Source organism: Sorex araneus, chromosome 2, assembly GCF_027595985.1.
Source record: "Sorex araneus isolate mSorAra2 chromosome 2, mSorAra2.pri, whole genome shotgun sequence".
Lineage (NCBI taxonomy): Eukaryota > Metazoa > Chordata > Mammalia > Eulipotyphla > Soricidae > Sorex > Sorex araneus.
Window position 1 is genome coordinate 8,867,343 of NC_073303.1, and position 72,089 is coordinate 8,939,431.

At 41.7% G+C, this 72,089-nt stretch overlaps 3 protein-coding genes across 4 annotated transcripts in view; all 3 read right to left on the reverse strand.

Moving 5' to 3' along the window:
- LOC129401584 (E3 ubiquitin-protein ligase TRIM38-like) overlaps positions 1–9,414 on the reverse strand; it is a 20,862-nt gene extending 11,448 nt beyond the window's left edge. The window contains exons 1-2 of the mRNA XM_055124276.1: positions 9,004–9,414; positions 2,056–2,151 (exon numbers count right to left, since the gene is read on the reverse strand). Of these exons, the coding sequence (XP_054980251.1) occupies positions 2,056–2,151; positions 9,004–9,414 (507 nt within the window). The remainder of the gene's footprint in view (positions 1–2,055; positions 2,152–9,003) is intronic.
- A 16,286-nt stretch (positions 9,415–25,700) lies between these two features.
- LOC129401585 (E3 ubiquitin-protein ligase TRIM38-like) lies at positions 25,701–49,415 on the reverse strand. Its single transcript, XM_055124277.1, has 6 exons — positions 49,014–49,415; positions 35,883–35,978; positions 34,158–34,388; positions 30,684–30,706; positions 30,469–30,581; positions 25,701–26,224 (listed from the first exon to the last, which is right to left on the reverse strand). Exons 1-6 carry the CDS (start codon positions 49,413–49,415, stop codon positions 25,701–25,703), a joined length of 1,389 nt encoding a protein of 462 aa, XP_054980252.1.
- A 9,121-nt stretch (positions 49,416–58,536) lies between these two features.
- Positions 58,537–72,089, reverse strand: part of LOC129402380 (E3 ubiquitin-protein ligase TRIM38-like) — a 13,888-nt gene continuing 335 nt past the window's right edge. Inside the window, exons 2-6 of one of the 2 annotated variants that reach the window (XM_055128780.1) lie at positions 69,993–70,223; positions 66,201–66,223; positions 65,986–66,098; positions 64,214–64,274; positions 59,169–59,359 (exon numbers count right to left, since the gene is read on the reverse strand). In XM_055128780.1, the coding sequence (XP_054984755.1) occupies positions 59,308–59,359; positions 64,214–64,274; positions 65,986–66,098; positions 66,201–66,223; positions 69,993–70,223 (480 nt within the window). In that variant the 3' untranslated portion in view covers positions 59,169–59,307. Of the gene's footprint in view, positions 59,360–64,213; positions 64,275–65,985; positions 66,099–66,200; positions 66,224–69,992; positions 70,224–72,089 lie in introns of both variants that reach the window. The other variant, XM_055128779.1, reaches the window with a different exon arrangement.

The window sequence follows — 72,089 nt, forward strand, 5'->3', positions numbered from 1 at the left end:
AGTAGTAATAAGGAAGGAACTTTTGACACAATGTGCAACATGTATGAGTTAACTAGGTAGTGAGCAAAGCAATGTAAACCAGAAAGAGAGGGCCAATATTATAGAACTCTACTGATGTGAGGTAAGTGATATCATAGAGACAGTGATACCAGAAAATAGGAGGAAGATGTTTGAGGACTAGGAAGAGAGAGAGTTTCAGTTTTGATTATGAATGAATTTTGCAAGTAGATAAAAGTAATGGTTGCACAAGCGTATGTACAAACTTAACTGCCATGGAGCTGTCCACTCAAAAGGATAAGGAAAGTGACTTTTATGTCATACTCGCTCACACACACACACACACACACAAAAAAAAAAAAAAATGGTCCTCGGTCAGTGTGTCATAGTCTAAAGAGTTCTCCATGTTCCCTAGACCAGAGTTATGCTCAGGTGGCAGATATTCAAAGGTTGAAGAGGTCCTCACCATTATACACAGTTATCTGGATAAATTCCTTCTGCTTCACCAAGAAGGTGGTGTAAGGAGTACGAATAAAGTGCAAAATAGAGTTGGGCCAAGGTAAATAAAATGTGAATTATAAAAATAAATAGGAATTTTTATTGTTATATAAATATGTGTTCCTGTGTTTCAGATAAACTTTCAGTTCAAGAAAATTCTGAAGTTTCTTCTTGGATCTTTTTGAAGTTTGTAACTGAGACATCACAACTTGAGTAAAGATGACCACCCTGGTGAGTTCTTGAATCTCACCAGGGAGAGGCCCAGTTGGCAGATTCTGATCAAAAATACTAGAAATACCAACTCCGGATTCAATTAAGCACCCTAATGTGTGATTATAGCTAAAACAAATGATCTGTCCTGTAGGACACAGGTTTTATTTGGTGAGGTGGGGACCAGAATTTTAATTTCCCATTTATCTTTCTCATTTCAGAGTGTGTTCCAGTGTATCCGAAATTAATAAAAGGGCAGCTTATTTATTTTTAAGTGGGAGTCAAGCATAGCTTCAATTCATGTATTTATAAAATGAGTTTTTTTTTAATTGTGAGGATCTTCACACCACTCAAAAGGCCAGAAATGAAAGCAAAAGGCTTTCTTTTGAGAGATGATATTGGACATTTTCATATAGAGTATAATGACTGACGATGACCTCATGATATCTGTATTTCAAATCGTAATGCCCAAAATTAGAGAGAGAGAGAAAGAAGGATTGTACCTGCCATAAAGGAAGGGAGCGGGGTGGGGTTGGAGTGGGACACTGGGAACAATGGTGGTGGAAAATGTGCACTGGTGTAAGGATGGGTGCTCGAGCATTGCTTGACTGAAGCCAGTCTTGCAATTTTGTGACTGTATCTCACGGTGATCCAATTAAATTTCTTAAAAAATAAAAAAGAATAAGGGCTGAGGTTTAAGACACCATGAAAGAGCAAAAATGGCTTACTTGTCCGTGTGATAATATTTTAGTCTAATATACTATATCTATATCAATAAAAAAATTGTTTCCATCCATAGGGAATCTGGTTGATCACTGTACTAGAGACCCAAATTCTGCAATTGTCTTTTCTATGTTCTTGTGGGAGTTCTGGTTCTCCATACTAATAGCCTCATGAAATTGAGCTCAATGCAACTCATCAGAATAAATGTCTCTCTCTATCCAGAAATAGTTGGTCTCTTTAGCTGACAAACTTGAGTGTCAGGTACTGGACTGTGGAAAATACACCAAAATGGTGCAGTTCAGGTTTTAAAACAGGTAGGTACTTTCAAAGTTTGAGAATTTGAGTTGCATCAAGCATCTTTCAAGGTCAGCTATAATATTTCTTCTTCTCCAACTCATATATTAGGAATGCTACATAATTTTTTTTCACAAGGTTGAAGTATTTGCAGTAAAAATGTAATAGATGCATATAACTAAGAGTAAAGAAAAATGGTGCTTTCTACATTAATTTTAACAATTTGGACTGTTTATTGAGTAATAAACCCTCATAGTGCTTTTACCAAACAATACCTACTACTAGACACGGTGATGGCATATAGTTTGACCACCAGAAGCTTCAAACTCTTACCTTCCAGTGAGTTATTCTCAGAGTTGTGTTTTGCCTCAGCTGCATATATTTTATGCGTGTTATGCTCAGTTTCCAAACTGCTTTTTGGAGTTGTTCCTGTGGGAAAAACTGGGTGTTAGTTTTGCAATTGGATAACTCTTCACAACATCCAACAGAAATCACAGACTTTGAGACAATTAGAATAACATTACATATTTGGTGAGTCCTTACCTGCTGAGAGAAAGAGTAATTAGTCCAGTAACACAGTTGATCTCCATGGCAATCTGCAAAACTAATAAGATGCTCACCATAATTTCTGTGTTGTATAAATCAATTATTCATAAGGGGTTCATAAACTTGTTCAAGGAGACAACAGATTCCTCACTTCTACATCAGTTGTATCACTTGTCATCCAGTTGATCTTCAATTTGCTCTAATGGATACCAGTAACATCTCCATTTGTCCCTGTCACGTGCTACTGTAGCCCAATGATATCTGCTCACTCCAGGAACAGAAAGAGACTTAAATCGTTCATTCAGTGTTTTGATGAAGTCTGACCATCTTGTTGGCTGGCCACGTTGTCTTTTTTTTTTTTTTTGGTTTTTGGGTCACACCAGGCGATGCACAGGGGTTACTCCTGGCTCTGCACTCAGGAATTACCCCTGGCGGTGCTCAGGGGACCATATGGGATGCTGGGATTAGAACCCGGGTCGGCCGAGTGCAAGGCAAACACCCTACCCGCTGTGCTACCACTCCAGCCCCCCACGTGGTCTTTGACGTCCCATGGAATCAAGTTGGTAACAGCGCTAGTCCAGCCATCATCTTTGAATCGCATTACATGCCCAGCCCATCTGATTTTTGGCAAACACTTTGGCAAACGAGACAGCATCCCTGATTCTTGACCATCGATGGAGGTCAGAACTCTGGATCCCTTCTCTCACTTGAGTGAGATGTGATACTCCTAGCATAGCTCTTTTGATTCCTCTTTGGGATACCCAAATAGCGTTCTCACCCTGTTTGCATAGGGCCCAAGTCTCTGAGGCATATGTTAGTGCAGGAAGAACGGTGGAGTCGAAAAGATGTGCCCAGACCCAGAGGTTCTTCATCCTCTTAACCACTTCTTCAACGCTCTTGAAGGCGTTCCACGCTGTTCTCTTCATCCTACGCAGTTCTGGTGCCAAGTCGTTCCTCATGTTGAGTTCTCAACCCAAATACACATAGCTGCTACATTCAGAGATGTTCATTCCATTGAGAGCAAATGGAATGTCAGGGACTAGTTTGTTTTTCATGAACATCATTTTGCTGAGATTCAGCTGCAGTCTGACCTTTCCACACTTGCGGTTGAAGTCAGCCAGCATTTGTGCTGCTTGGCTAATGTTTGGTGTTATGAGAACGATGACATCAGTGAAGTGGAGGTGGTGTAATTGCTGACCGTCTGTCTTCACTCCTATTCCTTCCCATTCCAGTCGTCGCATGATATTTTCGAGGGTGGCACTGAAGAGTTTCTGTGAAACAGTATCACCCTGCCGAACCCCTCTCTTTACATCAATGATCACTTCCCTGTAGAATGGTGAGATTCTGGTGGTGAATCTGTAATACAGCTCACAGGGGATCTTGAAGTACTGAGTTTGTACGCCTTGTTTGGCTAGGGCTTCAATCTCAACAGAGTCAAAGTCCTTCTTTAAATAGATGAACGTTAGACAGAGCAGCATCTTGAACTCTCGTGAAACTTCAATGAGTTTGGTCACTGTGTGGATATGGTCGATTGTGCTGAATCCTTTTCGGAACCCGGCTTGCCCACATGGTTGTCCATTGTTTAGTGTTCTGCCTATTCTATTCATGATGACTCGAGTGAACAAGTTGTAGACGATGGATAACAGGCAGATTGGGAGATATTTGCCAATGTCACGGATGTCTCCCTTCTTGTACAACAGAACAGTCCTGCTGGTTTTTCATTGGGATGGAAACTTGCATTCTGACAGGTAGCGTGTGAAGAGCCTAGGCACTGCATTGAGGAGTACTGGTGGCAGATTCTTTAGGTGTTTGGGTCTGACCTTGTCTGAACCGGGTGCTGTAAGAGTCTTTACTGATGAAATGGCATGTCGAATTTCGGAAAGTAGGACGTTGGGAATTGCATATCCATCCTGCAGAATTTGGTATGTGGGTAGGTGGACGTGGCTGTTGAAGAGATCTGAGTAGAAGTTGTGAATAATCCTTTCCATTGCCCTTCTAGAAGATGTGATAGATCCATCAGGACGTCAGAGGGCAGTTATCTTGGTCTTGTAGTTGGCGAAGGACAGGCAAGCATTGTGAATACTTTTCCCAGCTTCTGCTGCATGTCACTTCCACAGGGTTAAGAAATGATTCAGCAGGACATTGCCCCCTCTGTTATTCCACCAAAGTTCAAGGCAGTCTTCATACATGCCTTTGCATATATGTTAATCTAAACCTCTCACTAGGGTTCATTCCTAGGCATTCACTTCTAAAGAGTTAACCAGCCCTCTCAGTCTTTAGTCAACTATGCCCCCAGCCTATATTTGTGGGAATAATATGAATCTTAGAAATTGGTAGCTCTATTTTATTTTGAGACAGAATGGTTTTCTCATGTCAACATTTGTCCTAAGCTACAAAAACATTCAGTTTCCAGGCTCCTTTAAGGTATGATTAATAATTTCAACTGTGCCCAGGAAGAAGGTTTAATTTCTATTCTTGTGGCTTCGCCTATATTTCCCTCTACTCACATCATGGCCTCAGCAGTGATACAGTCAGGAGTGATGCCTAAGCTCAGATCCAGGAGCAAGCCCTGAACATTTTAGGTGCATATTGAAAATGACCTTGTCCAGACCGGGTGCTGTATGCGTCTATTCTGATGAAATGGTGTGTCAAATTTCGGAAGGGAGGACATTGGGAACGACATATCCATCCTGCCATCCTGTGGAATTTGGTATGTGGGCAGGTGGATGTGGCTGTCAAAGAGATCTGAGTAGAAGTCATGATTAATCCTCTCCATTGCCTTTCTGGAAGATGTGATAGATTCATCAGGACAGAGGGCAGTCATCTTGGTCTTGTAGTTGGTGAAGGACAGGCGAGCATTGCGAATACTTTTCCAAGCTTCTGCCACATCAGCCAACACTGCTGCTCTTCTCTCTTTGACTTCTTCCTTTCAGTCAAAACTTTTGATTGAATATGATGTGGTCAATTTTATTGTGGAACTATCCACCGGGAGACTCCCATGTCCAGCATTTAGATTCAGCCTTCTGGAACTGTAAGTTACTGTGGATGGTCTTGGTTGACATGATGAACTCTACAGTCTCTCACCCTGATCGCTCCATTCTAGGCCATGAGTCCCAATGTGGAGTTCTTCGGGCGACCTTCTCAGTCCTATCTTGGCATTAAAATCACCAACAATGATCTTGAAGAAGGTGTGGTCTTCTTTATAGAATCTTTCCAGTTCCATGTAGAACTTCTCAACTTCATCTTCGTCATAGTTTTATGTTGGTGCCTAGACAACAAAGATAGAAACTGCTGGCAGTGAGTCACATCTATTCAAGCGTAATCGTTCGATTCAGGTTGTTAGGTATTCGAATGAATCAATGCTCATGGCCAAGTTCATGTTGACAAGGACACCAATGCCACTGATGCCTCTGTTGTCACATGTTCTGAGGAACAATTCTTCTCCAGTGTCGAAAATGGCATGATGTTATCGATGTCTTCTTGTTTCAGTCAGACCAATGACGTCGTATTTGATCTTCTGTGCTTGCACCATCAGATCTTCGATGGATGCTTCTGATGCCAGTGCACGTGCATTGAAAGTACAGACAGTCATTTTAGTTTTTCTTTGTTTTGGCAGTCTAGTTCGACCCTGAGATTTTTTCAGCCTCTCCTTGCTCATCTTTCTTAATGCTGCTGTTTTGGGGGCTCTTTTGGTGTCAGGTGAATGAGGCCCATTGTTGTTACTGTTTTTGGCATATTGAATACACCATGGGTAGCTTGCTAGGCTCTGCTGTGTGGGCAGGATACTCCCGGTAGCTTGCCAAGCTCTCCGAGAGGGATGGAGGCTTTTATTTATTTTTTTTAATTCTTTTATTGATTCACCATGTGGAAAGTTACAAAGCTTTCAGGTTTAAGTTTCAGTTATACAATGCTCAAACACCCATCCCTTCACCAGTGCACATATTCCACCACCAAGAATCATGATATGAGAGGGATGGAGGCTTTTAAAGCGGCCTCCAATCACCCTTAGAGGTGTTCTCATGGTTCACACCATATTTGAACCCTATCAAATACGGTGCGGGAGTTATGGAAAATGGGTATTAAGTGTCTTATGGTGTGTTGTGCGGCTGCGCAGTCTGGAGAGCATCCTGGAGTGTGGCAGTGGCTGGGTAGTGGATGTAGTGGGGGTCAGCAGGTGAGGTATTTATCTGGTTTTCCTATATCCCATTCACAGTCATGCCTCAGAAAATCAAGTATCTTGTAGTCAGCTTGTCTAAGGAGATAAAAGACCTTTACGAAGAAAACTACAAAACTCTACTTCAAGAAATAAAAGGGGACATGAGGAAATGGAAACATATCCCTGCTCATCGATTGGGAGTATTAATATTTTCCATTGTCAAAATGGCAACACTCCCAAAGCATTATACAGATTTAATGCGATCCCTATAAGGATACTCATGACATTCTTCAAAGAAATTAATCAAATGCTCCTGAAATTTTAAAGAATAAGACCCCATGAATAGCTAAAGCAATTCTTGGGGATAAAAGATGGGAGGCATCACCTTCCCCAACCTCAAGTTCTACTACAAAGCAGTAATATGTTAAAAGGCAAGGTATTGGAACAAAAACAGATCCGCACACCAATGGAATAGGGTTGAATATCCTTACACACATTGTCAAATATATGATCACTAATCTTTGGTTAGGGAGCAAGAAATATAAAGTGGAGCAAGGAAAACCTCTTTAACAAATGGTGCTGGCAAAACTGGACAGCTACATGCAAAACAATGGGATCAGACCTCTACCCAACACCATGCACAAAAGTCAGATCAAAACGGATTAAAGACCTCAACATCAGACCAGAATCCATAGGTACATTGAAGACAAAGTCGGCAAAGCCCTCCACGACATTGAAGCTAAAGGTATCTTCAATGCTGAAAGCCACTGACCAAACAAGTGGAAGCAGAAATCAAAAAAAATGGAACTATCTTAAACTAAGAAACTTCTGCACCTCAAAGAAAATAGTGACAAGAATACAAAGACAGCCTATGGAGTGGGCAAGGATATTCACCCAATACCCTTCTGGTAAGGGGTTAATATCAAGGATATACAAGGCATTGGCTGAAAACTACAAGAAAAAAATCCAAAACCATAAGAAAATGGGATGATGAAATGAACAGAAACTTTCTCAAAGAAATTCAAATGGATAAAAGACACATGAAAAATATTCTTCATCACTAATAATCAGAGAGATCAGATCAAAACAAAAGTGAGATATCATCTCACATCAGAGAGAATGGCACACACCCAAAAGAACAAAAGCAACCAGTGTTGGTGTGGATGTGGGAAGAAAGAGATTCTCCTCCATTGTTCATGGGAATGCCGACTGGTCCAGCCTTTTTGGAAAACAATATGCACGTTTTGTTTTGGAAAATTAGAAAATTGAGCTCCCATTTGATCCAGCAATGCCTCTTCTAGGGATATACCCTGGGGGCCCAAAAACGCACAGCAGAAACACTATCTGAACTCCTATGTTCATTGCAGCATTATTCATCATAGCCAGAATCTGGAAAGAACCTGAGTACCAAAGAACAGATAAATGGATAAAGAAACTATGGCAAATTTACACAATGGAATAGTATGCAGCTCTAAGGAAAAATGAAGTCATGAAATTTGCTTATAATTGGATGGACATGGAGAGTACCATTCTGAGTGAAATGAGTCAGAAGGAAGTGGACAAATATAGAATTACTGCATTCATTTGTTTTACATATATAAAACATGTATATACATATATGTATGTATATATACACGAACATATATGTATGTGTATATATGTATATATACATATATACATATATATGTATATACACACAAACACATATATATATATATTCACCCAGGGCCAGGAAAAAACAGGGGCTAGGAGGACTGGTTAATGGTTGGAACTAACCACAAATGTGTGTGGGACTGAAAATAAATAAAATACAGAAGAGACCATTATGACAATAATAGCTGGGGATGATCACGCTGGACAAAATCTGAGGGTTAAAAGTAGGTAAGGGATATTCTTGATAACCTTTCAGCATCAATATTGGAAACCACAATGTACAAAAGGGGAGAGAGAGAGAGAGAGAGAGAGAGAGAGAGAGAGAGAGAGAGAGAGAGAGAGAAGAAAGTCACCTGTCAGAGGCAGGCAAGCAGTGGGGGTGGGGGTGATGGGAGGGAACCTGGGGACACTGGTGCTGGGAAATGTACTCTAGTGGAGGGATGGTTGTTGGAACACTGTATGACTGAATTCCAATCATGTACAGTTTTGCAATGTTCTAAAAATTAATTTTTTGATAAATAAATAAATAAAAATGTTCTCATTTGTGACAATTTGGATGGAGTAGAGATGTAAGTAGAGAAAGAATAATTCAGAAGAGAAATACAAATCCCGGGTGATGCCACTCATAAATTGAACATAAAGAAACTGAGTAAGGAAAAGGAAACCCCAGCACTTGGATTTTGACCAAGGAGGGAAGCCTTGAGGAGCTAGGGGCGAGGGGGGTGGCTGGTTGATAAATGGATTGAGGCAGATTGAGCACAGGATTTTTTAGTGAGATTTTTGTGACAGGTCACCTTTGCAGCAAGTGACAGAGCACATTGAAGCACAGACTACAATGAAAATAATTTCTGTCAAATAAGTAAGTAAAACAGGTTTCAGAGCAACGGCAGATGAGGTTTTTAGGAGGCTTTGACCTCCACACTCACCCTGTAACCTTGGCACGCATCTTCAGCAAGAGCAGTGACATGTCCTTTGTGCTGTGGTGACCGCTCACAGCAGAAGCAGATGAGCTGACCGTCATCCTCACAGAACAGGTGGAGCTGCTCGCCATGTTTCTCACACAATCTTTCATGCTCTGTCTCCTTGATGGTTTGAATGATATTTTCCAACTGCCTGTTGGGCCGGAGACTATCACTTTTAAAAGGTTTCCTACACTGGGGACAATGAAATGTCCTTGGAGACGATGTTTCAGAACTACAGTTCCCAGTAAAGCCCACAATGCACTGGCGGCAGTAGCTGTGCCCACAGTCGATGCTCACGGGCTCAGTCATCAGCTCCAGGCAGATGGGGCAGGTAGCTTCTTCCCTCAACTTCTTGGTAAGTATAGTTGAGGCCATGGTTTTTCTGGAAATGCTGCAATATTGGATCAAGAGACAGGGATGAAGCAGTCGGAAATTTCTAGTGTCTGAGAAATGCACTCCACTAGAGTTTCTGGGCCTCCTCTGAGCTTGAAAACTCTCTGAGAGAGATGTGGATTAAGATTGAGAATATTCGTTTTATGGAGCTGTGTTGTGAATGACTATGTCACAATCACACTTGGTTCCTCAAACTGAGTATAATTAAAATGAAATAAAATGTCATGTTCAGTTCCTTCAATCGAACTGCATTATTGCATTTCAGTTGCTTATTGATTGCTTCAGTCTATGGTGAAACGAGAGCAGATCAAAGAATCTATTTTCTTTCTAGAAATATTTTGGACATGGGACTCAGAGAGAATGAGAAAAGGACAGGCTTCCTCGCAAAGGTTGGAGCGAAGGAGAGAAATTCATTGGGGGAGGTGAGACTCCCACGTTGAAAAGGCACCTCATCACTACTGGGTTGATTTCTTGTAACTAGGACTGAAATTAGGTGGTATTTGTAGGATTCCTTCAGAAAAATCATGTCTGCACTGGATCATTGATTCTAAGCTCTTGCTACCTTATTCCCACTGCTAAATAAATAAATAACATGGGTGATGAGACCTGTGCTCCCTAGAGCTATTACCATGATGATAATAAGGTTGTCAACCAGAAGAGCCGGGTGTCCTTCCCATCAGTCTCTCTGACCTGAGGACAGAGAATGGAAAGAGGTGGGAGGGGAAGGGGTTATCCTGAGAGCAGAGCTCCTGGAGACCCAGACAGTCACTTCTCCAGGCCAACCTGCTCTCCCAGAAGGTCAGAGAGACTGGAGCCTATGGCCGTGACAGACACCTGGAAGTGGGGCAGGGAGAACAGATTGGGATGGCAGGACTCTGTGAATCCTGGCATTTTCCCCCTGGTGTCCACCAGTGAGGAGTTGAGACAGAGAGCACAGAGAACAAGAAGTTACACAGGACTTTGCCCTTCATCCACTTCATTACAGCTGTGGGGAGCTCTGTCCCCTATTTTCACTGCTGAGTATTTGTGGGGGTGGGGTAGACGCAGCATGAGGTAGATACAAATGCTTCTGTGACCTGACAGTGATGACATAATCCAACAACTAATGCTGCTTCTTAAACTAAAGTTCCTGTTATGGAATTTTTCTCTAATTATTGGGAATTATTTCTTTAGAGTCATAGAGAATACCTTCTGGGATGACGCAAACACAGCCTATCTCACTCGCCTCCTGCTCCCCCAACATTTTTTAAATAACAAAGATTGTACCTGTTATCATCCTGAACAAAGTTCTTGTGCAATTGTCATTGAGAATAAAAGCATTCTAAGAAATAATTAAAATGAAAATTTCAGGGTTGGAGAGATGGTACAGAGGTAACGCTTTTCTTTGTGATAAGGTTTAGCTCAAGTATAATTTGGAGAATGAGGAGATATGGAAAAGGGGAGTTCCCTTAACTATAATACCATACAATCGCTCTATTTTTTTCAAATGATCTAAGAAGGAGGCAAAGATACCTTATATACAGATGTTTTTCACCTTCCACTATGGTGATAATCTACAGAGTTCTTGCCTCTCACAACTTTCAACTACAAGGATTGAGAAACAATCGCACTGCACTGCAGCACTGTAGTCCCGTTGCTCTTCAGTTTGCTCGAGTGGGCACCAGCAATGTCTCCATTCTGAGACTTGTTGTTACTGTTTTTGGCATATTGAATGTGCCACGGGGAGCTTGCCAAGCTCTGCCATGCAGGCAAGATATTCTCGATAGCTTGCCGGGCTCTCGAGAGGGACAGAGGAATCGAACCCGGGTCCGCTGCATGCAAGGCAAATGCCCTACCCACTGTGCTATCACTCCAGTCCTAGCATCGTCAGGAGTAATTTCTGAGTGCAAAGCCAGGAGTAACCCCTGTGCATCGCCAGGTGTGGTCGAAAAAGAAAAAAAAAGGGAAAGTACTTTTCAAAATATATCACATTTGTTTAACATTGTAAGGGCAAAACTGATGCCGTGACAGGAGGCAGAAATGAGAAAAAACAGATAGACCTGAAGGAACAAGAATTCAAAGAGCTGTGGGGTGAAGGGGTGTTCATGAGAGCAGAGCTCGTGGAGAATCAGGGGGTGACTCAGGCTCCTCCAGAGGTTTAGAGTGACCAAAGAGAGAATGTCAGCAGCTCCAGGATGTAGTGAGGTGCGAGCAATGGGGAAGGCCTGGTCTGTGGGACACTGGCTGCTGGACCCTGGGTGCACAGGGAGGACCTCCCAGGCAGAGACAGGGAGCTGGATTATGTCCTGCCCCCAAGGCTGCAGCTGCTTCTGAAACTGGGCCTGTGCCCCAGTTCCCACTGCAGAGAGTTGGTGGGGAGGGGAGTAAAGGAAGGATGAAGCATAACAACAAGCGTTTTCTCTTTAATCATAGCGCTCCTCCCCTGGAGACAGGAGAATCTCCTGTAGAAACTTTCATCAAAGGCCAGTTACTTCCTCTGACAGGAGCTGTGGTCTGCGGAGAAGCCCCTCCGCTCCTCTGAGCCCTGAGGGATGATATGGGGCCTTCACGGGCCTCACATCCCCGAGCTGCTGAGAGGAGATATGGAGTCTCCTGAAAGTGAAAGAAAAAGATGAAGAAAGAACAAGAAAGCAAAGTCTGGACCCTGCCCAGATGTTACACACACACACACACAAACACACACACACACACACACACACACACACACACAGAGCAGAGTCCGCCCTGGACTGTCAGTACCTTCTCCACACAGCAGACAGCACAGGCTTGTTCCCTGATTGTCTCTGTAGCTGCGATTCTCTCAGGCCTGACAAGGAAGTTCACTCCCACTGGATTAAACCCAGAAAGGAAACCACCACCATGGGGTTGGAGCCCTGTAGGGTTGGGGCAGGAAATGAGAGAAGTTGCCAGTGTGTTTCCTGCTGAGCTTGCCCTCAGGTTAGGGGGCAGGTCCTTGAAGACCCTCTTGAGCAGTAAGAGGGACAAGTCATAACCGGGAAACTGTTCTGTGTCCTCAGGCCGAGGCTAAGCAGGAGCCACAGCTCAGCTCCCAGACTCCGACTTCAGACCTTGGCACCTTTGCCACGAAGGCCCAGGGGAACCCAGGAGTCTTCCTGCTCAGCTTGTCTTGGCTCTTCTAGGTCCCTGATTGTTTGAAGCAGCCCAGGAGGATGTGGGGAAACAGGTGTGCCCAGGAGAGTGCTCCTGGGCATCAGGCACAGGCCCACCCCAGCCCCTCCTACTGTCTCTGCTCTGTCTCCTTCCTCCTCGCTGTCCCTCTGCAGGACTCAGTGCTCAGGACAGCAGGGGAACCACTAATGGCCAGAGGGATTGTTGTCAGCTGGGAGCCACCTCTCTGTGCTGTGGGGAAAGGCTGTGAGTCTTCTGTGGGGACTTTGATGTCTCAGCTACAATGGGGGGCACACCCCGAAGTACTCAGAGATGACTCTGGTGGTGCTCAGGAAAACCATGTGTAGAGCCACGGATTGGATTGGCGTCAGCCATACCTGAGGCCAGAGCTTAACCCCTGTACTCTCTAACTTAGGTCTTTATTTTTAAAGTTCTCAAAAAGTCTTCATGGTGTTATCCTAGTGCCTGAGCCAGACAACACTCTCAGCAACAGTGAATGTGGATTCCTCTGTCACCACAGCCCGCCAGCAATATCCTCCCTCCAGTCCTTCTTCATATATGACACTCTTACTCGTGGGAGATGATATTGTACTATTGTTTTGATTTTCATTTTGATGAAATGTCTTGATAAAAGGTGACAAAAACCACTTTTTTCTAAGTGTGCTGGCTGACCATATGTCCTCTTGAGGGAAAGGTCTAGTAATCTCCTTTCCCATTTTTGATGGGATCATATTTTATTGTTTATGAAATTTGTGAGTTCTTTACCTATCTGACTTGCACTCAGGATCACTCCTAGTGGGCTCAGAGGATTATATGGGGTACAGGAGGTCAAACCTGGGTTGGGGGGACATAGCGATAGTAAGTGCTTGGGATGATTGCCCTGCAAATGGTCAAACCATGTATACAATCTCCTTCACCACATATGGTACCCTAATCCCCACTATTTTTCAAGGGTGTGTCCTTTGAAAAATAAACAAACAACTTTGGGTTGGCTGCATGCAAGGCATGGGTTTGCATGCCTTTTATGTAAAGGTCTACCGGTGTCTTTATATTTTTGATATTAACCCCTTATCAGATGGGAGTTGGGTTGATTTTGTATCCTGGTCATAGTTTCCTTAGAGATATTACAAGAAGCTGCTTCTTCTTCTTCTTCTTCTTCTTCTTCTTCTTCTTCTTCTTCTTCTTCTTCTTCTTCTTCTTCTTCTTCTTCTTCTTCTTCTTCTTCTTCTTCTTCTTCTTCTTCTTCTTCTTCTTCTTCTTCTTCTTCTTCTTCTTCTTCTTCTTCTTCTTCTTCTTCTTCTTCTTCTTCTTCTTCTTCTTCTCCTTCTTCTTCTCCTCCTTCTCCTTCTTCTTCTCCTCCTCCTCCTCCTCCTCCTCCTTCTTCTTCTCCTTCTTCTTCTTCTTCTCCTTCTTCTTCTTCTTCTCCTTCTTCTCCTTCTTCTTCTTCTTCTTCTTCTTCTTCTTCTTCTTCTTCTTCTTCTTCTTCTTCTTCTTCTTCTCCTTCTCCTTCTCCTTCTCCTTCTCCTTCTCCTTCTCCTTCTCCTTCTCCTTCTCCTTCTCCTTCTCCTTCTCCTTCTTCTTTCTTCTTCTTCTCCTTCTCCTTCTCCTTCTCCTCCTCCTCCTCCTTCTCCTTCTCCTCCTCCTCCTCCTCCTTCTCCTCCTCCTTCTCCTTATACTTCTTCTCCTTTGCCTCCTCCTCCTCCTCCTCCTCTTCCTCCTCCTCCTCCTCCTCCACCTCCCATCCCACCCACCCCCACCTGTGTGGCTGATTTTTACTTTGGTCTCTTTTTACTGTGATTATATTCGGTATTTCAACAGAAAACTCACTATTATTTTTTGGAATTTCCCCCAACAATCAGACCTGCTAAAAAGGCATCATTTGAAAATTTGTTTTCTATTGCTGAGAATGAAGACCATATGAGGTTTGGATTTTTGGTATTTTAGTAATTAAGTCCAGAGAAATTTCTGCCAGAAGTCGAGTCACTGCAAGCTCGTACCTCCGATTAGTAAGCTCCATAATATGGCAGTCACCATGCCGCTGCCAAAAGGAAAGGCCGAGAGAGAAAAACTTTTCTCCTCCCTGGACAGCATGGTGCTGTAGCTTAGTTCACAGTCTAAAAGCATTTCTGCAAGAAGCCGCTGTGTGCCGAAAGTAGTGGGCCTCCTCGATCGTGGTCTTTTAGGAGTGGAGGAGCCGATTGTGTGCGGCCACCTGGGGTCTTGTCTAGGCGGAGAGTGTGAGAAGCAGAAGCTTCTTGTTGAATGTAGTCCTATTTGTTTATTTTTACTTCCACTTGCTTGGTCAGTGGTGTTTTATCCTTGAAAAGTCTTTAACTTCGATGTCACGGAGAGTTCTGCCTATGTTTTTCTCTAGATGCCTTTTAAATTCATGCCTGATATTGAGGTCTTTAATCCATTTTAATTTGACTTTTGTATATTGTGTTAGAAAGAGTTATGATGTTATTTATTTTTTTCATTTAGCTATCCATTTTTCCCAGCACCACTTGCGGAAGAGGCTTTCCTTACTCCAATTCATATACCTTGCTCTTATATCAAAGATGATTGATCATATACGTGAAGGACAGTGTCAGGATATTCAACTCAATTCCATTGATCTGAGGACCTATCATTATTACAATGCATGCTGTTTTAGTCACTACTGCTATGCAGTACATTTTAAAGTTGGGGATGGTGCTACCTTCCTTCTTCTTTTTCTCAGCATTGTTTGGCTATTCATGTGGGTTTATTCTTTTTTAAAAAAATTGATTCACTGTGAGGTACAATAACAGAGCTTTCATGTTTGAGTTTCAGTCATATAATGATCAAACACCCATCCCTCCATCAGTGCGCATCTTCCATCACCAAGGTCCCCAGTATCACCCACCGCCATCCCACTCCTTTCCCTGCCTCTATGGCAGACAATCTCTCCCATACTCTTTTTTGTATCGCTTGCTATTGAGAATATCTCCCCGGCATGGCAGAGCCTAGTAAGCCCCCCATGGGTATTCGATATGCTAAAAGCAGTAACAACAAGTCTCACAATGGAGATGTTACTGGTGCCCACTGGAGCAAATCGATGAGCAATGGGATGACAGTGACAGTGTTATGAATAGTATAAGATGTTGCCACAAGAGTAGTCGAATGCTCCTGAAATTCTAAAGTTGTAGAAAATTAGAATCTGGAGAAATCTCTGCAGTGAACTTCTCAGTTCGGAGCAGCTTTTGTGTGTCTCTGGATAAGGTCAATAAGGAGCTTAAAGAGCAGCTGGAGGCAGTTTGTGGGTGTGACCTCCAGGGTCCCATGGGGACGGGGGCTTGCGAAGAACCAGCTCATCCCCTATCCCCTGAGGCCTGGAGTTTGCTGTCACTGAACCCGCAATACCTGCACTTCTCATTGGGTTCTGGAAGTTGGCGGCTCCCAGGGTTCTTTGGGAGCCAACGCCTGCTCCCCTCTGAGGCACCCCAGTGAAGTGGGCGTGGCTTAAAGTCTGGAGGCATCTCTGAAGCAAGCTGCTCAGTTCGGAGATTCTTTTGTGTGTCTCGGGTTTATTCTGTCATGTGAATTTCAGGAGTGTTTTCTTTGAGAAAGGTCATGGGTATCCTAATAGGGACTTCACTGAATCTGTACAATGCTCTGGGGAGTATTGACATTTTGGTGATGCTAATCCTCCCAATCCATAAGCAGATATGTGTCTCCATTTCCTCATGTCCATTTAAAAAATTTCTTGAAGTAGTGTTTTGTAAGTTTCTTGTATACACCATTCACTCTTTAGTTAAGTTTATTCTGAGGTACTTGATTTTTTGAGGCACAGTTGTGAAACAGAATTGTTTTTAAAATATCATTCTTCTGTTTTATTATTTGTATATAGAAAACTCTGTGTATTGATTTTATAACCTGCTACTTTAATATACAAATCTATTGTTTCTAGGAGCTTATTATTATTCTAATTCTTATTATTGGGCTGGAGCTATAGCACAGCGGTTGGGCGTTCGTTCGCCTTTCATGCGGCCGACCCGTTTTGGATTCTTTCGCCCCTCTCAGAGAGCCCAGCAAGTTACTGAGAGTATGGAGTCTGCACGGCAGAGCCTGGCAAGCTACCCAGACTTGTATTGGATATGCCAAAGACAGTAACAAAAAGTCTCTCAATGACAGATGTTACTGGTGCCCGCTTGAACAAATCGATGAACAACGGGATGACAGTGACAGTGATTACTATTATTATTATTATTATTATTATTATTATTGATACTCTCTAGTGCTTTATTTACCATCTTAGCTTTAAAAAAAAATTACTGATTCACCATGAATTAAGAGACTTGATGTTTGGAGAAAGAGCTGTACTGGGAAAAAGCCACCAGATGGCAAACTGAAGCACTCCAAGTAGGAGTCTTGCCTGCAAGGTCACATGTTGGTTTGGTTTGGCTGGTTGTTTTTATTTTTTATTATTTAATTTAAAATTTTGGGGAGGCAACTTTACTACAAAGCAGTAACAATTAAAACAGCATGGTACTGGAACAAAAGCAGAGCTGTAGACCAATGGAACAGGGTGGAATATCCCTACATGCAACCCCAAATGTATGATCATCTAATCTTTGATAAGGGAGCAAGAGATGTGAAGTGGAGCAAGGAAAGCCTCTTTAACAAATGGTGCTGGCACAACTGGACAACCACATGCAAAAGAATGGGCTTAGACCTCGACCTGACACCATGCACAAAAGTCAGATCAAAATGGATTAAAGACCTCAACATCAGACCACAAACCATAAGGTACATTAAAGAAAAGGTCGGCAAAACCCTCCACGATATTGAAGATAAAGGTATCTTCAAATGACATGGAACTAAGCATATTAGTAGAAACAGAGATCAACAAATGGGACTATTAAACTAAAAAGCTTCTGCACCGCAAAAGATACAGTGACCAGAATACAAAGACTATCTACAGAATGGGAAAGGATATTTACACAATACCCATCAGATAAGGGGTTGATATCAATGGTATATAAAGCACCGGTTGAACTCTACAAGAAGAAAACATCCAACTCCATCAGAAAATGGGGCGAAGAAATGAACAGAAACTTTACCAAGGAAGAGATACGAATGGCCAAAAGGCACATGAAAAAGTGCTCTACATCACTAATCATCAGAGAGATGCAGATCAAAACAACCATGAGATACCACCTCACACCACAGAGACTGGCACACATCCAAAAGAACAAAAGCAGTCGCTGTTGGAGAGGCTGTGGGGAGAAAGGGACCCTTCTACACTGCTGGTGGGAATGCCGACTGGTTCAGCCCTTTTGGAAAACAATATGGACGATTCTCAAGAAATTAGATATTGAGCTCCCATTTGACCCAGCAATACCACTGCTGGGAATATATGCCAGAGAAGCAAAAAAGTATAGTCGAAACGACATCTGCACTTATATGTTCATCGCAGCACTGTTTACAATAGCCAGAATCTGGAAAAAACCCAAATGCCCTAGAATGGATGACTGGTTGAAGAAACTTTGGTACATCTATACAATGGAATACTATGCAGCTGTTAGAAAAAAAGGAGATCATGAATTTTACATATAAGTGGATTGGCATGGAAAGTTTCATGCTGAGTGAAATGAGTCAGAAAGAGAGAGACAGACATAGAAAGATTGCACTCATCTGTGGAATATAGAATAACAGAGTAGGAGACTAACACCCAAGAATTGTAGAAATAAGTACCAGGAGGTTGACTCCATGGTTTGGAGGCTGGCCTCACATTCTGGGGAAAGGGCAACTCAGAGAAGGGATCACCATCTATATTGTGGTTGGAGGCCATGCGGGGGAAGGGTGTTGCGGGCTGAATGTGGGCTAGAGACTGAACACAGTGGCCACTCAACACCTTTATTGCAAACCACAACAGCTAATTAGAGAGAGAGAACAGAAGGGAATGCCCTGCCACAGTGGCAGGGTGGGGTGGGGGGAGATGGGATTGGGGGGGTGGGAGGGATGCTGGGTTTACTGGTGGTGGAGAATGGACACTGGTAAAGGGATGGGTTGTCGAACTTTGTATGAGGGAAACATGAGCACAAAAGTGTATAAATCTGTAACTGTACCCTCACGGTGATTCACTAATTAAAAATAAATAAATTTTTTAAAAAATAAAATTTGGGTGAGGCTTTCAGGTCACATCCAGAAGTACTTGGGGGATCACTCCTAATGGTGCTTAGTGGACTGCTGCGGACCACCCAGTGGAGACCACCGACCGCGGGGAACCAGGGTCGAAGGAATAAGGAGAAGTCAGGAATTGGCGGGGAAATGACAGACAGCCACACTATAAGCTGGTGAACTGCTGCAACTTTATTCTGCAAAGCTGTGCTTATATATTGTTTTTTCAAGGATATAGCAATAAGCAGGGGGTTACAACATCAGGTTACACCATTATACCACTGCTTTGATGATTACAATACATCATTAGAACACTACTTTGATGATTATAATTCAGCAGAAAAATTATTAACGAAGTACAATACAGTATAAGCTAATTCCGCATATCACTTCTGTGACCTCTTGTGGTTTTCCTGTAAGGCTAGGGTAAAGCTAAGGTTCTTTGAAATGTCTGTTTCGCGCCAATGATCACATCCGTGTCAGTTTAGCATTAAGTGTTTAAAGCCCTTTCTCCCGTCAGAAATTTGTTATAATATATTGCAAAAGGTTTAAATAAACACCAGGGTTTTCTTCATCTAGCTAATCTAGCCATAAATGGGAGCTCTGAAAACAACCGTCGTTTCCCTTCATAGTTTACCCATCTATTCCCAATGTTGTCGTTAGTTCCTGTAAAAAAAGGGGGGTGGATCTAGGTAATCTTTTACTGCAGGGGGGAGCAACGTGGCGGCAAAGTCCTCCATTGCTCTCCCACAAAATATTGTGTCCCTGCAGGGAATCTTAGCCAACTCTTCTTTCTGGAAATGTTTTTGTCTCACTATGCTGTGATTTCTGCAACACCTTTGTTTTTACTTTCATTTCATCTGTTGCTTTGATTTCCAAGAACAGCTCTTTTTATCCTCAACCTTGTTTAGAAGAAACCCAATGAGGCGTCTCCAGCATCCTATTATGCTTCTGAGACAGGTGCTTGAACAAAAGGAAAAGGGGGCTCCAGATATTAATTCATCTAATTCTGGCCGGCCTGTGGTGTTGGCAACATCCTGATCAGGAAACGCTCATACTGTTCGAATACGAATGCACAGATAAGAAATGCACAGAAGAAAGGCACAGATAGCTAAGCTAAGGCAAAACCAAGGTCGTCTTGTGCTCCAGCAGTTTCTGGTGTCATCAGGTCACGTGATGACCACAGATTGTAGGGGAACTGCCTGAGGCCCCGCTCCGGGGAGCTCCCACCTCAACCTCTCATCTGCAGACCTTCAGCACAGCAGCATTTTGCTACAGCTACACAGGTGTCACAGCTGTGGGCGTAGCAGTGGACCATATGGAATTCTGGGGATCAAACTCTGATCAGCCACGTATAAATCAAACGCCCAACCTATTGTACTAGCTCTGTAGCCCCTCAAAGAGGTTTTATTTTAAAAGAAAATTTCCTCACTTTATTTAAACATCGTGATTTAAAAATTTGTCCATGATGATCTATTACAGGCCTTCAATATTTCAACACTAATCCCACCACCACTGTCTCCATTTCCAAGAAAAGCTTCCAAAGGAGATCTTGAACAAGGAACTTTTTAGAAAGGAGGGTTCCAAAATGAGCCCCTCATGAACTGGTCCCCTCAGGCACATTCTCTTTTCTACAAAGCTAAAGAAATAAGAGTTAGGCTTTTGAAAGAAAAGGTAAACTGAGGCCCAACCCCCTTCTCCTTATTCTGAGCAGGTCACCTCCAAATCTCCTGAACATCTGCTTGCTCTTCCAAGACCTCCAGATGAAGTTGATCTCCTGAATGACACTCTAGGGCCCTTTTTATCCAGAAGCTCACTTCTCTCCTTTTAAGCTCTAGGGGGCTATCTACAAATACAAGCCCTCAGCACAGCAGAAACACAGAAACACAATCAGGAATTATTTTTAGAAAGCCATTAAGCTCTAAAATAATAATATGAAATGTTCTGACAGTATCAACCAGCTCGTAAACTTCAAAGAGTGACTTTAGTGACTCCTTGTAGAGGATGTTTAATGAGCACAGAGAAACAATGGCACAGGTAGTCAGCAAAACACAAAAAAGCAAGAGAACAGAAATAAAGAGTATAATAGCTCATGTACAAAATGCAATCCAGGGTCTGAACAGCTGAATAACAGCAACTGAGTAAAATATCACAAGGTTCTGAGTTGAGATGCAGGAAACCTCTAGAAAACAACAGAAGATGGAAAAAATTTCAAGGGAAACAAACAGCACATCAGAAAGCTATGGAATAAAATCAAGTGGGGAAAAAAAAACGAATCCTCAGAATTCCCGAAGAACAGGGATGTATATTTGATGGGGAAAAAAGCACTAGTTAAAGAAACCATAGCTAAGAATTTCCCAGAGTTGAAGAGTGCAGGCACTGAGATCCAATAGACCAGAAGGGTTCAAGTGAAAATAGACCCAAATAGAAAAACTCAAAGTCACATTATAATCAGAATGGAAAAAGTCAAAGAAAAAGGCAGACTATTAAAAGCAACAAGATCAAAACAGGAATTTGCATACAAAGGAAAGCCCATCAGCAGATCTATTACATGAGACTCTAGGAAACAGAAGAGAATGATGCCATATAGTAAATGAATGCCTCATCCAGAATACTCTGTACCCATTCTCCTCCACCAATGTTCCTCATGGTGATTCACTAATAAAAACTTTAAAAAAATACTCTGTAGCACTGTCTGTAGCACTGTCCTCCCGTTCATTGTTCATCAGTTTGCTTGAACAGGCACCAGTAACGTCTCCATGTGAGACTTGTTACTGTTTTTGGCATATCGAATACACCAGGGGTAGCTTGCCAGGCTCTGCTGTGTGGGCAGGATAGTCTCGGTAGTTTGCTGGGTTCTCGAGAGGGACAGAGGAATCAAACCTGAGTTGGCTGCTTGCAAGGCAAATGCCCTACCCGCTGTGCTATATCCAGGTCAATCAACCCTCAGACTTGAAGGAATGATCCAGAGCTTCACTGACTGGCAAAAGCCTATGAAGCAGTTTTGCAAGAAATGTTCAAGGAGCACTAGCAGTGGACAAGGATTCAATCTTCAATATCCCATATGGTCCCCCACGCACCACAGGAGTGATTCCCGAGGGCAGAGCAGGAGGAACCCCTGAGCATCACCAGGTGTGATGCTCTAAAAATAATAGAATTTTATAATATTTAATGATTTACTAATGTATCATTTATATTGTTCTATGTCTATTCAGGTGATTTGTAGGCATCACAGAACTTCTTACTATAATTTTTATCTTGTTAATGGAGATACTTCAGCACTGTAGAATATGTTTTCTAATATAAAGCTGTTGGCTTGGCCCAGAGAAAGACACTTAGAACCGTGCATATGCAGTTCCTCTGCAGCCCCAGGAATTTCTCAACTCTGAATCCCTGGAACCCACAACCAAAGACTGCTTATCTGACCCTGGTGCTTGAAACCAACCCTCCACCAGACCTCCTTTACACCATTATAAACCCTCCCTAATACAGAGGCTGGCCTGATGCTTCTTTCCTTTCCTTTTTCTTTCTATTTTTTTAAAAAAATTTATTTATTTTTCGTTTTTGGCATCTTACGTCACAACTTACAATTACCTGGGCTTACATCTTGGTCAGCACTCAGGTATTAGTTCTGGTTTTTCTTGGGGATCGAACTTGAGTTGACCATGTGCAAAGCAAATGCCCTACCCACTGAACTAGTGGTCCCGCCCCTGATAATCCTTATCTTTAGAGGCTTGTGAGATCCACCTGGGGAGTGCGCTTTCTAAGAAAATCCGTTTCTGTCTAATTCTCCTCTTGGACTCTGTTTCATCCTTTTTACAACCCTATCCTGGATCTTACAAAACTTATATTCCTTTTTTTGTTTTGTTTTGCTTTTTGGGTCACACCAGTGATGCACAGGGATCACTCCTGGCTGTGCCCTCAGGAATTACTTCCGTTAGTGCTTAGGGGACCAAATAGGATGCTGGAAATCAAACCTGGGTCGGCCACGTGCAAGGCAAACTGCCTATCCGCTGTACTATAGCTCCAGCCCTTATTTTCTGACGTATTCGATATGCCAAAAACAGTAACAATAAGTCTTACAATGAGAGACGTTACTGCTGCCTGCTCGAACAAATCGATGAGCAACAGGATGACAGTGACAGTGATAAATATCTTTACATTTTTTAAAAAATATATAACACACTCATATTTTTATAGATCTATTCACATTTTTTGTTAAAATTTTATTAAAATGTTTCTATTTTTCTCTCCTCATAGTTACTAAGTTGTGTATTTGTAGAGTTTATCTATTTCATGTTAATTTAAAGAGTGTTAGCAGAGAGCTTCCATATCCAATCTCCACCATATCAACAGGCCCAGCTCTACATCTCTTCTGCTTAATTCCCTCACCCAACCCTTGAGAATAATGTTCCACCTGACACCTGCAATGTCCCAAGGATCCTCTCGTAGGCACCCTCAAACCCATGTAATTTCAGTTCTATAAACAAAGCCCCCAGTTTCAATTACTTTGACCATTTTTTGTTCCCTTACTTTATTTCTTTATAGTGGACATGTTATAGAGATCTTATTTCATTTTATTTTGCAAATTTTATTTCACTCAAACACCATGACTCACAAAGATATTCATAGTTGGATTTTTGTGAGCTCTTTTAAAAAATTAATCTTTTTAAAAAGTAGTTACACCTACGTATATATAGATGATTAAAATTAAGCCCCAGAAATTTCACAAATTGTAAATCAATGAGAAATTAATTTCTTTCAAATGCTGTATCATTTTACTTTTTCTAGTAAAGCAATGGTCAGGGTTCTGCTAAGGGTTTGTTCAACAAATGCTTGCTATGGAAATCCCTCTAGTGCTTTCTGTCAGGCTAAGGCCTATCGAGTCCTCTCTGGTAATTAAGTTCTATCCTTGCATCTTGAGAGTGAATTGGGCAAGAAATCATATATATCTACTGTCACTGTCATCCCGTTGCTCATCAATTTCCTTGAGCGGGTACCAGTAACGTCTTCATTATGAGACTTGTTGTGGCTGTTTTGGCAAATAGAATACACCATGGGGAGCTTTCCAGGCTCTGCCATGCAAGTGAGATATTCTCGGTAGTTTTCTGGGCTCTCCAAGACGGACAGGAATTGAACCCGAGTTGGCCGCATGCAAGGCGAACTCCCTATCTGCTGCGCTAGGAAAATGTAGATAACTTAAAAACTGTTAAGCCAATTGTATTGGGGCTCTGGAGTTTACAGTACTGTGAGCACTGTTCATGGGTATCTCCAACACTACACTCAGCACCAGAGAACCCGCTTCTCTCCTCCTGTGCCAGGGACCCATCCCTACCCCATGGTAGCTCAGTTCTGTTGAAAAAATCTTTAGTTCTGGTCACTAAATTTGATGCTCCCCTATTTTGATTCTTTATTATTGTCTCTGTTTTTTCTCAAAAACCTCCAGCTAAAGTATTTCTTATGCCAAAGCAGCTTCCAGGAGGGTGGTGTGCTCTGTTACCCTTCAGTTGCTGGTCCAACCCAGTCTCCATCAGTTTGTCCTGTGGGGCATCTGACACTCTGGCTTCATGCAACCAACAGCCAAGACAATTCTTTATTTCATTCCCCCTCCTCCCAAAGGGATAAGCTCACAGGACTTGTAAGTCAGAAATGTCCAATTTTATATCAACTCTGTATTTTCCTAAGGCGATCACTTTGTGACATTCTCTAGGCATAGTGTTGTTCCTGCTTCCACTCACTTGACCAGGTGCTCTCATCACTCAGCTCAGGCAGGATTGAAAAGAAGGTCTGACATGGAAGGAGATAGGTCGGATACCTCAAAAGGCACAAAACAAGTGACAGAGAGAAATGAAGTGGAGAAATAAGGGAAGTTTATTGGGGTTTGCTTCCAGATGGTGCCTATTGGTCCCTGGTGAGGCTGGCATAGAGTTGTTCCTTGAGAAAGGCTGAGTGGGATTTTAACTTGTCTTGGTGGGAAAAAGGAACAGGGGTCAGTGGGACTGGTGCATCTGGTCTGGCCTTCTGTCATCCTTGGGTCCATGTGAGGAAGGATGGAATGCAGCCTGGGAGCATCTGGGCCCAGGTGGGCCAGAGTCCTGCTGAGGCCGAGGGATCTCTGAATCCCACAATGTTGCCATCCCGTCAGCTGATGGCTGTTTGGTCCTGAGCAGGGCCATTTGGTCCCCACAAACCTTACAGAATGTGCTTTGGAAAACAAATCTATCTGGTTTTCAAAAGAGTTGAAAACAAAAGCTATTTTGAAAAACAAAATAGTTCAGGCCTCTTTGTTTGGTATATGAGTCCTAAATAAAACTTTCAACAATTCTGCCAGCAATAATTGTTATGAAAATTTTAAATTTCTTCATGATTGGTGCTGCTAGCTCAGTGTGGAAATAACAAATTCAAGCACTATCCAAATCAGTTTTCACTCCTGATCTTTCTATGTGAAGCATCTCACCCTAAGTCAATTGTGATTTTCCCTCACCGTTCACTGGGCAGAACCCTCTAGGTTGGTCGCTGCTGCGCTTACTCTCCCATTCAGGGCTGCAGCTCAGATTATTCACCAACATGCCAATGGTCAAGACTCATGGCCCTTTTCATGCTTTTGTCAGTATAATTGCAGCTTTCCTTATTTCCTCCTCCTGAGTTCCTATGGTACCGAACAAGCAGAGAGAACATCAGCTTCCTGCCTGTCAGGTGGTCTTGGAAATTAAAGATCTGAAATCATGGACGGGGAAGGAGAGGAGACACTCTATGCAAAACATGCAACGCAGTAACAGTATCCCTTTATTCCACAATAGTGTACACTTAGTATCTTTTGTGTTACAGTCTGAATATACATTACTTCAATACACTTTTATGCATTACAAATGTTTAAGGTAATATTTTAGGTCTGGGGGAAACAGCTAGGAAAATATTAGATCAAATTTTTGTTTCCACCTAGATTTGCAAATTATTTCCCAGACTGGTTTAAGTAAAATGAGACCTTTTTTTTTTTCTTACTCATTTAAGGAAATCAGGGACAAAGAAGAACAATCATTAACCTGGAAATAAGGTCTGAGAGCCTGAGAGAAGGAGGCCTTGGGGAAGGTGTAGATGTGGGAATCAGTAGTGGCATCGTAGAAGGACACAAGCCCAGCCTCATAGTCGAGCATAATCCCTACTACTTCAGGCTCTTGCCTCAGTGTAAGGGTAATGGCTTGGGAAGAAAGGGCGAAATTTTCACCATATCTCTGAGTGAAAATCCAGAATCCATATGTAGGCTTCGGTGTGTCCCTTGACACATTTTCCAGACAAACTCCTACACCCCAGTCGATTCCTTTTCGAACATCCACTTCAAAGTAATGTCTTCCTGAGGTGAAGCGCTCACGGCCCAGGACAGAGGGTAAGACAGTAACTGCTTCAGGAGTTTGAAAAGTCTTACAAATTATATGTGAAAATATTAAACACAAACTCACTCTTCTCTGATTATCAGACAGATGTAAGTCTTGATGAGCAGTATGTGGATCCAGAATCACATTGACTGAGAAAAAGAAAAGAAAAGAAAAGAAAAACCCTTTCTTTTAAATTTTTTAATCTGGAGGCAGGGGTCAGGGGACTAGGGCGCACACCAGGCAGTGCTCAGGCCATACCACTGTCCCTGTGCTCAGAAATGACTCCTGGGGGTGTACTCCATGGGATGCCAGGGATTTGGTGGTGTGCAAGGCAGGAATCCTACCTGTTGTAGTATGGTTCCAGCTTGAAAAAAACTGCTTTCATTTGTTTATTTTTCTTTGGGGCCATACCCAGCAATGTTCAGTGCTTCCTCCTGGCTCTGCACTCAGGGATCGCTCATATGGCTTGGAGGGGGGAGGGGCATAAGACAGGATGCTCTGCAGTTTACCAAGCTATTGATAACAGAGTTTTAGGCATTCAGTGTTCTAACTGTAAACCCACCACCATTGTCAGCATGCCTCCCGATGTGTTTTGATACTTAGAGTCCTTTTAAAAATAAAGCTAGAGAAGGGAACACCAGGTAAAGTGTGGTTTGAGGACCTGCACGGGTTGGGAGATGCACAATGAAATTAGAATATAGACCAAACACGATGGCCACGTAGTGCCTCTGTTGCAAACCACAACACCCAAAAGGAGAGAGAGAGAACAAGAGGGAATGCCCTGCCACAGAGGTGGGGTGGGGTGGGGGTTGGGTAGGGTGGGAGGGTGGGAGGGATACTGGGAACATTGGTGGAGGGGACTGGGCACTGCTGGAGGGATATAAACAAAATGGAAACATGAAAGTTGACAAGTTTGTAACTGTAACTCATGGTGATTCACTAATAAAAAAATTATGAAAAAAATTAAGTTAGCCTATATTCAAAACCTAAGTTCTGTTCTTATTATTCATGAGTCATTTTGAGTCTTAAAATAGCAATCTCTATGTATGTTACAGAGAGTGTTGGGAAAGACTGAGTGAACAAAAGAATAATATTTATTAAAATGTCTGATTAATGGGAAGTATCTGAGAATTTCTAGTAATAATATGATCCTTGGGCTTGAGCGATAGCACAGCGGTAGGGCTTTCACCTTTAATGCTGCTGACCCGTGTTCGATTCCTCCACCCCTCTCGGAGAGCCTGGCAAGCTACCGAGAGTATCTCGCCTGCAAGGCAGAGCCTGGAAGCTCCCCGTGGCATATTCGATATGCCAAAAACCAGTAACAATAAGTCTCACAATGAGAGACATTACTGGTGTCGGCTTGAACAAATCCATGAGCAACGGGATGACAGTGACAGTGACAGTGACAGTGAAATATGATCCTTATCCTTATCCGTAAGTTATAACATTTCTATATTCTTCAACTAAACAGAAATTGCATGGTTTCTGTTGTTTCTAAAGCTCATTTCCTCTATGAGAAATCATGGAATACTGAGGCAGAAATAAAACGATTCTTTCTCCAACAAAAAAATACAAAACATATATCAGAAAGGTAAAAAAGACAACTAATATCATAGAATGTGATTAAAGGCCTAGAATTTTATTAGGTCACAAATACATGCTAGTCTCATGGATTTTAAGTATGAGCTTTAATTTCTTATATTACATCATAGAAATCTATAGAAATTATTAAAATGTGAAAGAACTGGTGTCAATATACCTTATCGTAGTTGAATATAACAGGAAAATGGATGATATATATAAATGGGATCTTGAATGTGTAATAAAATTTTCAAAATTAAATGAGAATGTTTTGTTTATTTGTTTCTTGGGGACCACATTAGAAATACTCAGGGGTTTCTCTTGGCTCTGCACACAGAAATTACTACTGGTGGTGGTAAGGGGACCATATGTGTTATCAGGGATGAAACTCTATGTTAGGTCAATGTCCTACTCCCTGTACTATTGCTCAGGCCCATAGAATGTTAACCATTTAGTAACCACTCAGAAACACTCAACCACTTACTGGGTCACCAAGTTAAATACAAGGATTTGGACTGAGTGCCCAGTAACTTCCATCCCCTCTCCAGAAATAATTCCTGTGAGGGATGTTCTCAGTGTTCCTCAAATCCCTGCCGGTCTTCACCCACTTTTCCCATCTGGCTCTCTCTCTGAAAGACTGACCGCTATGAACACATCCACGGGGCCCTCTTCCCCATCTCTCTCTGCTTATTTCAACCAACAGGAAGCAGAGGAGAAGGCCCTGGGGCACAAAGCAACTGAGTAGCAGTGTGAAGTCCACATGGCCCTCCCATGTGACTGGCAGGCTCTGCATTCCTCTACCCTTCACACTCTCCCACCTGCCACTTGAGGCACAGGCCAATGATGGTGTCTACCCATTCCTGCCTTGGGTGCTGCACTATTCCTTGTAATCTACCCTACTTCTCATCTTTATAAATAATCCCTTAGTTAAATCTCTCTAGGCTGTTCTCATCATAAGTCTGACTCACAAATAAGTTGGGTTTCAGTTAATATTACCAAAACTTGGGAAATATCCAAAGTGTCAATGTGAAGAAAGTTAAAAAAAAACTTAAACATTGCCAGAGAGACGCAATAGTGACTAAGATGCTTGCCTCAAACTGGGCTGTGTCGGGTTCGATTCCCTGTACCATGTAAGTTCACAGAGCACTACCAGGAGTGATCATTGAACATAAAGCCAGGGAGAAGCCAAAGTGACAGTCAGATGTTGCTTCATCACTGTCACTGTCATCACTGTTCATCGATTTACTTGAGCAGGTGCCAGTAATGTCTATTCATCCCAGCCCTGAGATTTTAGCAGCCTCTCCTTACTTGTCTTTCCCAACGATTGGAGGCTCTTTCAGGGTCAGGAGAGTGAGACCTGTTACTGTTACTGTTTTTGGCATATTGAATACACCACAGGGAGCTTGCCAGTCTCTATCATATTTAATATGATCAATTAAGGTAATCAATTAATAAAGGCAGAGTTGGTACTAGTTTTATCACACATTAAAAACACTACTGACAGTAAGTTTACAGTTATTATTCAGCCTATAAATACCCTTTTGAATTTGATATTGACTATGCTGATCCAATTTTAAAGTTAATAAACTTGCTTAGTTTAAACTGTCAGTTTAGCAGTAATAAGTTTTTTCTTCAAGTTCTAATTAATTTTACTTTAAAAAGTGGAATTAACTCTTATAATTTGAAAAGCAAATAGTAAAGAAAAACAAGATTTGGGGTACTTGATTAAAAAATTGAAAAGCATGAATATGCTTAAAACAACCTAGGTGGTAGAGCTACTTTTCAAAAATAAATTTTATGAAATCGATATGAAGATCAAATAATTTCAGTAAAAAAATTTTTGAAACAGAACTACCATGTTTCAAAGAATTCGTACAAAAAGAAATTTAAATATCTGTATATTATGTGCTTAAATAAAATTTGGGGAATGAGATTAAAACACTAAAATTAATTTGATATGAAGTATTCTTTAACAGGTTACTTAAGCATTTAGATGATATATTAAAAAAAAAAAAAAGATATGTGGCCCAAATTGAACTCAGACATTCAACTCAAATTCAACTCAGACATTCAGTGAGAGACTGTCTGAGTTCATCATGTCGACCAAGACCATCCATGGTAACTCACAGTTCCAGAAGGTCAGATCTATTTATTTTTTAAAAACTTAAATGAATACATGTAACTGTTTAAAAAATTGAATGAGCTGTACCATGCACACTGCTTTCTTTGACTCTAAGACAATGAGCTTAAAGACAAATCATTGGGAGATAAATTTAAATTTTTATATATTCAGAAAGAGCAGAGTTATAATGTGAACATCTGTAAAACTGAATAACAATAAAATCATACATATGAACGTGCACAAACAGTGCTGACGTAGAATTTTGCTGGAGAAACTCCAAGCAGGTGTCAGCGGCCTGGTTGCTCCAGGCCAACTGGACCAGCTGGTCAGGGCAAGGCCCAGGCTGCCAGGCTGTCTCCCCTTCAGTGTTGGCACTATCGGGACCTTCTGAACAAGAGCCATGATCTCAGCCCAGTGAGCTTTCTCTCTTGTCCTTAGATGAGTCGTCAATTTAAAAAAAAAAAATTTCTCTTTCCATAACTTTTGTCTTTTATAAGAGATTAGAGAAACATAGAAAATGATGATTAAAGACAATTATAGAAAGAAAACTCAGATTTGGGATTAGTAAAAGTGTTACTGGATCAAGGTCCTTATATCACTTCCAGCACATTCCATAATAATCACCTACCTTTTGTGTATTACATTTAGAGTTAAATAAAATATTAACAGGGGATTCTTAAATCAACATACCTTGATAGCGCTTTAACATTTTTCTGACACTAAAGTAAAGCTCAGAAACATTGCACACAGTATGCACCTCCACAGAAACATCCTCTGGTCTTTCCATATTGATAGCTGAGTTCCTAGAATAAGCAGAGACCAGAGATTCCTTCAGTGGCTCCTTCCATCCATGTCTCTATGCCCATGCCCCTCCCCTACCCACACTGATGATATGGGGCACTCACCTGCCCAAGGTGTCTTTTATATCCTGTAGAGAAACAAAAGCAAAGGTGAGTGTAGGAGCATCTGAACTTCATGGAGAATGGCATGGGGGCAATTCTCTATAAACAATCTTTCAGAGATGTAAGGTTAGGGAGCCCAAGGGTGATAATGGAACCAAGGTTTCAGGTATAGTGTAAGTTCATTTCTGTTGAGACATACCACCAAGCCCCTATCTGTAGACATGGACTAGATTTCAAATAGGATGATTACCAACTAAGTCCCTTAGTTATGCACATTGCTGCCTCTTGATCAACCTCTCAGTCAGCTGTCTTCCTTACTGGAAGCTGCGAGAATATTTGGAGTCTGAAAACACATCAACCTATGGCAATCGACAAAGAAATCAGAAGAATACCAGGGTACCACCTGCTTTCAATGATGTGATTTCCCTATATTGAGTCTGTCTTGGACACTGCTTATCTGTAGCACTGTAGGACTGTCCTCCCATTGTTCATCGATTTTCTGGAGCGGGCACCAGTAATGTCTCCACGGTGAGACGTATTATTATTTTTGGCATATTGAATATGTCACAGGTAGCTTGCCAGGCTTTGTCATGTGAGCGGGATACTCTCAGTAGCTTGCCAGGCTCTCTGAGAGGGAGGGAAGAATTGAACCCAGGTTGGCTGTGTGCAAGGTAAATGCCCTACTCACTGTGCTATAGCTCCACCCACTGCTTATCATATTATATTAAACCAAATTCATTAGAAATACTGACAGAACTCCTTTAAAAGGAGAAAAACCATACTTGAAATCAGTAGACAATAAAAACATAAAATAGAGAAAAGTTGTGAGAACCAATGGCTTATTTTGTGATACACACACTTTAACTTGCTTTGAAGTAAAAATGGCATACAGACACACAATTGTAGAGGAGACACCCCAAAGTGAAGAACTGACATTCTATAAAATCTAGATTTTCCAGTTCTGGGGATCATTCAAGAGCATAACAATATTAATTTTAAAATGCACTTGCTTTTCCATGTTTTTTTATGGTATCAATCACAATGGTCAAGATCTAGAAACATCCCCAATACCCAAGAACACATAGTGGATAAAGAACTATTACACACATATAATAAGAAAAGGTGAAATCCTATTTGTAGACGATATGATACTATACTTAGAAAACCCTCAAGACTCTACAGAAAAGCTCCTAGAAACATTACGTTGATATTGTAAAGTAGCAGGCTACAAAATCAACACTCAAAAGTCCACGGCTTTCTTATATACAAATAATGAAAGAGACATTTAAAAAACAATCCCGTTCACAGTAGTACCTCAGAAAATCAAGTACCTTGGAATCAGCTTAACCAAAGAGGTGAAAGGCCTATATAAGGAAAATTACAAAATGCTACTTCAAGAAATAAAAGAGGACACAGGGAAATAGAGATACATCTGCTGAACCGATAGGGAGAATTAACATTATCAAAATGGCAATACAGCCCAAAGCATTATACTAATTTAATGCGGTCCCTATCAGGATGCCCATGACATTTTTCAAAGAAATAGACAAAACTCTCCTTAAATTCATATGGAACAATAAACCCCAACAAATAGCAAAAGCAATACTTGGGAAAAAGAAGATGGGTGACGTCACATTCCTCAACTTCAAACTCTACTACAAAACAGTAATAATTAAAACAGCATGGTATTGAACTAGAAACAGACCTGCAGACCAATGGAACAGAGTTGAATACCCTGGCACAGACCCCCAAATACATGGCCACTTAATCTTTGACAAAGGAGCAAGAAATGTGAAGTGGAACAAGGAAAGCCTCTTCAACGAGTGGTGCTGGGAAAACTGGATAGCTACCTGCAAAAAAATGAACTCTGACCTCTTTCTAATGCCAGGCAAAAAGTCAGATCAAAGTGCAATAAAGACCTCAGTATAAGACATGAATCTATAAGGTACATAGAGGAAAATGTAGGCAGAATTTTCCATGACACTGAAACTAAAAGCAAATTTAAGGATTAAACACAACTGACCATGGAGGTGGAAGCAAACATAAACAAATGGGACTACATCTAACTAAGAAGCTTCTGCACTTCAAAAGAAAAGGTGACCAAAATACAGAAAGAGCCCATAGAATAGAAAAGAATATTTACCCAATACCCATCTGGTAAGGGATTAATATCCTGCCTATACAAGACACTAGTAGAATTGTACAAGAAGAAAATCTCCGACCCTATCAAAAAATGGGGAGAAGAAATGAGCAGAAGTTTCCTCAAAAAAGAAATACAAATGGCCAAAAGCACATGAAAAATGCTCCACATCACTAGTCATCAGGGAGATGCAAATCAAAACAACAATGAGATATCATCTCACACCACAGAGACTGGCACACATTCAAAAGAACAAAAGCAATAGTGCTGGTGAGGATGTGGGGAAAAAGGGATGCCTATCACTGTTGGTGGGAATGCTGACTAGTCCAGCCTTTCTGGAAAACAATATGGACAGTCCTTCAAAAACTAGAAATTGAGCTTCCATCTGACCCTGCAATACCACTTCTGGGAATATATCCCGAGGATGCAAAAAAGCACAGTTGAAATGACATCTGTACCTACATGTTTATTGCAGCACTGTTCATTATAGCCAAAATCTGAAAACAACTCAAGTGCCCTAGAACAGATGACTGATTAAAGAAACTTTGGTACAATTACACAATGGAATACTATGCAGCTGTTAGGAGAGTTGAAGTCATGATATTTGCTTATAAATAGATAGACATGGAGAGTATCATGCTAAGTGAAATGAGTCAGAAAGAGAGGGACAGATATAGAAGGACTGCATTCATTTGTGGAGTATAAAACAACATAACATGAGGCTGACACCTAAGGATAGTAGATACACAGCACAGGAAGATTGCTCCATAGCTGAAAGTTTGCCTCATGAGCAATGGGACGAAGGCAGCTGGAATAGAGAAGAGATCACTAAGAAAATGATGGCTGGAGGAACCTGTCGGTTTGGGAGATGTGTGCCAAAAGTAGATAATGGACCAAACTTGATGAGCCCTCAGTGTCTGTGTTGCAAGCTATAATGCCCAAAAGTAGAGAGAGAGTATGGGGAATACTGTATGCCATGGAGGCAAGAGGAGGGTGGGAAAGGGGGGTATACTGGGGATATTGGTTGTGGGGAATGTACACTGGTATCGGTATGGGTGTTTGATCATTGTGAGATTGAAACCCAAACATGAAAGTTTGTAACTATCTCACAGTGAATTTGATAAAATTAAAAAAAAGGAAAAGAAAAGGTGAAATCCAAACAGTTCCTGCATCTCAGATAGAACTTGACGGCATCATCCTGAGCAAGGTGAGATAAAGGGAGAAGGAGTCTGAATGAGGAAGTAGGTCTGGTTAATCTCCCATATTGCTCACCATTCTGCTCTGACTATAATGGAAATAAGACATCTTCTCTGTTTCCTCCAAGTGCTCAGACTTACCTGCAGCAAATTCTGTGCTGAGCTATGACATTTCTCGTCCAGTTCCAGGATACTGTTCTTGAGTTCCTGCAATTTTTTGTCTAGATGGACTACAGTGTTCTGCAGTATGCTCAGCTTCTGTTCTTTTTCTTCCTTCAGTTGACGCATATAAAACTCCTCTTCCTCATGCAGGAATGTGTGAAGATACATAAATTCAGAATGGATTCTTTCTTGCTCGTGTTTTATTTTCTCCTATGAGGAAGAAAAGTGCTTAGAAAGAGAATACAGACCAAATATTCATTAATGGGTACATCCATACACAATATAAGTCACAGAGAAACAAGTGAAATATATTCAGTAGTAATAAAGAAGGAACATTTGATGAAATGTGCAACATGGAGGAGTCAGCTAGATTGTGAGCAGAGCAAAGTAAGTCAGAAACAAGGGTCAGTACTATAGAACTTTACTTATATGACGTAAATCATATTTATAGAGCGAGTGAATAGCAGAAAATAGGAGGAAGATGTTTGATGACTAGGAAAAGAGTTTGAGTTTGGATGATGAATGAGTTTTGCAGGTGGGCAGAGGCAATCACTGCACAGGTGTATATACAAACTTAACTGTCATGGAGCTGTTCACTCCAAAGATAAGAAGAGTAACCTTTATATTATGCTTATACACACACCTGCCGTACACCCCCCCCCCCACATACAGTTACTAAGGTAGTGTGTCGTAGCCTAAAGAGTTCTACATATTTCCTACACCAGAATTTTTCCAACGTAGCAAATATTCAAAGGTAGAAGATGTCATCACAATTGTATATAAGTAATCTGGATAAATTCCTTCCACTTCACTAGAAAGTGATGTAAGGAGTACAAATAAAGTGCAGAATAGAGCTTGGCCAAGGTAAATAAAATGTGAGTTATAAAAATAAATATGAGCTTTTATTTTGATATAAACATGTGTTCCTGTGTTACAGATAAACTTCCTGGTTATGAAAACTCTGAATTTTCTTCTAAAATCCAATTGAAGTTTGTAACTGAGATATCATATTGTATATTTGTACATGAAGAATAAGGATTGAGGTTTAAGATACCATGAAAGAGGCAAAAATGGCTTACTGGTTGGTGTGATAATATCTTAGTCTAATACGCTATATCAATATATCCATAAAAATTATAGCTTCCATACATAAGGAGTCTGGAAAATCACTATACTAGGAAACCAAATTCTGTAATTGTCTTTTGTATGTTCTTGTCTTTTGTAGTTCTGGTCCTCCAGATTAACAGGTCATTAAGTTAAGCTCAATGCATCTCATCAGAATGAATCTCTAAGTGTCCAGAAATAGTTGCTCTTTAACTGAAAAACTTGAATATAGGTACTGCACTTTTGAAAATTTACCTAAATGGAGCAGTTGAGTTTTTAAAATAGGTAGGTGCTTTCAAATTTTGAGAAATTATATCCCAACAAGTATCTTTCCAGATCAGCTGTAATATTTACACTTTTCCAACTCAGATATTGGTAATCCTAAATAACTACTATGAAAAGGTTGAGGTATTTACAGCAAAAAATATAATAGATGCTTATAATTATAGGATTAAAGGTAAATAGTGTTTTCTACATGACTTTCAATAATCTGGACCATTTATTGAGTAATCAACAGTCATAGTGCTTTCACTAAGCAATGACTACTACTAGACAAGGTGATGACATATACTTTGACCACAAGTAGCTTCAAACTCTCACCTCCCAACAATTTATTTTCTGAGTTGTGTCTAGCTTCAGCTGCACATATTTGGATTCTGTTTCTTTCAGTTTTCTGACTGCTTTCTGGAGCTGTTCCTGTAGGAAAAATTGGGTGTTAATTTATTCAATTGGATGACTCTTCACAACATCTAACAGAAATCATAGACTTTCAGATAATTAGAATAACATTGAGTATTTGTTGAGCTCATACATGCTGAGAAGAAGAGTAATCATTCCAGTAACACTATTGGTCTCCATGGCAACATTCAAAACTAGTAAGATTCTTAACATAATTTCTGTGTTGTAAGAATCAATTTTTGTATGGGGTTCAGAAACTTGTTCAAGGGGACAACAGATTCCTCAATTGCATATAGAGTTAAGAAATGAGGCAGCAGGACAGAGCCCGCTCTGTTATTACACCAAAGTTAAGGCAATCTTCATACATACCTTTGCATATATGTAAATCTAAACCTGTTACTGGAGTTCATTCACAGGCATTCATTTCTAAATAGGCAACCACCCCTCTCAATTTACTATGTCCGCACTCTGTACCTGTGGGTATAATATGAATCTTAGAAACTGGTGGCTGTGTTATATTTTGAGACTGAATGGTCTTGTCATGTCAACATTTGTCCTCAGTAAACTAGCAAAAATATTCAGCTTCCAGTACTTTTTTGAGGTATGATTAATACCCTCAACTGTGGTTCCCGGCACCCTCTGCTCATCCCATCCAGTTACCCACCCGGTGTCAGGGCTCCTTCCCAGACAGTTGTTTTCCCCAATCCATATTCCATAAGAACCATAAGTTACCCTCCTAGTTGGAACTTTCACTAGGTTAGCTTAACCACCAGTAACACATTAGCCAATAACTCATTAAGCCTGCCTCAAATAATACTGCATCATAAACAGAATAGTAACAGTGAGCATGAAGGGATAAATCATACAGGTCACAATGGTAAAGCAAAGCAGAAGCCTACCAAGCTAACTTCTTGAAGAGGCTAGCCCAGAAGACCACAACAGCAATGAAGTGATAGACAACCTCTCTGACAAGGAATTTTGAAGGGAGCTACTGAGGATGCTTAAGGAGCTAAAAGAAACAATGGAAAGCAATGCCAATAAAATATAAGAGGATTTGAAGGTAGAAATGCAAAAACACAAACAAAATTACAAACGGAAATGTCCGACCTGAAAAACCTGGTAAACTAATTGAAAAACTCAGTGGAGGGCCTCAGTAGAGTAACAGCTGCTGAGGACAGAATCAGTGAGCTCGAAGATGAAGTCCAGAGACTCTCCAGAAAAGGGCAGAACATGGAAAAGAGACTCACAATCTGGGAACAGATGGTAAGAGAAAATGGTGATGAAGCAAAGAGGAGTAACATAAGAATTATTGGAGTCCCAGAGAGACAGGAAGAAAACCCTGATGAAGAAGGAACTGTCAAAGACATCATTGCTATGACATGCCCAGAGCTGAAGAAAACATGCGGCCATTGGGGCTGGAGCAATAGCACAGAGGGTAGGGCGTTTGCCTTGCACGCGGCCGACCCGACCCGGGTTCGATTCCCACCATCCCATATGGTCCCCTGAGCACCGCCAGGAGTAATTCCTGAGTGCAGAGCCAGGAGTAACACCTGTGCATTGCTGGGCGTGACCCAAAAAGCAAAAAAAAAAAAAAAAAAAAACATGTGGCCACATTCAGGAGGCTCAAAGGGTACCAGCTAGAAGAAATCCAAATAAAAATACCCCAAAACACATCCTGATCAAAATGACCAAAATCTTAGATAGAGACAAAATTCTGAAAGCAGCAAGATCAAAGATAGAAATTGCCTATAAATCCTTAAGATTCACAGCCGACTTATCTGATAAAACCCTCATGGACCAAAAACAGTGGTGGGATATAGTGAAAAAATTCAATGAAATAAATGCCTCACCAAAAATATTTTCCCCAGCTAGACTCTCATTCATAACAGAAGGACACAACACAGAGTTTCACAGACAAACAACAGCTCAGGAACTTCATAGACTCAAAACCATGGTTACAAGAACAACTGAATGGGCTACTTTAAGACAAGACGGACCCCTCAAATACACCAAATATCAGCAGAAAAATCGGACAAAACCCCATAACAATAATCTCTCTAAATGTTAATGGACTAAACCCACCAATTAAAAGACAAAGAGTGGCAAGATAGATTAGAAAATTGAACCCAACATTCTGCTGCCTGCAAGAAACACATGTCAACAGTCAGAGCAAACACAGGCTCAAAGTCAAAGGCTGGAAAACAATCCTACAGGCAAACAACTCCCATAAAAAAGCTGGGTTAGCCATCCTAGTATCAGACCATATTGATTTCAGATTGAAGAAGGTCACAAGAGACAGTGAAGGTCATTTATTATTGATAAAGGGATCTGTACAACAGGAAGAACTTACAATGCTAAATATATTGGGCTGGAGCAATAGCACAGCAGGTAGGGCATTTGCCTTGCATGCAGCCGACCCGGGTTCAATTGCCAGCATCCCATATGGTCCCCCGAGCACTGCCAGGAGTGATTCCTGACCCAAAAAAGTAAAAAAAAGATAAATATATATGCACCTAATGAGGGACCAGCAAAATACTTAAAACAAGTACTCATAGACTCGAAGAAGGACATCAATAGCAACACAATAGTAGTGGGAGACTTCAACACCATTTTATAACACCATTTTATCACCTCTTGATAGATCAACCAGACTCAAGCTTAGCAAGGACATACTTCATCTGAGAGAATAAATGGAAGAAAGGGACTTAGTAGATATATACAGGACACTTCATCCTGAAAAAGTTGAATATACATTCTTCTCAAGTGTGCATGGAACATTCTCCAAGATAGACCACATGTTGAGCCACAAAACATGCCTACATAAAGTTAAGAAAATAAAGATTGTATCATCAATCTTCTCAGACCATGATGCGTTGAAATTAGAAGTAAATCACACACACAAACAGAAAACAAAATCAAACACCTGGATATTAAACAGCTCACTATTGGAAAAGAAGTGACTTAGAAGAAAATCAAAAGATTCCTGGAAAAGAGCAAAAATGAGGACATGAGTTACCAAAACTTATGGGACACAGCAAAGGCTGTGTTAAGAGGAAAGTTTATAGCTCTACAAGCATTCCTCAGGAAGAAGGAGCGAGCCCACATAAGTAACCTAACCTCACAGCTTAAGAACTTGTGGAATGATCAACAGAAGGACTCCCAACCAAACAGGAAGAAAGAAGCAATAAAACTGAGAGCAGAAATTAACGAGATGGAAACCCAAAAAACAATCTGAAAGATCAATAAAACTGAGAGCTGGTTCTTTGAGAAAATAAACAAGATAGATAAGCCTTTAGCTAGACTCACAAAGAAAGGGAGAAAGAAAATCCTAATAAACCCAATCAGAAATGAAAAGGGGCACATCACAACAGAAACTACAGAAATTCAAATGATCCTCAGGGATTACTTTGAGAAGCATTATACCATGAAACAAGAGAACCTTGAGGAAATGGATAAATTCCTGGATTCCTATAGACTCTCAAGGCTGAACCAAGAAGACCTAGAATACCTGAACAGACATATCTCCACCAATAAAGTTGAAAAGGTAGTAAAAAGTCTCCCCAAGCACAAAAGTCCTGGCCCAGATGGATTCACTAGAGAATTCGTCCAAATCTTTATTTATTAATTTATTTTGCTTTTTGGATCACACCCGACGATGCATAGGTGATACTCCTGGCTCTGCACCCAGGAATTACTCCTGGAAGTGCTCAGGGGATCATATGGGATGCTAGGATTCGAACGCAGATTGGCCATGTTCAAGGCAAATGCCCTATTTGCTGTGCTATCACTCCAACCTCAAATTCTTCCAAATCTTTAAAGAGGACTTACTCCCAATCCTCTTTAAGCTTTTCTGGGAAATTGAAGTATCAGAAACACTTCTGAATAGTTTCTATGAAGCAAATATCATCCTGACACCAAAAGCAGACAGAGATGCCACAAAGAAAGAGAATTACAGACCAATATCCATAATGAACACAGATGCAAAGATCCTGAACAAAATATTATCAAATAGAATCCAACGACTCATCAAAACAATCATACACCATGACCAGGTAGGATTCATCCCAGGGATGCAAGGATGGTTTAACATTTGGAAATCGATCAACATAATCCATCATATAAGAAAAAAGAAAAGATAAAAACCATATGATCATATCAATAGATGCAGAGTAAGCATTTGAAAATATTCAGCACCCATTTGTGATGAAATTCTCAGCAAAACGGGCATCGAAGGAACTTTCCTCAATATAGTCAAAGCCATCTACTACAAACCCATGGCAAGTATCATTCTCAAAGGGGAAAAACTAAAAGCCTTCCATCAAAGATCAGGCACAAGACAAGGTTGCCCGCTTTTACCACTCCTATTCAACATAGTACTGGACGTCCTGGCCATTGCAGTTAGGCAAGAGAAAGGTATCAAGGGCATACAGATAGGAAAGGAAGAGTTCAAGCTATCACTATTTGCAGACGATATGACATTATACTTAGAAAACCCTAAAGACACCACAGAAAAGCTCCTAGAAACAATAGATCGATATAGTAAAGTGGCAGGCTACAAAATCAACACCCAAAAGTCCATGGCTTTCTTATACACAAATAATGAAAGAGAAGAAAGAGACATTAAAATAAAACAATCCTGATTACAATAGTACCCCAGAAGGTTAAGTGCCTTAGAATCAGCTTAACCAAAGAGGTGAAAGACCTATACAAGGAAAATTGCAAAACACTACTTCAAGAAATAAAAGAGGACACTAGGAAATGGAGACACATCCCCTGCTCATGGATAGGGAGAATTAACATTATCAAAATGGCAATACTGCCAAAAGCACTATAAAAATTTAATGCGGTCCCTATCTGTAGGATAACATGGGTTTGTACTTTTAGCCTTGCTGCAGGGAACTTAGTTTACCTTAGAGCAATGGCCTTTCTGTATGGACACAAGAAGACAGTTAATATTATGCTTTGTAAATTGGGAGCCGATTGACTCCAATAATATTTGCATCCGGGCATCTGCTTTCTTGTCTCAGTTGCCCTTGGTTCCTAGCACCCCAAAAGCAGGGTCCGACAAGGGATGGAAAGGACCCAGGGCAAGCTGTGAGCTACCCTGGTATTGAAATGGGCCAGGCCAAAGCGCCACAATACTCAACTATAAGTTGTGAGCATGGTCATGGACAAATGTTGTCATGATCCAAAGGTAATGACGAGACTAGGACCCTGCTGGGGTTAGGAGGACTAACCTGGCCTGAGGACTGTGGTCTGGAATATATTGTGAATGTCCTCAGGAAGAACCAAAGTTTAAGTCTGTTTTATCTCTTACTGTGCTCATACAGAATGACATTGCTAGAAATATTAGAAGTAAATTAACTATAACTATTTAAGCAGATTACTAGCTGAGGAAGGAAGAAAGGGACACACCCTGATGCACCGTTGTTTGGACTCCACTCTTGAGTGGATCTTCTAGTAATCTCATCAAAATCCTTAGATAGGATTTTGTTAATCTCCTCATAAAATGGTCTTACCCTTCTTTGTTGATTTGTTAATGCTCAACCCACCTTTGTGTCACCACCCTATGTAATTTGCTGTATAAACTGAGACTGAAGAAGAAGACTGGGGCACTGACAGGAGACAGAAGAAGAAGACAGAAGAGACAGAGATGGAGACACATGAGAGGACACAAGAGAAGAACGAGAAAACACAGACAGAGACAGAGAGAGGTCGGAAGAGACCAGAGGAGAGACTACAGAGACAGAGACAGAGAGAGAGAAAGAAGAGAGCACAGCAGCACATACAGAAGCAGAGCACAAGCAGCGGCCGTCCAGATCCGGTCCATACACAGAGGCTCGAGAATACCGAATGCGAGTGGCCCGTGCAAGAGAGAGAGAGCTGCCCCTGTGCCCGCGGACAGCAGAACACCACACAACATCGCGTCTCCCACTCCCGCGTGCCCTTCACCCTTGTGATTTTTTACACCTATCAGGATACCCATGACATTTTCCAAAGAAATAGACAAAACACTCCTTAAATTCATATGGAACAATAAACCCCCACAAATAGCTAAAGCAATACTTGGGAAAAAGAAGATGGGTGACGTCACCTTCCTCAACTTCAAACTCTGCTACAAAGCAGTAGTAGTTAAAACAGCATGACATTTAACTAGAAACAGACCTGCAGACAAATGGAACAGAGTTGAATACCCTGGCACAGACCCCCAAATACATGGCCACTTAATCTTTGACAAAGGAGCAAGACATGTGAAGTGGAAAAATTAAAGCCTCTTCAACAAGTAGTGCTGGGAAACCTGGATAGCTACCAGCAAAAAAATGAACTCTGACCTCTTTCTAATGCCAGGCAAAAAGTCAGATCAAAGTGCATTAAAGACCTCAGTATAAGACATGAATCTATAAGGTACATAGAGAAAAATGTAGGCAGAACTCTCCATGACACTGAAGCTAAAAGCATCTTTAAGGATGAATCAGCATTGACCATGCAAGTGGAAGCAAACATAAACAAATGGGACTACATCAAATTAAGAAGCTTCTGCACTTCAAAAGAAACAGTGACCAAAATGCAGAAAGAGCCCACAGAATGGGAAAGAATATTTACCCAATACCCATCTGGTAAGGGATTAATATCCTGCCTATACAAGACACTAGTAGAATTGTACAAGAAGAAAACCTCCAACCCTATCAAAAAATGGGGAAAAGAAATGAACAGAAGTTTCCTCAAAAAAGAAATACAAATGGCCAAAAGTCACATGAAAAAATGCTCCACATCGCTAGTCATCAGGGAGATGCAAATCAAAACAACAATGAGATATCATCTCACACCACAGAGACTGGCACACATTCAAAAGAACAAAAGCAATAGTGCTGGTGAGGATGTGGGGAAAAAGGGATGCCTATCACTGTTGGTGGGAATGCTGACTAGTCCAGCCTTTCTGGAAAACAATATGGACAGTCCTTCAAAAACTAGAAATTGAGCTTCCATCTGACCCTGCAATATACTTCTTCTTTTGGGAATATATCCTGAGGATGCAAAAAAGCACAGTCGAAATGACATCTGTACCTATATGTTCATTGCAGCACTGTTCACTGTAGCCAAAATCTGCAAACAACTCAAGTGCCCTAGAACAGATGACTGATTAAAGAAACTTTGGTACAATTACACAATGGAATACTATGCAGCTGTTAGGAGAGTTGAAGTCATGATATTTGCTTATAAATAGATAGACATGGAGAGTATCATGCTAAGTGAAATGAGTCAGAAAGAGAGGGACAGATATAGAAGGACTGCATTCATTTGTGGAGTATAAAACAACATAACATGAGGCTGACACCTAAGGATAGTAGATACACAGCACAGGAAGATTGCTCCATAGCTGAAAGTTTGCCTCATGAGCAATGGGACGAAGGCAGCTGGAATAGAGAAGAGATCACTAAGAAAATGATGGCTGGAGGAACTTGTCGGTTTGGGAGATGTGTGCCGAAAGTAGATAATGGACCAAACTTGATGACCCCTCAGTGTCTGTGTTGCAAGCTATAATGCCCAAAAGTAGAGAGAGAGTATGGGGAATATTGTTTGCCATGGAGGCAGGGGGAGGGTGGGAAAGGAGGGGCATATCTGGGGTATTGGTTGTGGGGAATGTGCACTGTTGGAATTATGGGTGTTCGATCATTTTGAGATTGAAACCCAAACATGAAAGGTTGCAACTGTCTCACAGTCATTCAATAAAATAAAAAAAATACCCTCAACTGTGATCCAGGTTGAAGATCTTAATTCTACTTTTGTGTCTTCATGTATGTTTCTCTCAACTTAAACTCTGGCCTGGGTATGGTGTCAAGGAACCTTTCTTATCTGTGCCCCTGTCATCAGTCTTGAGATTAGGAGTCCCTATCTTTTCTCCTTCCGGTGAGAATTTTTCCACCATCAAAGTATACCGGGCAGATGTCAATTATTTGTTGTTTTGGCTTTTTGGGGTCACACCTGGTGGTTCTCCAGGGTTACTTCTGGTTTTTCTCTCAGGAATAAATCCTGGCAGTGTATCGGGAACCATATGGCATGTTGGGAACTAATCTCAGTTTTCCCAGTGCAAGGAAAGTGCTGTAGAGACTGTATTATGGCTCCAGCCCCCTCAATATTTTCTAATAAGAAAAATCCTCGAGGCTGGAGCAATAGCAAAGCAGGTTAGATGTTTGCCTTGTACGCGGTTGACCCGGGTTCTATTCCTAGCATCCCATATGGTCCCCTGAGCACCGCCAGGAGTAATAACTGAGTGCAGAGCCATGAGTAACCCGTGTGCATCACCAGGTGTGACCCAAAAAGTAAAAAAAAAAAAAAGGTGTGACCCTCTACGCTGAATGTTCTGGAATTATTTTAGTAGATAGTACTAACTGAATATAATTGGGTTTGGGACTTCTCTCTGTTTGTTTAAAACTACCATACTGTTCAAAACTACCATACTGAAGGTAGTTTTCCAAGATGTTACTACATCCTTTCTTTTGAAAAGGAGATGGCATTTCTAACAAGTTCGAGGCAGAAGTGAGTCCATTTCCTTTGTAAGAAACTGAATCTGATTTTATCCTGGGTCTGCATATGGTGCATGAGTACAGTCAGGAGTGATGCCTAAGCACAGAGCCAGGAGCAAGCCCTGAACAATTTAGGTGCAGGTCAAAAAGAGAAGTATAAGTTTCATTCCATGGAACATTTCATGACCAGACTTTCACTGGTGAGATCTAGAAAATATTCAATGATATCCCATACCCTCTGAAATTCTACCAATATAGGCAAGGAAATAATGACTTTCATGCATAATTTCTGAGTGAAACACCACCTAAGACCAAAAGGAGACATAGATGAAACCTAAAGATAATATTACAGACCAATGTGGACTGGAGCGATAGCGCAGCCGGTAGGGTGTTTGCCTTGCATACAACCAACCAGGGTTCGATTCCTCTGTCCCTCTTGGAGAGCCCGGAAAGCTACCCATAGTATCCTGCCTGCACCGCACTGCAGAGCCTGGCAAACTCCCCAGGGTGTGATATGCCAAAAACAGTAGAAATAAGTCTCACAATGGAGACATTACTGGTGCCCGCTCGAGCAAATCGATGAACAACAGGATGACAGTGCTACAGATTATTACACATATACTTAAAAATCCTCAACAATACCCTAGCAAAACCAATTCAATAGTGTTCACTGTTTGCATCAGATGTCATAACTTGTCAATCTGATTTTGGATTCCAAGGACTGTTAAATATATAAAAGTGAAGAAACATACAATATCCCAGCAACCAAAAGATAACCATACAACATTTTTTCAGTAGAAATAAAGCCAAAAAAGTATCAAGGGTCAATATATTTTATGAAAATAGTGCTCAATTAAACAATACTAGAAAAATTACTGGAGACCACTCCTGAACTTCTACTGGAATTGCCACCATTCCAGGTGAGACCAGTCTCTTACTTATATCCTTGGGCCTACCCTGGAAAGGGAGGCAGAACCTTCCCTTCTGCCTAGGTCCCAGTAGCCTCCACACCCACCAAGTTCACTGAATGAAAACAATATCATGAAGGCACAAAGAACACCAAGCAGCTCAGGAAATCCTCAGACAAGGACTTTATTGACACATGATGAAGATGTTTAATGAACTCAAAGACATGATGGCAAACATAATCAATAAAGCACAAGAAAGACTTGAATTGAGAAGACTACTGCAATCAGCAGAAATAAAGAGCATTGTATATTAAATATACATATGCCATTGAAGCTTTGAACAGCAGAATAACTGCTGTTAGTAAAAGGAAAGGAAGCTACAAGATGAAAAGGAGGAAACTGCTAGGTTGAAAATAGTATAAAAGAAATGAACCATAGCAGGAATGTAAAGGATGAGTTCAAGAGGAACAATAGGAGAATTACCAGTGTCCCTGAAGAATAGGAAAGGAAATTCCATGAAGAAAAAATATACTTTAACAAATCATCTATAGGAATTTCTTGGGACTTGAGGAAAATAGGCACTGAAATTCCAAGGTGTGAAGGTTCCCAGCAAAAATAGATTCAACTAGGAAAACCACAAATAAATTAGTCTGAAAACAATAAAATCTAAAGATAGAGACAGAATACTGAAATAAGCAAGATCAAGACAGTAACTTCCTACATAGGAAAGCCCATATGATGTACAACAGAGTTTTCAAATGTGACCAAGAGACAGAAAAGAATGGAGCTACAAAAACTCAATGAAATAAAAACTTCCCCAGGAGTACTCTATCCAGCTAGATTATCATTCGGGTTAGAAAGAACCATATAGAGCTTCATGGACAGGCAAGAGCTTAGGGAATTTACAACTTTGAAACCAGTTTTGAGAGAAGTTTTAAAAAAATTCTTTGGGGGTTGGAAAATTTACAGCTGGTATGGGGCTGACCTGATTTTGATCTCTTACATCCCATAAGGTCCCCTGAGAACTTCCAGGAGAAACCTGAATGCAGAACCAGGAGTATCCCCTGAGCATCACCAGCTATTGCCCCAGACTCAAATATTTCAAAAAGATGAAAACAAGGAGCAAACATAACAAAGGAGTTTCAAGACTTAAAAAAGGCCTATTAATACATTGATCTAAGAAATAATAGAAGACAAACACATAAAAATGCAAAGATGTTTCTATATATCTGTAGAATATATACAAAATAACAACTGAAAACTTGTATGAGTCACAAAAGATCCTGAAGGACAGGTCATGCACACCACACACACACACACACACACACACACACACACACACACACATGAACAGAAATTGAATAAAACCAAAGACCCAGAAAGAAGACCATACATATCTGGTTACTTGTGATAAAGAATAATACAGGTATATATAATGTGGAAAGGAAAGTCTTTTCAACCAATAGTGCTGGGGAAACTGAAGAGATTGGGCACGAGGGTGATATGTCTGTAGACAATGCTAGAGAACCTGAGTACCCATTTACAAAATCGTGAAATGATTGTTCCCCACACCATACACAAAAATTAGCTGAAAGTGTAATAAAATCTTAGACATAAGACTAAAAGCCATGAAATACAAAGAGCAAAGTAGCACTGTAGCAGCATTGTCATGATGTGTTCATCGATTTGCTCGAGAGGGCACCAATAACGTCTCCATTGTGCGACTTGTTGTTACTGTTTTTGGCATATCAAATATGCCATGGGTAGCTTGCCAGGCTCTGCTGTGCGGGTGGGATACTCTCAGTAGCTTGCCAGGCTCTCTGAGAGGGACGGAGGAATCAAACCCAGGTCAGCCGCGTGCAAGGCAAACGCCCTACCCGCTGTGCTATCGCTCCAGCCCACAAAGAGCAAAGTACACGAAATAAATGTAGCATGTCTTCAGCAATAGCTTTGAAGAGTTGATTCAATAACCAGGAAAACAAAGATAAACAAAAGTTATGTGGGAACATACGGAAATAAAAATAATGTTTTTCAAGGTAGAGAAAATATTAGTGAAACAAAAAGTTATCATATGTGCAGGGGGAAGCAATTTATATCTAATATCTAACGAGAAATTAATAATCCATCTTTGTAAAAAATCATAAAATCCCCCAAATACCATTTCCAAAAATAATAAAACAAGCCAAAGAACTGAATACACTTTTCTCTCTCTTTCTCTCTGTCATTCTCTGTCTCTCTTACTATGTATCTCTCTCTCTCATTTTGCAGAGGGTACACTAAGTGCTCAGGACTTTCAATTGGCTCTGTTCTCAGGAATCACTTCTGGTGGTACTTGGGAGACCATATAAGGTGCCTGGTGTTTGGAACCAAAGTTAAAAAGGCAAAAGCCTTTCTTCCTGTACTCTCTCTCTCTCTCTCTCTCTCTCTCTCTCTCTCTCTCTCTCTCTCTCTCTCTCTGTATCTCTCTCTCTGGTTACAAAATGCAGATTATTCTCAAGAAAACATCTAGATTGTCAGCAGGCAAAGAAAAATGCTTATTATCACTTATCATAACCTGAAAAATGCAAATAAAAACTGCAATGAGAAACCACTCCTTGATATGAGAACCGTTTATATCACATACACTAGAAACAACAATTTTGGTAGTTTTCTGTAGAACATGAGCAGTCATACATTTTTGGGGAGAGTAAAAGCTGGTTCAGTCCTATGAAATTCATTACGAAGGGTCTGAAAATGCTTACATGGCCAACTAATGTCTATGCTTACGATATGATCTAGAATTAATTCTGTGTTTCTGCCAAAGCCTTAACTCAAAGGATCAAGCCACACCTATTTAATACATTGCTATTTAAAATACCCAGAATAAAAATAATCACAAGTACGAAATAATCCAATGGTTCATAAGGAAGATATAGTATATTCACAAAATAGGATCCTACTCAGTTATAAAGCAGAAAAGTCGAAAAGATAAAATACCCCCAGTTTTGACAATTTGGATGGGGTGGAGGTGTAATTATAGACCAAATAATTCAGAAAGAAATACAAATCCCAGGGGATTGCACTCATAAATTCAATATAAAGAAATATAGTAAGGGAACGGAAACTCCAGCACATGGATTCTGACCAAGCGAGAAGCCTTGAGGAGCAAGAGGGGGGAGTTGATCAATGGATGAAGGCAGATCTGTCACTGCCACCTTCACTGTCACCCTGTTGCTCATCGATTTGCTCGAGCGGACACCAGTAACGTCTCCATTGTGAGACTTGTTGTTAATGTTTTTGGCATATCAAATATGCCATGGGTAGCTTGCCAGGCTCTGCCGTGCGGGGGGGATACTCTCAGTAGCTTGCCGGGCCCTCTGAGAGGGGCAGAGGAATCGAACCTGGGTTGGCTACGTGCCAGGCAAACACCCTACCAGCTGTGCTAACACTCCAGCCCACAAAGGCAGATGGATTCAGTATTTTTTATTGAGGATGTCGTGACAACTCACCTTTAACGCAAGTGAAGGAGCACACCTGAACCATATAGTACAAGGAAAATAATTTCTGTCAAATAAATAAGTAAAAGAGGTTTCAGAGCAACATGAAACAAGGTTGGGTGGCATTCTGGCCCACATACTCACCCTGTAACCTTGGCATGCATCTTCAACAAGAGCAGTGACATGTCCTTTGTGCTGTGGTGACCGCTCACAGCACCAGCAGATGAGCTGACCATCATCTTCACAGAACAGGTGGAGCTTCTCTCCATGTTTCTCACACAACCTTTCACGCTCTGTCTCCTTGATGGTTTCAGTGATACTTGCCAGGTGCCTGTTGGGCCGGATGCTATCTCTTTTAAAAGATCCCCGACACTGGGGACATTTCAGAGATGATGCTTGAGAGCTTTGGTTCTTTATAAAACCCACTATGCACACATGGCAGTAGCTGTGCCCACAGTCGATGCTCACGGGCTCAGTCATGAGCTCCCGGCAGATGGAGCAGGTGGCTTCCTCCCTCAACCTCTTGGCAACTGTAGCTGAAGCCATGGCTTTTCCGGAAATGCTGCAATATTGGTTTAAGAGGCAAAGATGAAGCAACCAAAATTTTCCAGTGTGTCAGAAATGCACCTCACTTGAGTTTCTGTGCCTTCTCTGAGCCTGAAATCCATCAGAGTGAGATATGGGTTAGGATTTAGAAGATTCATTTCATATCGTTGTATTGTGAAAGATGGTGCTCACAATCACACATGGTCCCTTAAACAGAGTATAATTTAAATTAAATAAAATTTAATGTTTAGTTCCTTCATTCCATCCACATAATTGCATTTTAATTTATTATTTACTTGAGTCTGTGGTGAAATTAAAGACCGGGGGAAAAAGTCCTTTCCATACTAGAAATATTTTGTGCCTGGGACTCAGAGTGGCAGAAGGACAGGCTTCCTCACAAAAGCTAAGCAAAGAAGAGAGACTCAAAAAGGGAGGGAGACACTCCCAGTTTGTGAATAGTTGACGTACTGGGTTGACGTCTTTGTAACTGGTGCTGGAATTGTGGTGGATTAAGGATTCCTTGAGAAAAATCACATAGGCCTTCACTGGATCATTAATTCCTGGTTCCTGCTACCTTACTCCACTCTCAAAGAGTAAGATGCAGGCAAAAAGACCTAGGCTCAGTAGAGCTTCTTCCAGGATGATAATAAGGTCAACAGTTAATCTGAAGAAGCTGTGTGCCCTTCCTGTCAGCCTCTCTGACCTGAGGACAGAGAATTGTCAGGGAGGGGAAGAGGTTATCCGAGAACAGAGCTCCTGGAGACCCAAAGAGATGACTGTCACTTCTCCAGGCCAACCTGGTCTCCCAGAATGTCAGACGGACTGGAGCCCAGAAACATACCAGAAACCTAGATGTGGGGCAGAGAGAGCAGATTGGGACAACAGGCCTCTGTGGATCCTGGCATTTTGTCCCCTTGTAACTACCAGTGAAGACCTGAGATGGGGACCACAGGGAAAAACAAAGAACATGGGACTTTGCCTTCATCCACATCGTTACAACTTTGGGGAGCTCTTTTCCCTATTCTCACTGCCCAGTGGGGAGGAGTAGAGGCAGCGTGAGGTAGAAACAAATGCTTCTGTGACCTGAGACTGACGAGCTATCCCAACAACTAATGCTGCCTTTGGAACTAAAGTTACTGCCAAGGCATTTCCTTCTACTTATGAGAATTATTTCTTTAAATGCATAGAGAATATCGTCTGGGATGATGGAACGGGACTTATCTCACTTGCCTTTCCCCACCCCCCCGCCCCTGCCCCAAACATTTTTTTAAATAACAAAGATTGTGTCTGTTATGATCCCAACAAGGTTCTAGTGGAATTTTTATTGAGAGTTAAAGTATTCTAAGTAATGGATAAAAGGAAAATTTCGGGGTTGGAGGGCTGGTATAGGGGGTAATATTTTTCTCTGTGATAAGGCTTAGCTCAAATATAATTTGGAGCATGAGATTTGGAAAAGGGGAATTCCCTTAACTAGAAAGCACCCAATAGTTCTATTTCTTTTGTAAATGATCTAAGAAGAAGGCAGATATACCTTATAAACAAATATTTTTCACCTTCCACTCTAGTGATATTCTAAGTCGTCTCACAACTTTCAACTGCAAGGATTGAGAAATAATAATGAATAAAAGTGAAAAAATACCAGAACAGTCAGAAGGAACACTTATTGACTCAGAATTAAATAGGGCAACTTTCTCTAGTTATTGCTACCAGGAGGAGGGGAGAGGAGAGATATGGGTCACCAGAGAGGTTAAAGGTCAAAGAAAAGAAGACAAAAGAAGATCAAAGATGCTGCCACCTCTAGACCACTCTTAAGCCAGCCAGAAGTCCCTCACTCACAAAAGTTCTGCTTCCTTTGTGGCAAACTTGGTTGCTGGAAGTGAGAACTGTCCCGAATGACCCTAGAAGCCTTAGATCCCACGCGGGAAGTGTGACAAGATGGCCACTGGACGGACAAGGGACCACACAAAACCCCCAAAGGGAGACTGTTGAGATCCCTCCACCTTATTCTTGACCAAGACAGCTGCAAGCTCCCCATCCTTCCATTGAAACTGAAGCTACGGGAGTTTGATCATTTCTGTCTCCAGGATGGGGAGATAAGGTCAGATAAGGTCCCACTGGACACAGAGCTGCTTATTCAGTTATAATTTCCTTCCAGTGCCTCTTTTTCTCCTCTATCGCTATAATGGAGTATATGAGGCTTAGTATAGAGGAGAGAAACCTGAAACCATGTGGAGGGCAGTGGACACTCTGATAGAGGGTGGGGTATGTTTTTATTCTGGCCATTGTTTCCTTTGAGGTACAGAAGGTTCTGAGTTTGACGTAATCCCATTTGTTTATCTCTGCTTCTGCTTCCTTGGCCAGTGGCAGTGAACCCTTAAAGCTAACTCTAGCTTCAAAGTCATAGACAGTCTTGCCTATTTTCCTCAATATAACTTATGGATATTGTTCTGATAAAGAGATCTATAATCCAGATTGGTTTGACTTTTGTGCCTGGTGTTAGGAAGGGGTATGAATTTTTATTTTCCTTTTGTCTGTGACTGACTAGCTTTTCCATCACCCTTTGTTGAAGAGACTCTACTTGCCCCAGTTCATATTTTTTGTTTCTTTATTGAAGATTAATTAATCATTCCAGATGCCTGGAGATCTCTCTCTGGATTCTTATTTCTATTAAATTGATCTGAGAGTCTCTCCTTATTCTAGCAGAACAGTCTTTTATTCAGTAAAGCTTTAAAGAAAAGTATGAAATTGGAGAAAGTGACATACCCCGTTAATTCCTTTCCTAGGATTATTTTGGCTCTTTGGGGAGGAATTTGTGGCATTTTCTAGTTATAGTGTTGCTCCTCTTTCACTCATTCGATCAGGTCCTGACATCAGCCAAGTCAAGCAAGAGGAAGAAATGTTGCCAATGGAAAGTACTTTTCAAAACATGCCCACACTTGTTTGATATGTGAATTCCAATAAAAACTGTCAAAAATCTTGATAACAAAAGCTTTTATGAAGACCTAAAATTGTTTCATCATAGATATTGCTAGAACAACTTTATTTCAGTACTGAAGCAATATACAAATTCAGTTTTGTCTTGATGTCCCCATTTGAAGACACTCACCGTAAATCAGTTGTAATTCTTCCTTCCCCTGTCTCTGGCCAGTCCTGGGGCAGAACTCACCAGGTTGGTCTCTGTCTGCACTTACTAGCTCACTGGGACTGCAGCTCAGATTAGTGACCCACATGTCAGTGGTTGGAAGAGTCAAGTCCTTTGTTGTTCTTTATGTAAATGATAGTAATAGTCATCTGAGCTCCCCCAGGATGAAGCAGTAAATTGGCAACCAGGGGAACAGTGTGTCCTTATGGGTCACCCTCCCAGACCTGAGGGAACAAGAATTCAAAGAGCTGTGGGGTGAAGGGGGTGGTCATGAGAGCAGAGCTCGTGGAGAATCAGGAGGTGACTCGGGCTCCTCCAGAGGTTCAGGGTGACCGGAAACCAGGATGTTTCCAGGTCCAGGAGGTAGTAAGTTTTTGTAAAGCAATGGGGAAGGCCTGGTCTGTGGGACACTGGCTGCTGGTGCCCTAGGGTGCACCAGGGAGGACCTCCCAGGCAGAGACAGGGAGCTGGATTATGTCCTGCCCCCAAGGCTGCAGCTGCTTCTGGAACTGGGCCTGTGCCCCAATTCCCACTACAGAGAGTTGGTGGGGAGGGGAGTAAAGGATAAAGCATAACAATAAATGTTCCCTGCAACAGACAGTGCTGAGACAATAAAGCAGGATTGAACTGAAGTTACTGGAAAGGCAATTTCTCTCTAATCATAGGGCTCTTTCCCTGGAGAGAGGAATTCTCCTGTAGAAACTTTCATTGAAGAAAGAACAAGAAAGCAAAGTCTGGACCCTGCCCAGATGTTACACACACACACACACACACACACACACACACACACACACACACACACACACACACACCACACAGAGCAGAGTCTGTCAGTACCTTCTCCACACAGCAGACAGCACAAGCTTGTTCTCCGATGTCTCCTCTGTAGTTGTGCTTCTCTCAGGCCTGATGAGGAAGTTAACTCCCACTGGATTAAACCCAGAAAGGAAACTCCTACTGTGGGGGGCGGATTAAAAGCAGAAAGGAAACCACTGTGGGGGGCGGAGCCCTGTAGGGTTGGGGCAGGAAATGAGAGAAGTTGCCACTGTGTTTCCTATGAGCTTGCCTCAGGTTAGGGGTCAGGTCCTTGAAGACCCTCTTGAGCAGTAAGAGGGACAAGTCACAACCGGGAAACTGTTCTGTGTCCTCAGGCCGAGGCTGAGCAGGAGCCACAGCTCAGCTCCCAGACTCCAACTTCAGACCTTGGCACTTTTGCCACGAAGGCCCAGGGAACCCAGGAGTCTTCCTGGTCAGCTTGTCTTGGCTCTTCTAGGCCCCTGATTGTTTGAAGGAGAACAGGAGGATGTGGGGAAATGGGTGTGCCCAGGACAGGGCTCTGGGCATCAGGCACAGCCCACCCCAGCCCCTCCTCCTGTCTCTGCTCTGTCTCCTTCCTCCTCACTGTCCCTCTGCAGGACTCAGTGCTCAGGACAGCAGGGGAACCACTAATGGTCAGAGGGAGTGCTGTCTGCTGGGAGCCACCACACTGTCACTACATTGTGTTTTTGTAGATTTTATCTATTTCGTGTTAATTTAAAATGTATTAGCAGAGTCTCCATACCCAACATGCACCATTTCAGCAGGCTCAGCTCCACATCTCCTCTGCTTAATTCCCGCCACCCAGCCTGTGACAATAATGTCCCAACTGACATCTGCCATGTCCCAAGGGTCCCCTCCCAGCTGTCCCTAACCCCATGTAAACTCAGCTCTAGCAACAAAACCTCCAGTTTCATTAACTTTGACCATATATGTTCTTTTATGAGATTGCTTTAGAGAGACAAATATGAGAGACATTTGAAGTTCATTTTTTCTTCCAAATTAAAATTTTATAAAACACAATTACGGCTCTCCTCCCCTCCTCTTCTCCCCAGCTCTACATGACCCCTAGTCCTGAAAGCTTTTCTCAGTGCCAGACACCTGCCCCCCACTCTGGGCACCAAAGTCCCCTCAACACGCCCCACCCCAGCCCTGCTCCGTCTGGGAAGCTCTGACTCCTCTGTCGCTGTCAGATGATAGGTCTGCCGCCCTCCCGGCACTGGAAACTCGGGAAGGACACACGTCCAGGGTTCGCCTGGGCACCCTCCTGCCCTCAGCATCCCAGAGCTGTCAGAGGTTGCGCTTGGAGCAGATGGGCCATAAGTGAAAGGGGTCTAGACCGCCGGGCGGGTACAGGCCTCCCGAGCTCGAGTCCCAGCAGAGGAGCCAGGACACAGGGAGCTCCAGGCACAGAGCGGGAGAGTCGGGCTCACTTCCTGTGGACGTTCCCTTCTCACCCACCTCTGCGGGAAGAGCCAGAGCAGGCGGACATGGGTGGGGAAAGAACTTCCCGTTTGGTGCACCCACCCCTGCTCTCTGTGTCTCTGGGGCTGCCAGCTGGAAGCCTATTCATGTGTGCTGAGGCCCAGAACTTGCCTTGCAGTGTCCAGGATCCTCCCAGACCTGCATGTCAGAGTCTGAGCCATGTGATGGTTGGGGAGTCACCACAAAACAGGCATCCACGAGCCCTTCTCCATGAGGCAAGAGGGTGAAGGTTAACCCTCTGCTGGGCACCCTGCAGCACTCCCAGGCAGAAAATCCGGTCTCTTCACTACACCACTTTCCCCGTGGAGGCGATGCTCAGTGAAGACCTTTGCTGGGTTCAGGATGACCCTCCCCAGCAACCTGGACATCCCCAGCCTGGCCTGGCAGGGTTACAGACAGCAAACAAGGTGGAAATGATGGGGCTGGAGAGATAGTACGGTGGGTGGGGAGTTTGCCTTGAAAGCGGCCGACCCGGGTTTGATCCCCGGCATCCTGTATGGTCCCCTGAGCACTTCCAGGAGTAATTCCGGAGTGCAAAGCCAGGAGTAACCCCTGAGCATCTCTGGGTATGACCCCAAAACAAAACAAAACAAGAAAAAAAAAACAAAGAGGGGATGGGATGATATGAGGTAGGTGGAGGGAGAGGGGAGTGGACGGGTAGGCTTGGTGACCATCTAGAGAAAGGTCCGGAACAGTAGTGGAGGGACGTGGACTTTGGGGACAGGCCCGGGACAGTAATGGAGAGCCATGGATTGAGGGGAGGAGAGAAGTGTGTGTGTGTGTGTGTGTATGTGTGTGGCCCAGGATAGCAATGGAGGGCTATGGGCTGTGGGACAGGCTTGGGACAGTAGTGGAGAGCCATGAATTGAGGGGAGGAACATGTGTGTGTGTGTGTGTGTGTGTGTGTGTGTGTGTGTGTGTGTGTGTGTGTGTCGTGCTTCAATGGTGCACAAGAGAAGTTAAATCCATACACTCTGTGGAAGAAAAAGGAAGCTGACATGCTCACACACTGCATACTGGAGGGGAAAAAAAAAGATGGGCTATGAAAAGTAAACCTTCCTCCCCTGTCCATTCCCGTTTTGTGAGAACAGCCACTGCTGTTATGGTATTCCAGGGATAATGGGTCAAAATCAGACACATAGTATATACTTTAATCTGGAAGATTTTGTGTAATATAAGTGGGGTTCACTGGTCTAGGTAGTGTCAGCTAGCACAGATTGTTATCCATAACGTTCTAGGATGAAAGCAGCACTGCCCCTGCTGAAAATCTGCCCTCCAGAAGAAACAGCCTAGAGCAAAGGGATGGGTAGAGCAATACTGACAGTGTCAAAACAGAAACTAGGGCTGTCGATGGCTGAATAAATAGCAGTACTCTGACATTTAGGTTGACCTTGTGATCTTGCTAGGTCCATGTGGGCTGGAGCAATAGCACAGCAGATAGGGCTGGGTTCGGTTCCTCCATCCCTCTTGGATAGCCCGGCAAGCTACCGAGAGTACCCCACCCGCACGGCAGAGCCTGGCAAGCTACTATTGCGTATTCGATATGCCAAAAACAGTAACAACAAGTCTCACAATGGAGACGTTACTGGTGCCTCTTGAGCAAATTGATGAGCAACAGGATGACAGTGACAGTGATACCACAATTACAAAGTTATTCAGAGTTGGGTTTTTGAAAGATCTTTTTAAAAAATAATTATCAAAGAGGTAGCACCTGCACACATACAGATGATTAAAACTGAAACTCCAGAAATACCACAAAATTTTTAATCAATGATAAATTTAAAATTTTTCTTTTTAAAAACTGTATCATTTTGCTTTTTCTAGTAAAGCAATGATCAGGGTTCTGCTAACAGTTTGTTTAGCAAATGCTTGTTATGGAAATCCCTCTAGTGCCATTTGCTACCTAGGGGCTGTCCAGTCCTCTCTGGTAATTAAGTTCTGTCCTTGCTTCTTGAGAGTGAATTGGGCAAGAACACATGTATTTCTTTGGGGGGTGGGGAAAGGTAGATAACTTAATACAAATGAAACCAACTCGTATTAAGCTCCTGGAGTTTACAGTACTGTGAGCACTGTTCATGGGTATCTCCAACACTACACTCAGCACCAGAGAACCCGCTTCTCTCCTCCAGTGCCAAGGACCCATCCCTGCCCCATGGTAGCTCAGTTCTGTTGACAAAATCTTCACTTCTGGTGACTTTGACCATTTGTTCTTCCCTTATTATGTTTCTTTCTTATAGTGTCTGTTTTTTCTCAAATACCTTCAGCTCAAACTATTTCTAATGCCAAAGCAGCTTCCAGGAGGGTGGTATACTCTGTTAGCCCTCAGTCGCTGGTCCAACCCAGTCTCCATCAGCTTGCCAGGAGACCCTCTGGTCCTGTGGGGCTTCTGACACTCTGGCTTCATGCACCCACAGCCAGGAAAACACTTTGCTTCATTCCCCTCATCGTATGGAGTTGAGCTCACAGGATTTATGAGTCAGAAATGTCCATTTTTATATCAGCTGTACATTTTCCTAAGGCTGTCACTTTGTGACAGTGGTTCCTGCTTTCACTCACTTGACCAGGGGCTCTCATGAGTCAGCTCAGGCAGGATCAAAAAGAAAGTCTGAAATGGGAGGTGATAGGTTGTAGACCTCACAAGGCACAAAACGAGGGACAGAGAGAAGTGAGGTGGAGAAATAAGGGAAGTTTATTGGGGTGCACTTCCAGGTGGCCCCCACCAGTCCCTGGTGAAGCTGGGGTAGAGCTATGCCCTGGGAAAGGCTAAGTGGGATTTTATCTTCTCTTGGGCGGGGAAACGGAGCAGGGGTCAGTGGGGCTGGTGCATCTGGTCTGGCCTTCTGTCATCCTTGGGTCCATGTGAGGAAGCAAGGAATGCAGCCTGGGAGTATCTGGGGTCAGGAGGGCCAGAGTCCTGACTTCTGTGCTGAGGCCGAGGGATCTCTGACTCCCGGAATGTTGCTATCCCGTCAGCTGATGGCTGTTTGGTCCTGAGCAGGGCCACTTGGTCCCCACAAACCTTACAGAAGGTGCTTTTGAAAACAAATCTATTTGCTTTTCAAAATAGTTTTAAAGAAAGGTATTTTGAAAACAAAATAGTGCAGACCTCTTTGGTATATGACTCCTAATAAAAACTTTCAACAATTCTGCCAGCAATAAAAAATTGTAATTATTTCAGGATTGGCACTGCTAGCACAGTGTGGAAATAGCAACTTATTTTCCAGTACTGAAGCACCATCCAAATCCAGTTCTTCTCTGGATCTTCTCTCTCTGTGAAGCATCTCACTCTTAATCAGTTGTGACGTTTCCCTCACCCTTCACGGGCAGGACCCTCTAGGTTGGTCACTGTCTGCACTTACTCTCTCATTCAGGGCTGCAGCTCAGATTATTCATCAACATGCCAATGAGCAGAAGAGTAATTTTCTTGTTTTCGCTGATATAATTGCAGCTTTCCCTATTCCCTCCCCTTGAGTTCACATGGTACCAAACAAGCAGAGAAAACCTGAAGTTCCTGAGCTTCTGTCATCCTGCTCACAAGTTGTCTTGGAAATTAAAGATCTGAAATAATGAAGAGGGAAGGAGAGGAGACTCTCTACACAAAATATGCAAGGCAATAAAAAGAAATCTTGCTTTATTCCTCTATAGTGCAGGTACGTCATCTTTCGTGTTACAGTCTGAATATTACTTAATATGCATTACTTAAATGCAGGTTTTATGCTTTACAAATGTTTGAGATAATGTCCTAGTTATGAAGAACATTATTCCACTATAGTGCAGGTACATTATCTTTCGTGTTACAGTCTGAATATTACTTAATATACATTACTTAAATGCAGGTTTTATGCATTACAAATGTTTGAGATAATGTTCTAGTTATGGAGAAACAGCCAGGAAGAAATTAAATCCAATTTCTGTTCCCAACTGGATTTACCAACTAATTTCTATGCTGGTTTAACTAGAAGGAAACTTTCCTTTTTTTCTTACTTATTTGAGGAAATCAGGGACAATGAAGAAAATGGATAAACCTCAAAATAAGGTCTAAGAGCATGTGAGAAGGAGGCCTTGGGGAAGGTGTAGATGTAGGAACCAGTAGTAACATTGTAGAAGGACACAAGCCCAACATCACAGTCTAGAATAATCCCTACAACTTGAGGCTGGACCCTCAAGGGAAGGGTGATTTGGGGAGAAGCAAGGACTAAACAGATCTTGTCCTTTCTCAGTCTGATGGCCCAGAATCCAGACTGAGGCTCTTGTACAATGTCAGTGCCCCTTGGTACATTTTCCAGACAAACTCCGACACCCCACTCAACTCCTATTTGCACATCCACTTCAAAGTAATGTCTTCCTGAGGTGAAGCGCTCACGGCCCAGGATACAGGATAAGACACTAAATCCTCCAGGATTTTGATACATCGGTATGCTTCCTTTGTAAGCCACTGTTCTCTGATTGTCAGACAGGCTTAAATCTGGATGAGCAGTATCGGGATCCAGAGTCACATTGTCTGGAAAAAAAAGAATAAAGGACTTGATTTGATCTTTCTTTCTTTCTTTCTTTCTTTCTTTCTTTCTTTCTTTCTTTCTTTCTTTCTTTCTTTCTTTCTTTCTTTCTTTCTTTCTTTCTTTCTTTCTTTCTTTCTTTCTTTCTTTCTTTCTTTCTTTTTTTCTTTCTTTCTTTCTTTCTTTCTTTCTTTCTCTCTCTCTCTCTTTCTCTCTCTTTCTTTCTTTCTTTCTCTCTTTCTCTCTTTCTTTCTTTCTTCCTCTCTCTCTTTCTTTCTTTCTTTCTTTCTTTCTTTCTTTCTTTCTTTCTTTCTTTCTTTCTTTCTTTCTTTCTTTCTTTCTTTCTTTCTTTCTTTCTTTCTTTCTCTCTTTCTCTCTCTTTCTTTCTTTCAAAACTTTCTTGTAATTCTGGACTTTGTATTTACAATGAATTACTTGTTTTTCTATTTCCCTATATAGTTTTTCCCTATATAGTATTCTACTATAGAGCAATGTTCTTTGCTTAAACACGGAAAAACCGTTAACTACACTCCTAATATTTGGGAGTTGATTGGCTTGAAATATATCTACTCCTCGGCTTCCATCATAGTTACTTGACTCAGGTTTCAATTGCCATAATTCCTAACACCCCGCCAAGGGAGGTCCTCCCATGAGATTGGGAGGGACCCAAGGCAAGTTTCGAGCTACCCCTGCATTGAAATGGGACAGTCTAGCAGCATAGAAGCAACGTCTTGATGCAAGTCATCATGACTTAAGAGACAGAACCCTCATGGGGAAGGACAAGCTAAACTGGCCTGAGGACTTAGTCTGGGATTTATGGCAAAACTCCTGCTTGCCCTCAGAGACTAGAGAAATAATTTGTGGAACCTATATCCCTTACTGTGTTTATCCAAAAAACTTCAAGTATTAATAAGAAGTATATTTAATTGTTTAATATGTACACGTAAAGAGAGAAAGAAAAGTAATACAGATTTCCCTGGGAGACAGTGTCTCCCTGAATTAATCCCAAGAGAATTGCCTCTTTCTAAATGCTTTACCTCTGTAAGCAATCAATCATGCCCATGTGCAGTTGTATAGCTCAACCCCCTTGAGATGTTCCATAAGTATGCTGGCAGCTCTGTGTTAAATTGTACATTTTTTCTTTGTTCAATTTTTGGGTCACACCGGTGATGCCCGAGGGTTCCTCCTGGCTCTGCACTCAAGGAGTTACACCTGGCAGTGCTTGGGGGACTATATGGGATTCTGGGGATCGTGCAAGGCAAACGCCCTATCTGCTCTACTATCACTCTGGTCCCTAATGGGCCATTTTGACCATCTGTTCCTGGTCCTCTGTCTCTTTGTCTCTCGCTGGGGAAGCTAGGGAGGCAGCCCTCAGACACCAGACACCAGATGCACGTGTCTTGCACCCCCTCACTTTCTGATCTCAAGGGGATACCTTATGAAGGGCGCTCTACCCCCTGCCACTGCCTTATTCGACTTGTTTTTTAGAGGAAAATACTTTTTAATTTATTCATTGCAATTTACCAAGATATTGATAACAGTTTTTGGCATTCAACATTTAACTCCAAACCCACCACCATGTCAGCGACCCCCCTGGCATGTTTTGAGTCTCAGGGTCTTTTTGAAAAATAGGCAGCCTAGATTCAAACCTAAGTTCTGTTCTTATCTATAAATGATTTTTAGTCTCAATTTACTGAAAATAGTATGTATGTACCAGAGACTGTTGGGGAAGACTGAGTGAATTAAAGAATAATATTTATTAAAATGTCTGATTAGTGGAAAGTATCTGAGAATTTCTAGGAATAATGAAATCATCATCCTTATCTCTCACTTATAAAAACAAGGAATATAACTGACCAGAATTTTCATGGGTTCTGTCATTTCTAAAGCCCATTTCCTCTTAAGAAATCATGGAATATTGAGGCAGAAATAAGACAGTTTCACTAACAACTACAATTTATGTATCAAAAAAGAAAAAAAAGACAAGTAATATCTTAGATTCTGATCTAAGACCTAGAGTTTTCCAGGTCACTAAGACATGCTGGTCCCATGAATTCTATCCATATCACAAACACATGCTTGTTCCATGGATTTTAGAGCTTACTCGAATTCATGTTAGACCCTGGTATTCTCAAAATTAATTATTTCAGTTCTGCTTTGGGGATGTGGTTTGGGATTTGGGGTGGAAACATTCATAACATGGTGATTCGAGTGTGCAGTGATGGTGGGATTGGTATTCAAATAATAAACAGAATGGATAATTGTGAATAACTATGTAAAAACAAAATTAAAAAGATACTGGTATTCCATAGAAATAAGTAAAATTTAATAAACCCGGGATAATATATATGAAAACTACATGAAAAGTTGAAAAGACAGGAAATTATATGATAAATTTAAGTGTGATTCTGACTTTAAAATACAATTTTCAAAATTAATTGTATCCAGGTGTGGGGCAAGAGACTCTGCCACAAACTGCCCCCTGCACCGTGTAATCCCATCAATGGCCAAGGTCCAGAGACTATAAAACAATGCTCCCAGAAGCGTGTGGCCGCATTCATGGCTGCGCGACTTCTTATAGCCGAGCTCTCCCTCTCAGAGAACCTGGCAAGGTACCGAGAGCATCCTGCCTGCACGGCAGAGCCTGGCAAGCTCCCTGTGGCATATTTGGTATGCTAAATACAGTAACAATGATGGGTCTCATTCCCCTTACCCTGAAAGAGTCTCCAATGCGGCACCACTGATAAGAACAAGTAAAGAGAGGCTGCTAAAATCTCAGGGCTGAACAGATGACTGGTTAAAGAAACTTTGGTACATCAACACAATGAAATACTATGCAGCTGTTAGAAAAGATGAAGTCATGAAATTTGCACATGGATGGATCAACATGGAAAGTATCATGTTAAGTGAAATGAGTCAGAAAGAGAGAGACAGACATAGAAAGATTGTACTCATTTGTGGAATGTAAAGTAACAGAATGAGAGACTAACGCCAAAGAATAGTAGAGATAAATACCAAGAGGAATGCTCCACAGCTTGGAAGCTGACCTCACATTCTAGGTGAAGAAGCGGCTCTGATAAAAAAGGGATCACCAAGCAAAGGGCGCTAGGTGGGCCCACTAGGAATGGGAGATACAGGCTGAAAACAGCCTATAGACTGAACATGATGCCTACTTAATACCTCTGTAGCAAACCACAACATCCAAAAAGAGAGATCGAGCAAATGGAAATGCCCTGCCACAGAGTCAGGGTGGGGTGAAGGGTGGGGGTGGTAGGGGGGGTGCTGGGACCATCGGGGGTGGAAAATGGGCACTGTGGAGGGATGGGTATTCGATCATTGTATGACTGAAACATAAGCATTAAAACCTGTAAGTCAGTAACTTTGTCTCATATGATTCACTAATAAATAAATAAATAAATAAATAAATAAATAAATAAATAAAATCTTAGAGCTAGGACGAATAGAGACATTACTGGTGCCTGCTCAAGAAAATCAATGATCAATGGCATGACTCTGATCAATAGAATATTTTGTCTTATATTTACTGGGGGCTATTTCCAGCAATGCTCAGGGTAACTCCTGGCTCTGCACTCAGGAATTACTCCTGATGGTGCCCAAGGAACCATATGGGGTGTGGTGATCAAACCTGGGTCTGTTGCATGTAAGGCAAATGCCTAATCCGCTATAGTATCATTCCAGTCCCTAGGATGCTAACCAGTATAAGAACCACTCAAAAGAGTCAACCACTCACTGGGTTACTAAATTAAGTACAAGAGCTGGACTGATTTCCCAGAAATCCCTTATGCAGACATATCTCCTGTACTGTGTTTCTTGGTGTTTCTTAAAATCTCTGCTGTTCTTTCCCCACTTTTCCCATCTTGCTGCCTCCTTGAAAGACTGACCATTGTAGACACATCACCCGGGCCCTCTTCCCCATGTCTCTCTGCTTATGTCAACTAACAGGAAGCAGAGGAGAAGGCTCTGGGACACAAAGGAACTGAGAAGGCCCTGGGACACAAAGCAACTGAGTAGCAGTGTGAAGTACACATGGCCTTCCCATGCTGACTGGCAGGCTCTGCATTCCTCTCCCCTGTCACACTCTCCCACCCTCACAGCGCCCTCTACCTGCCACTTGAGGCCCAGGCCAGTGATGGTTGTCTACCCATTCCTGCTTGGGTGCTGGACTATTCCTTGTTCTCTACCCTACTTCTCATCTTTATAAATAACCCCTTTATTATAAAGATTCTCTCCAACCAGTTCTTAAAATGAATCTGACTCAGTAACGAGTTGTTTTTCAGTTCATATTACCTAAACAATTGGGAAAAATCCAAAGTGTCAATGAGAAGAAAGGTAAAAAACTTCAATAGTGCCAGAGAGATACAATAGTAAGATGCTTGCCTCGAACTGGGCTGCCTCGGGTTTGATTCCCTGTACCACATATGGTTCACTGGGGACTACCAGGAGTGACCATTGAACATAAAATCAAGTCAGATGTCACCTCATAGTTTAGTTTTTAAAAACCCAAATGAATACATATAATTTTAATTGCATACATACACAGTTTTTCTTGACTCTGATCCAATGAGCTTAAAGACAAATCATTGAAAGATAAACATAAATTTTATATATTCAGAAATAGAGTTTTTCAATCATAATATGAACATCTGCAAAATTGAATAACAATAAAATCATACCCGTAAAATTGCACATCAGGGCTAAAGCAGAATTTTGGGGAAGAGACTCTCAAACTGATGCAGGGGGCCCGGTCACTCCAGGCCAACTGGACCAGCTGATCAGGGCAAAGCACTAGGATGCCAGGTGTAAAAAACTAAAGAACGCCGAGGAGCGAGTGCACTCACGGGCTCTCTAGGCGGCTCTGTCTCACCGCCCGCGTCCGGTGCCCGGGAACCGCTGTGTGTGCTGTCGGTCAAAGGCAGGCGACAGAAGGAAGAAGGAAGAAGGCCAAATTGGTTGCTCGATCCGTTTATTTCATTCTCTCCCTCCGCTTCTCTCCCGCTCTCCTGGATCTCTCCCCGTGGATCTGCCCCCGTGGATCTGGCCCCGTGGATCTGGCCCCCCAACCCACTCTTACAGCCTAGTTAAATCTCCACAGCATGAGGGGGTTGGGGCATACACATAGGTGTGGTCCCCATCAATAGGGTAAGGTTCCTTTCCCTTAGGGGATGCTTCTCCTAGGACTTAATTCTCTTTCAGCAGGAGGATCCACCCAAGGGCGGAGTCCCATGAATGTGTTTCTCTTTTCCTCAGCCAGCAAACATATAAGAATTCATAATATTAATTATTTTGTATGGACACAATAAGAGATGCATTAAAGCTTATAGAATTGCTCTCCTGGGGCCATCTCAATCTCAGACTACAGTGCTCAGGCCAGATCAGTCTTTCCTATCCCTGGCAGGGTCCCAGTCTCATAATTACTATTGGATCATGACAGCATTTGTCTATGATCAAGCTCTTAACTTATAGTTAAGAATTAGGCACTTTGGCCAGGCCCATCTCGATGCCAGGGTAGCACATAACTCACCGCTTGCCCTGGATCCTTCCCGTCCCACGTCGGGGACCCTACTTTGGGGTGCTAGGAACTGAGGGCAACTGAGGCTTAAGTGGAGAAAGCAGAGGCCCGGGAGGGAATAATATTCGAGGCCAATTAATTCCCAAGTTATAAAAACATAATATTGTCTTCTTGTGTCTGTACAAAACAGACATAGCTTTAAAGTAAATTATTCAAAAGGCACAAGAAGAGGAGAAAGGCAATATCAATTTATATAATATAAATTCAGTATCCTAGGAAGGTCTGACCTTGCAAATTAGCAGTCAGATTAAGGGAAAGCCGCGGATTAACTGTTTTGGGGAAGAGAGCATGGAGAAGTGATTATAGCTGAACAAAGGGATGGGAGAGATTCTGGAACACCTTGATGGGTGAGACTGGGGTAAGCCTAAACTCTGGGGAAAACCAGGACAAGCTACTTGTGGCAAGGAGGGAAAGGGCAAAGTAATGTCATCCTACAGCCAGGCTGTCTTCCCTTCAGTTATGAACATTCTGAACACGAGGCATTTTCTCAGTCCATTCAGCTTTCTCTCTGGTCCTTAGATTAGGTTTGAATTAATAGTCCCCTATTTAAAAATTATTTTCTCTTTCCATAACTTTTGACTTTTATTAGAGATTGGAGAAACTTAGAAAACAATGATTAGAAAGAATTATAGAAAGAGAAAACTCAGCCTTGGGATTTCAAAATGTGTTACTGGGTCAGGGCTGGAACAATAGCACAGTGGTAGGGCATTTGCCTTGCACACGGCAGACCTGAGTTTGATTCCTCTGCCCCTCTCAGAGATCCTGGCAAGATACCGAGAGTATCTTGCCCACACGGCAGAGCCTGGCAAACTACCCATGGCACATACAATATGCCAAAATTAGTAACAATCTCAAGATGGAGACGTTACTGGTGCCCACTCAAGCAAATTGATGAGCAACAGGATAACAGTGACAGTGACAGATAGTTACTGGTCAAGGTCTTTACATCACTTGCACCCCAGTGAATGATAATCACCTACCTTTCTTGCATACATTGAGAGTTAAATAAAATATTACTAAGGGATTCTAAAATCAACATACCTTGATAGCGCTTTAAAACTCTTCTCACATTAAAGTTAAGCTTAGAGATATCGCACACAGTATGCACCTCCAAAGAAACATCTTTTGGTGCTTCCACACTAATAGCTGAGTACCTAGAATAAGCAGAGACCAGAGATTCCTTCAGCGGCTCCTTCCATCCATGTCTCTATACCCATGACCCTCCCCTGCCCACACTGATGATATGGGGCACTCACCTGCCCAAAGTGTCCTTTATATCCTGTAAGAAACAAAAGCAAAGATGAATGTAGGAACATCTGAGCCTCGTGGAGAATGGCATGCACAGCAGTTCTCTATAAACTCTCCTCCAGCGATGTAAGGTATGGGAACCCAAGGGTGTAAATACAACCAAGGCTTCAGGAACAGTGTAATTTTATTCCTGTTGAGGCACCACTGAGACCCTATCTGTCAACATTGATGCATTTCTAATAGATTGATTCCCACCTGAGTCCTTTTTTGGATGCACATTACTGCCTCTTTATCAACCTCTCAGTCAGCTGTCTTCCTTATAGGAGGCTGCGGGGAGAATTAGTGTCTGAAAGCACATAAACCTATGGCTATTGGGAAATGGATCGGAAGGATGCCCGGGGTACCACTTGCTTTCAATGTTGTGATTTTCTTAGATTGAGTCCATATTGAACACTGCTTATCATAAATCTGAGTTCTGAGTCCACGCAGAATCTCTGTGACTGAGATGATTAGGTGTTGATAGCTGTACCACTCGATGGCACAATAGTCGCATAATCACAAATTATTATACAACCTTCAATTCTGTTTTGAAACTAAACAAACCTCCAGGCATCAGAGGAGCCAAGATGGGGAGAAAGTTGTCCTATGAATCAGACAACTGCAAAATTTAATGAAACACAGGCTCTGAGTGCCTCTGAGTATAGCACTGTCTTGGCAGAGGCTGGTTACAACACAAACTTTACCCCATGTTATTCTCTGTGGAAATCATGGATGTAAGTCAACCTTAGACTTGATGTTCTAAACAGCAAAAACCACACCTCACCCCTAAATCTCACGGCCTGGCTAAAGAATTAAGAAGATTGAGAGCCCACACAATTTATGGGGTGAAGACAAAAGTCTGGAAAGTCCCCAAGCAACCAGGAGCTTATTTGCTCATTTTCTCTGAGTGGAAAGTTGTAGACGGCAACAATTTTCTCAAAGTAACAATTGTAAGCTTCGATGAATTAAGAGAAACAAAATAAAAGATCTCCAATAAATCAAGATAATGTATTAGACAGGTTGGGAAGTTTACTGAAGTAAGTGAACTTAAAAGTTCATTGGAAGGTTCTAGCAGAGGAGTTGACAGATAACTCATGGGATATGAAAATCCTAAATAACTGACACAGAGACTGAGAAGTCCAAGCTCTAAGTGGGGAATCCTTAGCAATGCCATTTTTGTCTCTTGGGATCCCCAGGAGATCAGTCTGAGATATTGTCTGAGATCCCAAAACATTGTCCTGAATCATAGATAGGCATGATAACCTCCTTTTTCGTTACCTGCTTCTTTCATACCCTCATTGCCTCCCCTTGGGACACATTTTAAGTGCGTGGCCTTCACTCAATTCCTCATTGTAGGATCAACTCTCAGAGAAGCAGTCCTAAAACATCGTCCTCACCAATATGGATGACTGGAAACTAAACACCTACTGTGAATTATTTTATGAGTGGCAGTTGAGTTTTGGGAAGTGGTGATGAGTGTGATCTCTGGGTCCAGTTCTGTATTATATAATTATGTTAGCCTTGAAAATGGCACAACTCTGATTTCATTTTCTCATTGTAAAATAGACAGCCTGAGCCTATCATGAGCTCCAGACAACATTTCCTGGCATAGAATAACAGACTACAGGGCTACCAGGGATGACATACTGAGTACATTTACGTAAGTGCCCTACATCTAGAGAAATAACAATGCAATGCCCACTGGAACATATACTGATTAGCGGGCAAAATTTCCATTTTGTGGTATTTCCTTGGTCTACTGTTATGTGCAATAATGAGGAACAACTGGCTATAGCCAAGGGCAATGACCAAGGGAGTTTTCCTGAAAGTCAGGAAGGTTGTGGCACTTGTGGTGATTTTACCTTAAACTTGAGTAAGACCAAAGGGTAAAATAATCTAAGCAATAAAGGAAAAGAGAGAGGCAAATGAGAATGGGCAAGAAATATTGATCAGGTAGAGATCTATTGTAAAGGGCTGAAATCATGCTTTGCATGGCGGAGGGCCACGTTCAATCCCCACATGTTCTTCCAAGGACCCTGAGAACTGCAGCAATAATGTCCCCTGAACATCATTGATAGTGCATGAAAAAACAACAGGAAGAGAGAGAAAAGAGAGAGAGAGAAAGACAGAGACACAGAGAGATAGAGACAGATACAGAGAGATAAGGAGACAGTGAGTGATATGCCTTTATCTTACTGGGAAAGTGAAACTGTGTATTTCCATAGCAAAAACTGCTAACTCATGACTACCACTGATTCAAAGGATCTGGACAGACTTATGGATCCTCCTATATCCCACCTTTATCAGACCTGGGAAATATATTTCAAAGATCACAGGTGGCAGATGTGGGGAGAGCCTGACAACAAATAAAATAAAGTTTTATTTTAAATTGTGTAAGGAAAATAACTCTATATAAAGATTTTCAGAACTTATTAGTTAACATTAGCTTAACAACTCTTACAGATGTGTTAAAAGGGTTCAAAATTAGCAACATGATATCAATGGCATAGCTGACTCTTCATCTTCAACTCTAGGAAACAGAAGATATATTCATTTTAAAGGAATGCTGTGAACGGTTCCAATCTAAATCAGACTTGAGTACTAGCCCCTTGTATCTTTAAGCTGTGTGAACTAGTAAAGTGGCTTGAATCCCATTTTCTTAGCTGAATCATGAGACAATAATTATAGGCACTTCTTCACAGACTTATTGAATTCAATAAGTGCTTAGATACATTCAGCAAGAAAACTTTTAGCAGTCCACAAAAATTCCCATTAACACCCCATTTGGCACCTACTGGGCTATTTTCCCCACTAGTTTATCTCTTCTCTACTCTTAACCTTATGGTCACTCTGCCCTCACAACTTGCTTGGTGACCTTCATCTCCTGGAAAACGAAACTATCTTAGATAAAGAACTCTCAGACACACTGTAGAATGACAAAAGTCAGAGAGATCGAAATAAAATCTTGAGAGCACCACAATAAAAACAAAACATATATATAAATAAAGAAACCACCATAGTAATGAAATTAGTCTAGGCTAGTAAAGAATGGTTTGACATAGCAAACAAGTTGGATGAAATGAAAACCCCATAAGAATACTCAATCCAACTAAGTCAACAGTCTAACTTGAGGGAATGAAAAAAAATTGTAAAGAAAGTAAAGCTAAAGAAGTTCCTATTAAACCAAACTCATTAGGAATATTAATAGGACACCATTAAACGGCAAAACTCTACTTGAAAGCAATAGAGAACAAAAACATAAAATGGGGGAAAGTTGTGAGAAACAATGGCGTCTTTTCTAATACACAGTGCTTGCTTGCTTTGAAGTTAAACTAGGATACAGATTCGCACTTGTAGAGGAGACAGCCCAAAATGAAGAACTGAGCTTCCATAAAATCTACAGTTGTGACCTCTGGGGATCATTCCAAAGAGCACAATTATATTAATTTTAAAATATATTTGCTTTTCTGTGTTTACTATGGTGTCCATCACAATGGCTAAGACCTAGAATCATCCCAAATACCCAAGAACACATAGAGGATAAGGAACTGTTGTACACGGACAATAAGGAAAGGTGAAATCCAACAACTCATGCATCTCAGCTATAACTCCAGGGTGTTATGCTGAGCAAGGTGAGATAAAGGGAGAGAGTCTGACCTGAGGAAGTAGGCCTTGTTAATCTTCCATATTGATCACCATTCTGCTCTGACTGGCATGGGAATAAGACATCTCGTCTGTTTCCTCCAACTTCTCAGACTCACCTGCAGCAAATTCTGTGCTGAGTCCTGACATTTCTTGTCCAGTTCCTGGATGTGGTTCTCGAGTTCCTGTAGTTTGTTGTCCAGATGGGCTACATTGTCCTGCAGACTGCTCAGCTTCTGCTCTCTTTCTTTCTCCAGTTGACACATATATAACTCCTCCTCCTGGTGCAGGAATGTGTGAAGACTTGAAAATTCAGAGTTGATTCTTTCTTTCTCACGCTTTATTTTCTCCTATAAGAAAGAAAAGTACTCAGAATGTGAATACAGATTAATGTTCATTAACAATGCATCCATACACAATACAAATAACATGGAAACAAATGAGATATATTCAGTAGTAATAAGGAAGGAACTTTTGACACAATGTGCAACATGTATGAGTTAACTAGGTAGTGAGCAAAGCAATGTAAACCAGAAAGAGAGGGCCAATATTATAGAACTCTACTGATGTGAGGTAAGTGATATCATAGAGACAGTGATACCAGAAAATAGGAGGAAGATGTTTGAGGACTAGGAAGAGAGAGAGTTTCAGTTTTGATTATGAATGAATTTTGCAAGTAGATAAAAGTAATGGTTGCACAAGCGTATGTACAAACTTAACTGCCATGGAGCTGTCCACTCAAAAGGATAAGGAAAGTGACTTTTATGTCATACTCGCTCACACACACACACACACACACACAAAAAAAAAAATGGTCCTCGGTCAGTGTGTCATAGTCTAAAGAGTTCTCCATGTTCCCTAGACCAGAGTTATGCTCAGGTGGCAGATATTCAAAGGTTGAAGAGGTCCTCACCATTATACACAGTTATCTGGATAAATTCCTTCTGCTTCACCAAGAAGGTGGTGTAAGGAGTACGAATAAAGTGCAAAATAGAGTTGGGCCAAGGTAAATAAAATGTGAATTATAAAAATAAATAGGAATTTTTATTGTTATATAAATATGTGTTCCTGTGTTTCAGATAAACTTTCAGTTCAAGAAAATTCTGAAGTTTCTTCTTGGATCTTTTTGAAGTTTGTAACTGAGACATCACAACTTGAGTAAAGATGACCACCCTGGTGAGTTCTTGAATCTCACCAGGGAGAGGCCCAGTTGGCAGATTCTGATCAAAAATACTAGAAATACCAACTCCGGATTCAATTAAGCACCCTAATGTGTGATTATAGCTAAAACAAATGATCTGTCCTGTAGGACACAGGTTTTATTTGGTGAGGTGGGGACCAGAATTTTAATTTCCCATTTATCTTTCTCATTTCAGAGTGTGTTCCAGTGTATCCGAAATTAATAAAAGGGCAGCTTATTTATTTTTAAGTGGGAGTCAAGCATAGCTTCAATTCATGTATTTATAAAATGAGTTTTTTTTTAATTGTGAGGATCTTCACACCACTCAAAAGGCCAGAAATGAAAGCAAAAGGCTTTCTTTTGAGAGATGACATTGGACATTTTCATATAAAGAATAATGACTGACGATGACCTCTTGATATCTGTATTTCAAATCATAATGCCCAAAATTAGAGAGAGAGAGAAAGAAGGATTGTACCTGCCATAAAGGAAGGGAGCGGGGTGGGGTTGGAGTGGGACACTGGGAACAATGGTGGTGGAAAATGTGCACTGGTGTAAGGATGGGTGCTCGAGCATTGCTTGACTGAAGCCAGTCTTGCAATTTTGTGACTGTATCTCACGGTGATCCAATTAAATTTCTTAAAAAATAAAAAAGAATAAGGGCTGAGGTTTAAGACACCATGAAAGAGCAAAAATGGCTTACTTGTCCGTGTGATAATATTTTAGTCTAATATACTATATCTATATCAATAAAAAAATTGTTTCCATCCATAGGGAATCTGGTTGATCACTGTACTAGAGACCCAAATTCTGCAATTGTCTTTTCTATGTTCTTGTGGGAGTTCTGGTTCTCCATACTAATAGCCTCATGAAATTGAGCTCAATGCAACTCATCAGAATAAATGTCTCTCTCTATCCAGAAATAGTTGGTCTCTTTAGCTGACAAACTTGAGTGTCAGGTACTGGACTGTGGAAAATACACCAAAATGGTGCAGTTCAGGTTTTAAAACAGGTAGGTACTTTCAAAGTTTGAGAA

What these genes read in the sequence shown, in the direction of transcription:
- LOC129401585 (XM_055124277.1), bottom strand. Translation starts at nt 49,415, where the DNA reads ATGGCTTCAGCTACAGTTGCCAAGAGGTTGAGGGAGGAAGCCACCTGC. An exon ending in ATGCATGCCAAGGTTACAGG is followed by an intron (nt 35,979 to 49,013) that starts GTGAGTATGTGG and finishes TTTTTCCTACAG; the next exon opens with GAACAGCTCCAGAAAGCAGT. An exon ending in AATGTTAAAGCGCTATCAAG is followed by an intron (nt 26,225 to 30,468) that starts GTATGTTGATTT and finishes TCTTTTTCTCAG; the next exon opens with TCAATGTGATTCTGGATCCA.